General features: G+C 37.4%; 1 protein-coding gene across 1 annotated transcript; it reads left to right on the forward strand.

Annotated features, from left to right (window-relative positions):
• Window positions 1-735: 735 nt before the first annotated feature.
• Gfral (GDNF family receptor alpha like) lies at window positions 736-48188 on the forward strand. The gene is made up of 9 exons (XM_075967747.1): window positions 736-757; window positions 5047-5181; window positions 7956-8108; window positions 17146-17202; window positions 18210-18540; window positions 22085-22335; window positions 45214-45306; window positions 45802-45874; window positions 48125-48188. Exons 1-9 carry the CDS (start codon window positions 736-738, stop codon window positions 48186-48188), a joined length of 1179 nt encoding a protein of 392 aa, XP_075823862.1.
• The last annotated feature ends 21602 nt before the right edge of the window (window positions 48189-69790 follow it).

Below are 69790 nucleotides of genomic sequence, written 5' to 3' on the forward strand. Positions count from 1 at the left end.
ATTTAAAAACGGGTCAGGGTAATTCGCTTCATTGAATTTCAAGGAAGTTGTAAAGTGAGGAATAACTGAATGCAAGTCAGAGCGATGACGATCTGGTGAATAGTTAGCTTCCTGTAGAGGATTTATGCTTCTCTGAAAGGAATCTTTTTTCACACTGAGGCTGGGTTTTGAAGAAATGGGAACATGTCACAGAAGTGACCTAGTTTTTCGTCATCTTGGGGTTTAAAACATTTGCAAGCATGAGACATATCTATCTCACATTTGAATGTACCTTGCATTTACAATATTTTCCCGGGTTGTTTATGCCATTGCTCCTTTGCTATATCTTGAAATTATAAGACATTAACTTGATGAGACATATTCATGAATAGGGGACTAAACATGGTCAAATGTCTTGGAAGACTGTTATACCCAGGAAGCACAGCTTAGGAGTCTAGTCAATGTGCAGAGAATGCATCATTTCCCCTGTTATTCTGTTTGCAAGCTTTTGTGAAAGCTTAATATCCTGGGTTAGTACACTGAGGAGAATAATTGAATTTGGTTAGAATTAGGAAAGTTCACAGCTCAGGACAAATTGGCGAGGAAACGGTGACATCAGAAGCTGACTCTGATTGGTGGTGTGCTCTTATGAAGCAAGAGCAGAAACGGAAACCTTCTTCCGGAAGTTTCAGTTGGAAAGTTGGTTGGAGTCAGCACTTCTGCCTTGCTCCCAGGTGAACAGCAAAGTTGTCCAACATGATAGTGTTCATCTTCCTGGGTAAGTGAGCTGTGTGGCTAGTTCTGAATTTATTGCAATATTAACTCTTTGTAAACTGAATGCTGTCCCCATATAGCTTAAGTTCATGGAAACAGACATAAGAAATGCCAATGATATTACCAACGTGTGCTTTGATGTTATTTACTGCTTTTGAGAAACGTGCATTTACCTGCAGTCACTTGTTTCTAACTCTATAGAAAATACAAAACATGAGCTTTTCATTGCTCCATCACATTGCTCCTGTAAGTAAAATAGCCTAGATGACTTTGAACCACTTATTAAGATCTATTTTCGATATGTGCAAGAACTTTTGAAAAATGCACCTATCCAGTATAAACTCATAAGTTAAAGATGACAAAGTTTTATTTTTCTATTTAGCTTTAAAAGCAGATTAAAGGGGGGAGAGAGAGAGAGAGACAGACAGAGAAAGAGAGACAGAGCAACATAAATTGTCCCTCTAATTTTCAACCCTAATAACCAGGAACAGCTGTGGCGAGCAAAGCTGCTGAACTCTGTATTAATGCTCTACTCTTGAGTGACATATATGGCCTCTAGGTAAAATGTGGGCTCATCTCTCTTGCATTGGGGCGTTGTAAGAGGTTGGTTCAAATAATTTTCCTTTAATATAGAGCCCACAAAAATCTACTTGGTAAATATGTGATTGATGAAGGTTAATATGTTAGCATCTATGTATTGATTTCAGAATGAGGGAATAATTGTGATTATACTGGATATTAATAAACAAACTGGAATATTTTCTGTGCTATAACTATAGTTGTTGATGAATGGGACTAAATAAAGCCAGAAAATAATGTAGGTTATACCAAATTACATTAAAAAGAAAGGGAAAGCAAAATAAATCAAATCCAAGAAAATTAGCCAGGAAGTAAAGGATCATTTGCACATTTTCAATCTCTCCATGGAAATTCTTGTGTTGAGAGGTTTTGATTCTTCTTGTTCTTATAATGTTTTCTTATTTCTTTATTAGTTTCTAGTATTTATAGCTTCATTATATAGAAAACTCTAGTAGCTTCAACTTTGTAGCAAAGTATCAGATCACACAAACCATGTCCCTTCTTCCTCAAGGCTTCTGCTTAAAAGGCTATTGTCATTTGCTGTCATCCTTTACTTCCAAATTAACACAGAAAACAGGTTGTGTGAGAAAAGGAAATTAAAGGTTAGGACTGAAAATTTCTCTGTCCCGCCCAGCTCTTGTTCAGTATACATAATTACATCCTATGATGAAGCAAAGTCCTGTTGCCCAAAACTATGGGGGAAATGGTGAATTTGTTAATGAACTTTTTTATACATCCTTAAGAGGGTAATATACTTTACAGCATTCTTTGTCTTACTACTTTTAACATGACGTTTTTTTTTTTACTTTTAACATCAGTAGAATTTTTGACAAATCCCATTTCAAATATCAAGCCCATAAATCATAGCCAGGAACAAGTAAGGCAGAGTATGGAAAGAGAAAGCTGGGCTTTGGTTTCTTGCCGGTCAAATCATTGCATGATTTCTTTAGTCCATTAGGTACACCATTTAAGTATATAAAATGGTGCATAATTCAAGTGGAATACTCAACAAGCAGTTGAAAAGGAGAAAGACATAAGACACATTTGGGGAAGAGCTTACATAGGATCACTACAATGAGGACCTGGGGAGGGTGACATGCAGGCAAATGTGAGTTTCCTAACTGAGTTGGTCACATGTGCCAAGATGACTGCTATGCCAGCTTTGGGGACTCTGAGCTAAGGACATGAGCCTACCCTCTTAGTTTAGAAACTCAGGAAGAATTATATGGGGCCAGTCAGTTTTCTTGGATTCTTAGAAAATGAGGGTTGGAAAGAGGTAACACAAAAGAAATTTACTTTATACCTTATAACACTATATTGCCACAGAGAACCACAATTAACCCCTTCTTGTAAAATAGGTAGATGCCTTGGCTCAAACAAAGCTTGTAGTTCCTATATCTGACTCCATTCGTGTTCTTATATTTTTGCATTTATTGAAAAGGCAAGTATCTGTTTTATATGTTTGATAAAAGAAATTGATTTAATTGTAAAATTAGGATTGCTATTGTATTGATTGCTTTCAGAAAACTTTCCTGAAAATAACTTTTAAATACCTGTATGATTTATTAGTTATTATATAGACCTCATCTGTCAAGAGCTAAACTGATGTAAACCAACATATACTAATTGGATACTTGTAAAATGCATCTGTGTGTTGAGAATACAACTCTGAATTGCCCCTATTACTTGTCTAGTAAACCTAAAGAACATAGTGTTGTAGAGAGGCCCATGAATCCACACTGCAGGGCAAGAAATTCTACACTTTTGGGATTTCTAGGCTTCAAGGGAGACAAAATAGGGGTGTGTGCTCATTTCGATGATAGAAAAAAAAGTAGAAACTTCAGAGTTTTCCATAACATAGATAAGAATCACAATCAGTTTTAAAGGACAAAGTGTTATCCCAGAGGACAAGAATTAGATTGCTTACTAGAAGCCAGAGGGTAAACTTCAAAGAAGAAAGGCAGCTTGGAGCACTGCAGAAAGTTTTATGATTTCTGGGTGGCATGTGATAAAGAATTTGAAAGTCATGTCATGAGGAGCCACCCAAAGAGACTAAACAAAGAAATGGCAGTACGAAAAGTGTGTTCCCTACATAAGGTGACATAAAGGGCTGCTCTGAGTCAAACAGATCCAGAGAAAAGGCAATTAGCCAGGGAAGGATGTTCAAAGTGCAGAGGCACAAACTTTGCAGGTAGAGAGATATGGGGCATGAAGTTGGGGATGCATTAAAGCATCTTTCATGAATTGTTGGATGTCTACCCTATCAGTGCCATTGTTGATGAAGTGCAGGGATTCACCATAGAGGATTGATGAAACAGTTAAATAAATCTGAGTCTGGAATCTTGTCTACAGCATGCCAATAGGAAAAAATACTCTTTATCTAGGCTTTGTATTGAAACTATTAGCATTAAATCATATATTTGAGAATCTTCAGTCTAGATTTTTATATCAAGCAGTGAGAGAAAGAAGATTCTCCCTGAAGAGTATGAATAAAACCAAGAAAGTTCTGCAAGCAGAACATAACATGAAAATATATTTTAACTGAGAGTAAGGGGATGACAGGTCTCAGTGGATGGTATAAGGTGATGAATCATCGAGAGATCTAGAAGAGACCATTTCTAGAGGAAGAGGGAGATTCTAGGAAAACAAATCATCCAAGTGACCAGACACTGACAGATGAGACAAAGTCTTAAAAGTGTCATGTGTGATGTTAAGGGTTAATAAAAGAAATGTGTTAAAAGTGGTTTAGGGACTGGAGAGATGGCTCAGCAGTTAAGAGTGCTTGCTGCTCTTCCCAAGTATACAAGTTGGGTTCCCTATGCCCATGTTTGGCAGCTTGCAATCACATTAAAAAGCAGCTCCAGGAGATCTGACTCCCTCTTTCGGCCTCCATAAGCACCCACACATGTGTGCATAAGTGCACATAAACACAAATGGAAATAAATCTGATTTTAGAAGTGTTTTTGATGGAACAAAAGGAATAAAAAATTTCACAAGTCAAAAAGTAAGTGGAAAGTGAGAATGCAGAGCTGGCAAATAATAGATCTTGTTTAAGAATCTTAACACATCGCAACAACAAGTAAGGGAGTGTAAGTATTTCTGTGCTTTGTGGGATTGGAATTCTTTGGGTATAGGCCCAAGAATGCTAGCACTCCATCTATCTTTAGTTTTTTGAGAATCTTCCACACCAATTTCCACACTCCCGCCAACAGTGTAGGGTCTTTCTTCACGTTCTCACCAGCATTTGTTGTTTGTTTCCTTGACAAAAGCCATCCTGCCTGATGTGAGATGCAGCAGCAATGAATTATGCATTTGTACTTCCTTGATGACTTAAGGGTACTGAACATCTTATCAAACAGAGGGACCATGTGGTGGGAGAAGGAGGGTAAGGGAGAAGCCATACAGGGTCAAGTAAGACTAAGATACAAGGATACATACGTATGAAAATGTCACAATGAAACCCATTACACTGTATGATAATTAAAACAATTAATGAAAATTACCTATTTGCAATAGAGAAATACAGAACTATGGGGAGTGGGGAAGAAATTTTTTTTTCTACCTCCTAATAGTTCTGCCACATAGTATTGCCCATAATTTTGTCTTTCACCGTCAATAGCTTAAATTTGAGGGAATTCAAATTTGGACACCAAACTGTAACCCTGCGAACATGTCGTTATTTTCTTGTTGTTGCCGCTGCTGCTGCTGTTCAAGTTGCGAGGCTAAGCTCAGAAACTGAATCCTCTTCCCAGACAAACGACTGTGCACAGTTAAGGCAGCAATGCTTGATTGATACGAACGGCTGTGAGCAGTCATGGAGATCAATGGAAGACACCTGTATTGTTCCAGGTAAAACCTAGTGTATTAAGTCCAGTTCTTACAATGCCGGCGTCTCCATCAGCAGAACTCGAAGTATTCTGCAGGATGTTGTATATGACTTCTCTCCCCTGCCCTGGAGAGAGAACAGAAATATTAATACTCATAGGAAAGTGACAACTGTCACACCCAAGTGCTCACACATTTGCTCAGAATAAAATATTTTAAGATGAGGTCAGAAGATGACAAAAAAAGAGCCCTTACTTGTTTTGATGATGAAATGCCTAGTTGACTAGAGAACATTAAATGTTGTATTAAAATATTATATTTAATATGTCATAAATCAAAAGTTATTTAATATGTTAGTAAATAAATGAGTCATTTGCAATACATTGCAGTAATATTTGAATAATTATTTTATATGTGAAGCAGGGAGAAAAGTACCCAAGTATACACATAAATAATTTAATTACTTTTTTAATGAAAAAACAATATAGGTTGGAGGCAAATTAATTTTTAACCAGAAAATGAAATACTGGTAATTATAAATGACTTATTTATTATTCATAAAATGCTAAGTGTTAGGAGAATTTTAACTTTTCATAAAAGTATTAGAATCACTTGCATATCTTTTAATATAGTTTTAGTAACAAATACAATAAAATAGGTTACAACAAAAGAGCAAACAAAACAGTTAAAGTGATAGGATAGTTGAGACTAAACTGCACACCAGTCATCCCATATAAAATCAGCTTGAATATTATTGAACAGCAACCATCATTTAAAACACAGAAAGCTTTAAAGTAGTTTGGGAAGCATTCTGTGGGTGGACACACACACACACAAAATATTTTGTTTAAAAAGTTGCTTCTGATTTGTTCCACAATAGACATCCTGATATTCTGACTCTTGTCATCTTTCTGCCCTCCTCCCACATGAAGCTCCCTGAGCCACAGATGCAGGAACTGTGATATAGATGTATCTGCGGTGGCTGTCTGGGATCTACTGGGGCTGTCTGGGATCTGCTGGGGCTGTCTGGGATCTACTGGGGCTGGCTGCAATCCACTCGGGCTGACTGGGATCCGCATGATTTATTGATCTCTGGACTGTATCCAGTTGAGATTTTGTGTCATAGTTTCTATTTACTGTGAAGAGGAGCTCCTTGGACTGGAGAGATGGCTCAGCAGTTAAGAGCACTGGCTACCTTCCAGAGGACCTAGGGTAGATTTCCAGCACCGGCATGGCACTTCACAGTTGTCTATACCTCCAGTTCCAAGGGATCTGATAACTTCTGTTCTCCATTGACATGGGGGCATGCATGTTGTACACAGACAAACATAGAGTCAAAACACTCAACACACACACACAAGTAAATCTTAGAGAGAGGGGAAAAGGAAAACTTCTTTGATGAAGAGTTAATAGCTACATTTATCTGTGGGTAGAAGGATAAGATTTAGACTGTAGTAGGTCTAACAAATTCAGTAGTAGATTTTCTTCTAAGATCTATGATCTCATTAGTCAGGGGAAGTTAGCTAGGTTTCTAGTAACAGACATGACTGCTTTCCTGTCGAACAGGTCTTCACTCCAATTAGAAAGCTACTGGTTACCACCAATACGTGAGTGACACTTACTGCACCTTTATGAATATCTTTCCAAAGTCTGTTTGCGAAACAGTCTGCCACAGAAATGGCTGTATAAACAGGATTTGAACAATGGCAAGACTAATAGACACGCTAGTGAAGAAGTGAACAATCTCAGCAGAATCATTCCCCTGGACAAGGAACTACTGGCATCTGATGACTGCCAAGAAGGGAGAGTTAGTCTCTTCAAGAGTTGAGGGACATAATTGGTTGTTCAATACAAAGTTATCATCCTTGAAACATATTCACACAGTAATAAAAACAGACTCAGTAGATTGTTTTTATAAATCTGTGCAAACACACACACACACACAGATATCATCTTTCTTTCTGTCTATGTAACAAATCAGAGAATAAAAGACTATCAGTTTGAGAGTAGGAGTAATTGAAGGAGTAGGAAGGAGGGGATTTGAGAGGAGCTTGAAGAAGGGAAGGGAAAGGGGAACAATGTAATTATATTGTATAATTACAAAAAATAACATTCTATAATTGTAAAAAATGTATAAAATTTTTAAATAAAATAAAATGAACCAGGGGTCCATGTGTAGCTTAATGGTAGTGCATTAACCTGATACATAAGCAGGCAAATTACACCCCTCTTAGGAGGGACGAGGGGGGCAAAATAGAATGAGTAAGCTGTCCCTAGGCAATGTGGTCAAGTTTCTCTCTTTTCTGTTTGGTATTTGTAATCTCTATGCATTGGAGGATTTCTTAGTAATTACACTAGTAACTCCACCCTTGATCCAGATGCTTTTATGTCAAAACCCCTCAATGGTGGATTGCTTAAAAATAGAGTCCAGAATTTATGGGTATTCAACAAATCCTGATTGATTCTGATTCACTAAGTGTTTGGGGGACAAACGATATGACTTCTTTGGCATTTTCTGGGTAACTTAAATACCAAGGGGCCTGGTTCTTTGAGTACTGTACCCATATCAAATGTAATATTCATAAATTTAAAGGCATCCCATAGCTAATAATATTTCTGTTTACTGTTAAAAATCTGGAGGATAAAGTCACTTTGATGAACATCCTTTAGCAAACCAAGATAATCTTTCTAAACTCATTAATTTCTTGGGTTGATGCATTAAAAGTATTTTGGGAAGAAGAACTAAAATTTATATTCAGATTAATATCTTAAGTATTATATGTGATTATGAAACCCAGGTGACTCCTTCAAGATAAATAATTCATCACATTGTAACCTGAGTATCCAGTCTTTGGTGGAAAAAGATTTCCGATTTAAAGAGTGTCTTTGTATCGATGACCTCCACTGTACAGTGAACAAACTTTTTGGGAAAAAATGCATCAATAAGACAGGTAATATTCATTGAATCAGTTCTTTATTTCAAACCTAAATCCTCCTCAGTCATTGCGCATTCATTTTTGTAGCACATTTACTGTATTTCAGTTGATAATATTCTATTGATATGTCTGAGTTCAAGCAGGATATTGATATATTTTCTAATGTTATTAAATCTGTTATATGTCTAATGTGGCTGTTAAAACTAAGTTGGAAAGTACTTTCTTTTCTATACTCTAGAACAGTAGAGAAAGAATTGACACTCTTGCTTTCTTCAATTACTGGTTTACATAGTACTGTAGCTTCACAATTCATTATGTTATACATAAAAAAGTAAATTTGTATGATTAATTGTTATAGAATTGGCCTAGATTTTATGTCATGGGTGAGCTTTGTAGCTTATCTTTCATTTTCCATATTTATATTATAGTTTGTTTTTTTCTATGTGACTCTATGACTTTTATATCTGTAGATCTCTGTAATATGTTGCTCTTAATAGTTTCTGGTTGTTTTTTAATGTGTGTAGATATTATACTGTTTTTTTGTTCATGTATTGGTAGTTTGTCCTGTGTGTGTGTGTTTCTTATATTTTGTGGGGTTCACTTGACTTATAAGCTGGCATTCATTTTCAGTTTTGTTTTCTTTAACACAAAATGATGTTGAGTTCTCACCCATGTATGAATCAGCTGTAACACCCCCACATTGTTGTTAGCTCATCTATTCTTTGGATCTTCTTTTCTTTGGCTCTTTTGGTCTTTGGGGGCCCACAACCCAGCTCTCAAATAAATCACATTGAGTCTCATTCTTTCTTATTAATGCCCAGTCTTAGCTTGGCTTATTTCTAGTCAGCTTTACTTAACTTAAATTATCCCATTACCTTTTGCCTCTGGTCTTTTACCTTTCTCTATTTCTGTGTATCTTTTCTTTTTCTTCTTAACCTGTGTCTGGCTGTGTGGCTGTCCCCTTCTTTACTTGCTCCTCTATCTTCTCTTCCCAGATTTCTCATCCTATTTTTTCTCTTTGCCTGACCGCCCCACTGTAGTAATAGGAGGCGGCGGGCTGAGTCCTCGGCACCCGGCCGCCCCCACGGCTAGCTTTACTTGTTTTGTGCCTTCACAACCAATACCTTGTGGTAGCCTCTCACGCATTACCAAATTCAGTTGTCCTCATGAGATGTAGCCTTTGCTCCCCTGAACTACAGCATCTTCTCAGAAGAGTTCACCTGAATGTCCTTTCAAATTATTGTCTCCTCTGCTTCATCACTTCGTTAATGTATAGTTCATTTAAAAGTTGTTAATTGTCAGACACCAGACAAGGTCCTAGGTACCTTCCTTGTTGATCTTTAGTTTAATTCTGAAGTAAAAACCTATTTCAGACTATCTCAATTCTAATGAAATTCAAAATTTCCAGGTATCACTTTTACAGTGTGCTGTGTTCTACGTGATAGCTATGCACCCACCCACAATGAACATGCACATAGAGTATTTGACAACATAGCAGAGGAAATAATTGCGACTTCAAACATTTCATAGAACTGGTAGAAATTCAGTGACCTGAGATTTTTAGGGAGGAAAAAAGAAATATGTGTTGTAACTAGAGGCAATAAAAGGAATTAATAACCATTTGAGGAACAGCAAGTTCTTTGTTGTGCTGTATTGTAAGATGGAAGACTATCTCAAGATGATTTGAGAAAGAAACCAGATGCTATAAATCAGGGAAAGTTGGACTTACTTGCTTTTCTGACATGATTAGATTTAATGCTTTGCTGCTAGGAGCTGTTGCATATTTTAAACAGAGAAATGCAAAATTGACCTTTTTTTAAATGTCTCTTTGAGGAATTCGAAGAGAATGGGAAAAAAAAGTGAGATATCACCCTTGTCCAAACTAATGAGAAGTGACATGCTTTCAAACCAGCACAGAAGTCCTGAGAATTATAAAATACACTTCAGTGAAAAATTATGAATTATAATCATGAGTACTTGGTGACCAGATGGAAATGTGTGTGAAGGCATCTAAAAGATCAGGAAGAATAATAACCTTTGTTAGTGAAATTTCACAATCTAATTAAAGAACCCAAAAGTTGACAAGTTGATGACAAACATTGTGGCTACTCTAAGTCCCTCCATCTCTACTCAATCCCCCTTCCTTCCCATCTCTTCACAAATTCTTTTCTACTATTCATATCATTTTCTTTTCTTTTTTTCCTTTAGCATTAGGGAGAAAAACTACAAACTATTAAATTTCCAAAGCCAGAATAAAAAGAAGGCAGAGAGGGTAGTCAACCATTCTAGGTGGGAGAAATTAGTATCAAAGGGTGTGGAAGTGACATTATTTTGGTAATTAGTGTGTCTTCCTTAGTTTTAGGTTGAAAGTAGACTGAGTTGCAACCATTTGAAATGTTTATTCAAACAGTGACTCATTTTTTTTCCAAGACAGTAAACTCTTAACTATGGCCATCCTCATGGCATTTTCACAAAATATCATCAGTTAACAAATACAGACAAATTCAGAGAGGTTAAACTCATTTCACAATTAAAAAAAAAGTGTTTTTCACAGAATAGAAATTCGTTTAAGACTGCAGTGTGAAATATGGACAGTCCAAGCAACAGAATCCTTCTATCCAGTGACCTGGAGGTGTAAACCTAAATGATTCCTCAGGTGTATTTCATTATGGACCATTTGAGGGCTGCAGGTTCAAAGAGCACCTAAAAGACTGCCTACAACTCAGCTTAGAGAGCAAAGGGGCATGATAGCTTCAGTCTCATCATGCATTCTATTCTGGGCTCAGCGCTCTCCACAAACCCTTTGATCACACTGCAGGAAGAAAAGTCTTTCTCTTTCCGTGGTGTCACTAAAACACTCCCCAGCATTTACAAAACTACATGATTAATTTTGATTATGTCAAAATTTCCAGAATAGTACCTGAAACTTACTATACTATCATCAAATTTGTTGTGTAAATACTTAATTTCTTAATGTTTGATCATATGTTGATTCATAAAATAGTTAGATTCAGTTAACATAGATAGGCGTATCTTAATCCCTGGTGCAATGTACATAAACCTTAGTAAAGGCGTTTAGTAGCTAACGTCATAGAGCAAAACAGACATTTAGTAGAATTATGTAATTTAACTTGGTTTATTTCATATATAGTTATAAATTATATATGTATATATATCATAAAACAGATTTATATTTAAGTAGATGCAAAGCTTATTAGAAAAGAGTCGATGAGGAACTAATTGCATGAGGCCAGCCTTCATTCACATATATTTCACAATGTGTTCCCAGGCTTGCAAGCTAAGATGGCCTCTGTTCTTATTAAAGAGTCTGACTTAGAGCAATTTACTGTGTGCTCTTGTTTGAAAACTGTTCTAATTCTATAATAGTGTGTGTTTCAAAGCATATTCCAGAGTTATAACCAAGGACAAGTTTTTATAATGGTACCATAAGTAGATTGTAAGTAAATACTTACATAGCATGAAGTTAGGAATACGGTGTTGTTCTCATATACCTACAAAGCATTTGAAAAAACAAAACTGTGACAAACACTTGTGTAATAAAACCAATAAAAAATAAATAAGGGAAGTATAATCCACTAGAAAAAAGAATACCGAAGAAATACCGATGTCCATGATGCTCACTGTGGATGTCATCTGAGGTACCTTGGAGGAAGAAAAACATTTTAGAAACAGACCCCAAAGCCTATGCTAAGGGTACCCAACTTTATAATGAAATTGGATTTCTCATCTTCTTTCTATGGAATGAAAGTGATATAAGTTACTGGCTCTATGAATAGACTCACAGGAAGGAAAATTGCTACTTGAGTATGGCAAAAATATTGTACTTTATTATGTGTAAAAGCAACATATAAATTGTAAATACGTATATATTTTTGTTTATCTTGTCTTATTTCATGTGTGTGGATAAATATGTGTGGAATTAAATTGTATGAGGAGCTAAGGAAATTAGGGGAAAATACCTAAAAGGAGAGAAATAAGAAAAACATCTGAGAAATCTTTCAACAAAGGCACATTTAAAGAAGGAAATGAAAAGTCTTAAAAAATGTATGAGGGAAATAAAATGTACTAAATTTACATATTTAAATTACTTGAAATTTCTGTCAATTATCAAAATATAATGAAGACAAAAGCAAATGAAGACAAAGTATCTCCAAGAGAAACTCAACTCTGTTATGGATGTATGCAATTGAAAACTTGCTGTGTCAATTTTCCTAAATTTTAGATCATTTGAAGGAGATCTTTCAAAATAATTTTCCAATATTTTTGACAGATATTGAAATACCTATAAAATGTTTCTAAATTCTTAAAAATACATTCAAGAGTCATGACCACATAAAGAGTAAATTGACCTTTTCTTAACCCATTCTTTTACCTTATTCCTAGAGCTGGCACTGCCCTCGGGTTGGGTGCCACAGTCAAATGTCACAGGAGGGCTCCAGAGGAAAGATGATCCATCCTTAAAAGCAGAAAGGAAGGGTGACTGTGTCACAGCAGTGGTGGCCTGCCAGGAATCCCAGCACTGCACTCTGCTCCATGAGAGCTTTAAGAAAGCCTGTGGCAAAGGAACAGCACAATGCCACACCCTTAGTGGCCGACTGTTGTGTGTGGCCCTAAGACAGAGCCTGAGAGAGACAGTTTTGTGGGGCTGTCAGTGCGCATCCCCTTTCGAAGGAGACTGCATTCAGATTTGGAAAAGTTTATTTGAAGACATTTGCATACAGGATACTCAAATCCACCAAAATCCCACCTTCAGTCAAGACAATGAAGATGGACTCAAAGAGGACTTTGCTTCAGGTTGGTCTTCAGGAATAATTTAGGGACATTGAACTAAATCACAAAAAAGAGCTAACTAAAGAATAATTAATTCCTGGTTCTATCTGTCATTTCCACCTTGAAAATTTATCAAATTTCTCTTGGAAATTAAATGTTTATAAATCTCCATACCATGATGATAGGCAAAGGGTATCAGAAAGAATGAAGCAATGTGATTTAATTTGCTGGCATGTTGTTGTAGTGATGAGGCGAGCAGGCCTGCTTTTTGTCCTGCCCAGCTCCCGCACGGCTAGCTTAGCCCTGGAAATAATAACACGGAAACTGTATTTATTTAAACACTGCCTGGCCCATTATTTCTAGCCTCTTATTGGCTAACTCTCACATCTTGATTAACCCAGTTCTAATAATCTGTGTAGCACCATGAACTGGTGGCTTATGGAGAAGATTCTAACCTGCATCCATCTCGGGCCAGAGCTTCATGCCATCTGCCTGACTCTGCTTCTTTCTCCCAGCATTCTGTTCTGTCTACTCTGCCTATCTAAGCTGCTGTCCTATCAAAAGCAAAGGCAGTCTCTTTATTTGACCAATGAAAGTAACACATAGACAGAAGACCCACCTACATCAGGTTGTCAATGTTATTTATTCATTTATTTACTAACCAAATGCTTAGGAAACATTTACAATGTGTTGGGTCTATGTAGTGAAAGAAGAAAATCTGTCTTTCATTGAAGAAAATCACTATATTTTAAAATTAAAGAAGGAGGCAGGTGCAGTGGCACACGCCTTTAATTCCAGAACCCAGAAGGCAGAGGTAGGTGAATCTCTGTGAGTTTGAGGATATTCTGATCTACAGAGTGAGTTCCAGAAGAGCCAGAGTCACACATTGAGATGCTTTCAGAGAGAGAGAGAGAGAGAGAGAGAGAGAGAGAGAGAGAGAGAGAGAGAGAGAGAGAGAGAGCAATAGATAAAACATAGCAAGAAATAGTCCTTAGTGTTTCTACCTCCCCATGGTAAGTTCTAAACCCCTGAGACAAAGGAGCAAGTAAACAAAACCACTGCTCTCTAGAAAGGAGTTTTCACGACACTTTCCTGAGAGACAGGCTGTGAAACCCATTTCCATGCATAGGACTGAGATGAATACTTAGCCAAAAAGAAAATAACATGGAAAGAACATACAGGAAATGATAGAGAAGCTGAAATACAATGTGGTTGCTACAAGAACTTAGCTGCTTGCACACAACACTGGACTTGCAGAATTCTATCCTGTTAAGGCAAGGGACTGATCCTTTGTCCTCCTCTTGTGGATTTCTAATGGATATGACTGATGTCCCAGGTAAGTCAGTAACCTGTCGGGTAAACACAATACCTGGAAAAGCACCAGTTAAAAATGAGCTCTCACTCAACTACACTCACATCTGTTATGAGACTTTAATGTTTGTGCAACAAAGGCATGTTGGATGATGGACCAAAATAAAAAATGTTAGATTCTGGATAGATGCTTATATTTGTGAATCACATGAGATGCATGAACAGTAGTTGGAGTTGGTCCTAAAGTTTTTTGTTCGTTTGGTTACCTGATTTTTTTGAGTAAGTAACTCAAAGATACCACTGTCAATCCTTTCATTAATATGGAAAGTTCCTGGAAGAAAAGGCTTTAGTGGGGGACAGAGGAAATATCCAGATCCAGATGTGTGCATTTTTGAGTTGCAATGTTTTCTAGATATCCAAATGATGGCCTCAAGTTCTAAGTATGAAATTTATGTTTGATTCCACATATGGCATAGGGATATGAAATTTGTACAAGGGTGAAAACTGAGAGGAAGGGATCATTCGTTTATAAATTAAGAGCCTATTGGACTAGTCAAGATTAATACAAAAAGTTTATGGTGTCTTAGACCGGAATGATAGCATGGTGAGATGATGCCAAATTGTCCAGCTGTTGGTACAAATGGGTCAATGAGAGAAGAATACAGAAGTTGATATAATCAACAAAAACACTCTACCTGATTCCACACGGAAAGTAAAGAGTCATCCACAGCAAAGCAGGGAAGCAGGCTGGAGAAGAGCCAGGCTTCAGTACACCAAAATCCTCTGTTCCTTGGCTGATTCTTGCAACTGCCTTTGAGGAGTTTGTTTACATTAAGTATTAGGAGAGATGCAGTCTTCTGTTTTACTTAATTTGATTTATCACCCATCATAGAGAAATACATCTATTAGTTTATTATAAGCATATTATATGAGATTATAATATTTAAATCAAATATTTGAAAGCAGTTAGCTCTAGACACTGTCATGTTAAGGAAGAGAAGAAAAATGGGAGCCATTCTGACATTAATTTAAGAAATACTTCGTAGTTTTTGATGTGTTTGTATATGAATGTATAACTCAAGTGAGGTCTCATTGGTGCATAATTGTTTAGCTCCAGGACATACTGACTTTTAGCTGTTATTCAGTAATGAACCTATTGTTTAAAATATGCCCACATAGATACATATACAAACATAACATACACACTTCTGAAATGACATAAGGTTGGCAGTTAATATACAGGCATTTTATTGTACTGCTTATGGAAATAGCATACTATCAGAAATGAAGTCTACTTGTTTTATACTAAATGTAAATGTTTTGCTGTTTGGGTAATAACTATTCACACAATGAGTTGGTTGTTCTATGCAAGCTGGTAACAAAGCCCCATAGACTAAATGATCTTGAGGGAAGACGCTTTATTCATTACAGATTGGAAGCAGAAAGCCCAGATAGCCAAGGGTCTTCTCTTGATGAAGTCTCTGTTCTTCCTTGGCCTCTTGCTATGCCTTTAAGTGACCCTTTCTTGATGTGTGCTAAAGAATGGGTATGGGAAGGGATGGAAGAAGCACATGGTGCATCTTCTTGTAAGAACAGTAGCCTACCCAATCAGACCTGTTTCCCATTAGTATGACCTTATTTGTCCCTCACTGATTCCTTAAAAACACTATACACACACACACACACACACACACACACACACACACACACACACACACTTGGTGTTAGAGCATTAATATTCATGTTTGAAAGCAGAGCATAAGCATTCAGTCAATAACAAGAAAGTGGTTATAAATTGATGGGTAAAAGGTAGTTTCCTGAATACGTTTTAGTCTATATCATAGACTTGCCAGTTTATCCAAGTAGTGGTGCTTACTGTATTGATATGTCCATGTTTTAGAAAATCTGTATGACTCACCAAAATCTGGTCTTTGTTTATTTGTTCGCTCTTTGAAGTTTTATTTAATATGGGTTTGTCCCACAGAAATAGAAGTCAGCTCTTCCTCAGAAAGGCAGGATGTTGGATTTTAAAAGAAATGATGATTCCTTGACCTAATCAATAGAAAAATAAAATTATACAGTTCAGTTAGGGCAGTACAGAGTCTATGGAGGTTAGAGCCCCCAGCACTAAGAACTTGCCTATAGTTGTACAATAGTTTGCTTGCAGTAGGCTCACATGCAAGGGGCACACACAGTTCAACAAGGACAAGTTCAGTCTTGCAAGAATGCTTGTATCAGAAAAAGTTGATGTCTTAGTAACAATTGTAAAATAAGTACATTAAATGTTTTTAAATGAAATTCTGATCACATTGCTTTCTTTAACACTCTTTCCACCGGCTTGTTGTTGCTTCTTCTGTTTTATGTTGGCTTTAGCTGTGTTTATTTTTCAGGAAGCCTTGAGGTATCAGTCATAAGGACTGCATGTTGCTATTCTCAATATGCCACCTGGTACCCAGTCAAAACCCAGCTAATGCTTGTAGAATAAACGATTCTGTCGATAAAATTTTCTAACTCTACCTGCATGAGTCCCAAGAATTCTTAGAGACAAAGATAATCAGAGGTGGAAATGATTGTAAAATTCCATTTCTACCTGATTTATGATACTGATTTTATGGAAATTTCTTTTCCTGTACTTTCTTTTTCTTTCTCTCCATCTCTCCTTTTTTAGAGAATACTCCTTCTGTTCTTTTGTCTTCAGATCTTTTTTTTTTGCTTCACTGTACATGGTCTAGTGATTAACATTACTTTATATTTTCAAGTAACTGAATCCAAAATCAAGACATTTTTAATTTCCTGCATGATTTTTCTTTATCTATCTCTCATTAATTTTAAATATTAAAAGTTAAATAAGTGTCATACACATCTATACATATTTGGTTGACTATGCATGCATAGCTTATAGGAAATTTTGAAAAATATTCAATAGTAAATTGGTTTATTTCATTTCCAGATAACACAAAAAAGGATAATAAATACAAATGGGATCTATCTACTCCTTTGTACCATGGTAATGTGTATAAACTATCTTTTTATCTACATTATAAACCAGATGATATGGTTTAAATGTTATTATCAGAATTTTTAACGATATACAGATATAAAATAATTTATATAGTTTAAAGGTTGTATAAAACATGCTGCAAAATCATGATATTCTTTCCAGTGAGTATTATGAAAACAATAGCTTTGCCCTTTTGTCCTCTATTTATGGATGTTTTGAGAAATATTCTTCTATTAAAACAAAAGTTTGGGTCAATTTTATGTATATTTTGATCATACAAGCCAACTAACTGTTTTGTGTATGTCTGTAGTGATGGCAGAGAGCAGTTTTATACATAAGTAAAATATAATACATATATATATATATATATATATATATATATACACTAGAATGTGAGCATCTTCATAGGCAGAACTATGTAGAACCTTTGTTTAGAATTTCCTACGCATCCCCAATTAACTGAGACCAAACAATGACTCTGGCTCCTGACTGTGAGCATACAATAAGTTACATAGTTCAAAATCTATTTCTGAAGACTTATTACTTGATTTTGAGAAACTTAGAGATTTTTTTTTTCCATTAAAGCTCCACTTTGGCCGGGCGGTGGTGGCGCACGCTTTTAATCCCAGCACTCGGGAGGCAGAGGCAGGCGGATCTCTGTGAGTTCGAGACCAGCCTGGTCTACAGAGCTAGTTCCAGGACAGGCTCCAACAACACAGAGAAACCCTGTCTCAAAAAACCAAAAAAAAAAAAAAAAAAAAAAAAAAAAAAAGCTCCACTTTGGTCCTATCCATTCCCCACCAATCTGGGCCACAATAAGCATATCGTATTTATGAAAGAAGATTGAAACAGTGCACCCTCAAGCCTCAGTAAATTTATACTTTTAAAGAACTCATAGCACCCTGATACACCGTTGTCCTCAGCTTCTAGAATCCTTATAGTTTTGTTTACAGGTTCTAAATGTACAACCTTCTGCTTATTTTTCTATGACCTAGGCATTTTATTGCTTTCAGGATTCAAACAGATGCAGTCTTGTTTGGAAGTGACAGAGGCATGCGTAGGGGACGTGGTTTGCAATGCACAATTGGCCCTTTACCTTAAAGCATGCTCAGCGAATGGAAATCTGTGTGATGTGAAACACTGCCAAGCAGCCATACGGTTCTTCTATCAAAATATGCCTTTTAACACTGCCCAGATGTTGGCTTTCTGTGACTGTGCTCAATCTGATATACCCTGTCAGCAGTCCAAAGAAACCCTTCACAGCAAGCCATGTGCTCTGAACATCGTCCCACCCCCCACTTGCCTCAGTGTAATTCACACTTGCCGAAATGATGAATTATGCAGGTGAGTAAAAACACACATACCTTGCTTTCTTATTTCGGCACCTTATTTATTATAGTCCAGTCCTAACATTTGATCTCCTTCCATTGCTGGAGTTCCCACCATTGTCCAAAACGGTGTAAATAAAGCCAGACAAAATAAAGCCAGACAATTCTCATTGTGAATCTGTGGTACATGTGTGGTATCCTGTTTGAAATTCAAATGTAAAATGCAGAGTAGGATTTTACAATAAAGAAACCCACTGTGTTGAATTGTGATGGCCTGTATCTTTTTAAAGGCCATTGTGTGTGTGTGTGTGTGTGTGTGTGTGTGTGTGTGTGTGTGTGTGTGTGTATGCATGCAGACAACAATTTTCGTGAGTTGGTTATCTTCTTCCACCAAGTGGGTTCTACAATTTTAGCTCTATTTATCAAGCTTTTTGAAATTGTCTTCCATCCCTCATCTATCTCATTGGTCCACAGTCAGCTTTTAATTAGTCTTTTTTTCTTAATGATTTGATTACAGAATCTCTGTTGTTGTTTGTTTTTTTTTATCTGTTTTAGATAAGGTCTATGTATACTAGATCAGCCTTTAGTTGACAATTTTTCTGCCCTCAAACCCCTGGATACTGGGTTACCAGGCTACCAACCCACATGGCCTGTTGTGTTGGAAAAGGCTGTTAATTTTGACAAGATGACTCTCCAAAATTCAGAATAAATGCTTTTTTTTTCTCAGCCTGTGGATTGAGAAGAACAAGGTACTTCTGACTATGGCATGGGCATTCCCAGCAAACCTGTGTACTCAATGTCAGAAATGTATTCCTTCCCTGCTTTCTCAAGCTCATGCAGTCTGTTACGAAGGAAAGTAAAGCTAGTTATTTGTTTGTTCATTCAAAACACACATGAATTGGGCATCTCTCTAGGCATCAGTTAGAAGTGTCTGTCCAGCCGCTTGCTGCAGTCAAAAACGACAGTTAATTAGAAAACAGGTAACATATAGAGTTATGAGTGATTTCAGATTAAAAGGGTTCTGAGGGAGAAATGTGATAGAGTTTAGTGATTTCAATTGAGTTTGTTTTCTCTGCCAGATCAAGAATTAAAAGACAGGGAAAAATAACAGGTAGAAGCAGAGAAATCGCAAGCACTGTAGACAGAATCTGCATTAGGGAAAATGTTTACTGGGGGTGAAGGAGCACACACATGCAGCAGACACACAGAAAAGACCCTCCACTAAGCAAATGAGAAGCTCGGGAAACCAAAAAACTTCCAATCTCTTCTCGGGGGCTTTTATTTTAAGTCTCTGAAGAGTTTTCCTTTTTTTATGTTTTTCTCTTTTTTTTCTTATTTATTTATTTATTTAAGATTTCTGTCTCTTCCCCGCCACTGGTTCCCATTTCCCTCCCCCTCCCCCAATCAAGTCCCCCTCCCTTGTCAGCCCAAAGAGCAATCAGGGTTCCCTGCCCTATGGGAAGTCCAAGGACCACCCACCTCCAACTATCCTGAGTGAGGTAAGCCAGACCCAAAAAGAGGAACATGGGATGTACTCACTCATATTTGGTTTCTAGCCATAAATAAAGGATATTGAGCCTATAATTAGTGATCCTAGAGAAGCTAAATAAGGAGAACCCAATGAAAAACATATAGGCATCCTCCTGAATATTAACCTTCATCAGGCGATAAAGGAGACAGAGACCCACATTGGAGCACTGGACAGAAATCTCAAGGTCCAAATCAGGAGTTTTCCTTTCTTAACTTAGGGGCTGATCAGTTTGAAGAAGCCAGTCATCTTGGAAATTTACTATGGCACCCTCTGCCTATCTGCCTGCCTACCAAGGAGTCTAATTCCTTGTCTCTCAAAATGAAAGGAGGAAACTGTTGTAAAAATAGGGTCATCTGCATCATGAATGATAACAGAAATGTCATAATTAAGTTGTAACCTCAAAAACAAACAAACAAAAGAGTCCAAGAAAGAGAGTCAAAAAGTTGCAACTTAAAGAATGCTCCCAAAAGGAGCATTGGACCTAAATGAAAGAAACGACTGAGTAGCACTCTTAAATTACTGTCTGAGAGGGCACAAAGCAATCCAACAGGCAAGACATTGCAATGGCATTGAAAGTGCTTGCCACCCTCTGATGGAGTATTGGAAGCAAAAAGCAACAGAAAAGGAAGCCAGAAGCTAAACAGGGTGAGGCACCAGGGCTTAGGGGCTACTTCGCTGGAGAGGCTCTTGAAGATTTGGAGTGACAATATGTGTAATCTGCACCCTCTGCTGAAATTTCCATTCTAGCTGCAAGCTGACGTCCAACTGGCCTGTGCAGGTACTCATGCTTAGGAACCATGAATGAATTCAATATGTCTGACTCTTGTCTTCTCATTGAGGTTCTCATTAGCACATGTGATTTTATGTCCAAGGTGAATTTATCTTTCCAATGATTAGAAACACATGGTTATGTAGACAGTTTGGAATATGAGTAAGAAATGTAGGGATAAAAAATGAGAATCAGAAATAAATGGAGAGGGTGTTTTAACAGGTAGTCCCCAGTGGTCTCACACTAGCCTAGGTCTTTCTGCTCCAGTTTCCTAAATCATGGGATTACAAGTTTGTCATGTGTACGCTATGTCTAATTTTTTGTAATCAAACTTGGTGGTGGGGGGGCGGGGTTGGTCACGGTCTATGGCCAAGACAGGTTCAACCACTTGACCATAATAAGTCAATTAAAGGAGTCAAATTATTACTGGAAAACAAACAAAAGGGAGACTTAGTCAATGTTTCTTCACTGGGAAAAGGAAATAATAGATTAAGTGAACTCCCCACCTCCAAGTCAATCTTGAGGGAGGCTGAAGCGGTATTAACATTTAAATAGAAAACCAAGGTTTTTCATTTATAAGCAGCTCTAATCAAGCTGTTGTCTTGCCCATCATTGTCTGAGCTTCATTCTCATCTGGTAGGGTGACCGGACAGGTCATTAGAATTTGTGAAATCTCTTTTGGGGAGACATGTTCCCCAGCCTTAGTTAAAGGTCTCAAAATAATTTTGTAAATTCTATTTGGTATAATTAGAAACAGGGAAAAAGAATAAAGTATGGTTGAAAGGGAGGAAAGAGGGAGGGATGGGAGCAGAGAAAAATGTACAGCTCAATAAAAATCAATAAAATAAAGACTAAAGAATAATGTCTATCCCATTGTGTAGGAAAACTGGTGTGGAAGTGCCTTCTTTGAATTTTTCTGGTGGGGGACGGTGTCTAAATGTTAGCTCTAATATCATACAACGTTTAAAGCTTTTTAATAAATCTCTCAGGTAGTTGGCACTGCAAATCATCACCCATTGTGATAAATATATAGTGGTAAAGGACATCTGCATGAAAGGACAGTAATTTGCAGAGTTTCACTGCTTTTTTTTTTTCTCCACATTCTGTATAGCGACATTTGAAAGCACAAAGTTAGATTTGGACCGGAACCTAGACCTCATTTTGCCCCATGTGAGTGTTTCACTAGGTGAGAGAGCATCACATACTAAGGGGAAATCTCTCTATTCATAGGCTAATTCCAGTTCTTCACTCTTTCCCTAGAACACACTATCGAACATTCCAGACAGAATGCTGGCCCCGTGTGACACGGAAGTGTCATGAAGATGAGACCTGCATGAGCACATTAGGCAAGCAAGATCTTACTTGTTCTGGGAGTAACAGCTGCAAGGCCGCCTACCTGGGAACCTTTGGGACAATCCTTCAAGTGCCCTGTGCTTGCAGGAGCATTACCCAGAATGAAGAACCTTTATGCATGACTTTCCAGCACATGCTTCATAGCAGATCATGCTTCAGTAAGTTATCCATCCAATTGAAAGATTGTTGGGGGAGGCTGCTCATTTGTTCCCGGCTGCTCAGTCCTGAAATAATCATACACAAACCATATTATTTGCAATACTGTTCGGCCAATAGCATAAGCATATGTCTAGCTAGCTCTTATACCCTAAACTAACCCATTTCCATTAATCTGTGCATCACCATGAGATCATGGCCTACTGTCAAAGTTTCAGACCCACAGAAGCATCTGTCTCTGACAGTGGCTACATAGCTTCTCCCTGACTCCTCCTACTCTCTCTATAAATCTCTTTCAGCCTGGCTTTACTCTATTAAGCCATTGACCAAAAGCAGCTTCTTTATTAACCAATGATAATAAAACATATTCACAGTATTCATCACTTCCCACATCTAAAGATTGTCTGTTTAATCTACTTACCTACGCACACATCTATCTTGTTTTCTACTATACCATAAAAATGGTAACCAGTCAACCCCCACCAAAAAATGTTCATGAAGACAATTGCATTTACTATTTTGGTTATATGCTGGTTTTGCTTTCTTTCTCATTTATGAGAAAGTGATACACCTTTTAAGTTGATAAGCTACTACTGATTATCATTTATTGATTTTTAATATGAAAAGCACATAAGGCTTCATTTACATGCTAAAAATATTCATTTTTCATAGTTATTTAACCAAAAGTCAGCTCCAAACATGGACCTAAAATCATTTACTATTTAGCTACTTAGCTGAACAGTTTTAATCACTGATTTGATCATGTACTGACACTCATACTCATGACTCTACTGAGGCTGGATTGACCAAGATGGAATTTAACAAGCACAGCTCTCCTCTGGTGTTTCCTTCAGCAGTATAACCGGTGACTGTTGGATGGTGCAGCAGGATTTTTGGTGACTAAGACCAAATATACAGGCATTTATCAAGAATCTCTTCCTTTCATACTGTAAATATGCCAGTGAACAAAGCAAGATACATGCCAACCTCAGAATGACTGTGGGAACAGACTACAAAGTGATGTGCGTTGTCAAGATGGGCTCAACAGGGTTTATTGATTTTATATAGGATTTAAGTTGTTCTGTGCCTGAAGTATATCTTTCCTTTGATTTATTTTTCTCTCCCCTTGGACTTAACAGATCTGCTGATTAACTTCTAATGATAAGATGAAAATTAAATCTCTTTTAAAGGTAATCTTTAATGTAAGGAAAAGAAAACTGAAATTTAAGGCTTGGGCTTAGTTAGGGTTGGGTACTCTGACAACATTCTCTTAAGATGCTCGAACTGTTTTGTGAAAACAGCTCATAGGACATCCCAGAGGCACTTGAACTTCAGCTCATGTGTGTTCTGTCTGCTGTCATTCCCGTCTCACCATTGACAGTCAGTTTCCAGAGAGTGAACTGTCTCTCCCTGGTGACCCAGCGTTGCACTCGTCTAGTGCAAAGAGGTTGCCTGTGCTGTTTTCCTTTTTCTCTTGCAAGCTGATCAGTGCCCTAGACCTGATGAGGCTGTTGTAACTGGAAGGACTGTGGCACTGCTCAGTCTTATCTCTTACTCATGGTCTACAGCCAACTCTATTCAGTATTAGAGCTCGCATTTTAATCCTCTCATCTCTTTTTGAAAAACTATTGAGTTTCTATCTCAAGTAACCATTTTTTTTTTTTTTGGAAAACGTTACATAATGCTAATGTGGAATAGTCGATTTATAATGTCATTTGTGCTGTTTAGTAAGATGTCCCATCTGAACTAGAGTAGTTTGGATGTTGAATCTCCCTTTCTTGTTGTACAGAATTATTGGCCTCTGTAGAGAATGAAGGCTTTGTGTCTTCCCAGACTCCAGTAGGCATTTCCCACCTACATGACTGCTACATATTCCTGCATAGTTGATACTTATATTGTGGCAGTATCCCACTTCAATCTGCACATTCTTATGCAGGTGTCTATATGACTAGTTTCTTCGACTAATAACACCAAATATCAGTAGATTAACACTGACTTAATTACTCACCAACATAAAACAATTATGAAGAGAACAGATGGAATGAGAATTGAAGATTATCAAAATTCATATGTCACCAAGCTATTTAGTGTTCTCCTACTAGGTGACTGAATTCTCCTCTGAGTTCATAGAATCCATCCAACACATCCACCCCGCTAATGAAGAAGAATATAAAAACTGCTCTGGATACTTTGGTGAGTTAATCCTAAGTGCCTCGTACATCACTTTCACTTTGACTAATGTGCAATGGAAGCTGGGTAACACAGTCCACTTCTGTGCCTGGTAGGAAGGAAAATGAATTTGGTATATATTTAACCTATCTCTGCCACTGTAGCTCCAACAAAATATATAAAGCTATGACTCCCTAATACTGATCCAATTCATTTATCATTATCCTGGGAAGCACAAATTCATGTTTGAACATGTCTGTCACATATGCCAGAATACAAAGCATAAAGCAAAGGATTATGGGTACTAGTCTATTTGAAATCATTTTTGAAGAACAAGAGGAGTCAATATTTTGCACAGATATATATATATATATATATATATATATATATATATATATTCTTCTAATTCATTGAACTAAAGCTTGCTCCTTTTGGATCATTCTACAATGCTTTGTAAATATACGATGAGACTATGTCATCTTGTCCATTAGAGCAGAATATTTCATTGCATGGATATAGGGATGGTGAAAATTGACCCCGCAGACTTACATCGCCTAACCAATTAACTTTACCTTGTTATAGAGTGCCCACTTTCCATTATTAGTACTTATTCTTCCGCACACCACTCCCCATCACTTTGATGTTTACCAATCTCCATATTTGTACTTTCAAATCACTGACCTCTAGAAATGAACCTAGAAGTAAGACTTACTTCTAGACACTTTTTCCAGACAAAGCTAACTTGATTACCATGCACGTACTGCCTGCAGACAGGGGTTTTCTTCCACACGGTTCTCTAGAGCCGCCTCTATTTTTGCAACGTGTGGAAGATATCCATGAACAGTAATCACTGGCATACTGCTACACTCAACTTTTCCTTGAGTCAGGTTTCTAGCTGATCTAATAGTATCCAATAGGAGATGTATTTCAAATGACAAGCAGGCCCTTTGTGTGCCATGACCTTGATCCACAACACAAGAGATGTACCCTGTAGTTACCCTAGGGGAGCTTATCAGAGACTGAACACTGCACTGAGAAAGAGATTCAGTGTATCAAGTGACAATTATTATTATCCTAAACACACTATTTTAAAACTATTGTTTGGGCTTTAAATTTAAAACCAGTCTAGCAATTGGGCTTCCAGGGTTTTGTTTCTGGATTTTTCTCATACTTTACAAAGACCATACACATCTTCAAGATTTTCTGTTAAGTGTCCACAGAAGTTCCCCCAATTTTATTTGGAATAATTATTCTGTTATAATGAAGACCCTGATAGCCACAAACACAGCTCCAAGCCGAAGGGAATTAATTGACATTGAATTTTTGGTTCTTCAACTTGAAACATCCTCAGAAATATCAACAGAATTTCTTACATAAAACCAATCTCACCCAGATAACTCTTATTGTAGCCAAGTGTAGGAGCCACTGCTCTTACCCTCATGTGGAAAAATTCAGTCCGCACTCACTGTTCAGTCTGAGAACCTCTTTCACACTCACTCACAACTCTGAGAATAAGACAGCTCTGTGTGGGTAAAGACAAGGCTGCTAAGAACAAACCCATCAGTTCCTCAGGAGGCAGATTTTGCCCAATCCTCCCAGACAGCTGTGGATACACAATAGCCCCTCTAAACAAACCAGGAAAGGGTGAATCACTACACCCATAGAAGAGGGAGCAAAGCAATATATACTGTTCCTAGGCAGCAGCCCTGTCCTAGAAGGCAATCAGTGTTCTTTCCCTTGTTAGAATTCTTCTAATTATGTTTCCAATTAAAAGCTTCAATCTTTCTTTTTCTAGAAAGCTATGTTTTTTATTAGTATTTTTTAGAAACCAGATAATATTAAAGAGAATTTTTTGTAGATTCAGCAAAGATGTAAGCATCTACAGGATTCAGATTATGAGCTACATACACCTTCATTTACATTTTGGAGAATTTCCAACATCACTACTTACTTCAATGACAGTTGCGGTAGTGGCATTTAATGAAGGACATGCCATACAGTACTTAACTCATGACATCTACCAGGTAAAAACACGTTATTAGCAAATCTTATCCTATGAATATAAATTGATTTTTCCTCATGGTTAAAAAAAAATTGGCTCTTCGTCTGTACTTACAGATAGAGTTAACTGGGTCCTTCTAGCAAATGAGAGCAAGTTCCTTTGAATAAATGACAGCATAAATAAGAAAGGCTACGTAAGTATAGGGATCTCTGTCTCTGAGCATCATATTTATTGATTGCCTTATACTTAAGTCAGGAAGAAAGGTCTTACTTTACAGACTGTAGAGACTAGAGTTTGCCTCAATCTTTTACATTTCATCTTAAGGCTGAGTTTTTCAGTTCAGATTTTAAGCAGAAGAACCAGGAGCTAACAAGCGCTGCTGCAGCCGCTCACTGGAACACAAACATTGGCTGTCTTTGCTTCCTAACACTGCTCTTGCATGCTGATCTACTTTTCTAAGTTCTAAGTAGTAGGTGTCTATTTCAAGCCAATACTTGAGATCATGTCAGTACTGAAAATAAGCCACTATGCTAAAGCAGTTATGTTTTTAAAAGTGTACATCACCTACGCTGCCTATGTTTTGACTGTATCTACCTGAAAAGATAGAAATGGAAGAAAATTGTTTTCAATATTTCTACAGCAAGCTTACTTTCATGAAATATTGGGTGCTTATGTGTTAAGTGGATACACAGTCTTAAGAAAAGACCATTCTGGCCATTCCATACTCTAGCATTTAGTTTCATTTTATAACCTCATTTCTTCATAGCCATAGACATCATAAACGAGATAAATAAATGGTTTTTATTTATCATGTGTGTCTGCAATCAACAGACAGAAGATTTATTCTTGCCTGACAGTATTTGTCTGCTTCTTTCTCAGTGAAGGTCTGGCTCCAGAAAACCATTTCATCAGTTGCTGCATTCATAGTCAGTCTTTTAAACCCAGCCATGGATGTGGGATGGTGTGTAGAACATCATTGCACATTTGTCCATACTCATAAAAATTTGCTCTCTTTAAGAACAATAAAGTCTGTGAAGATGAATTAATACAGGGTCAAACTTATCTTTTAAAATATTTGTCTTAATTTTTAGTGTCATGAAATCACTGGCTCACTGAGAAGGAGGATTATAGACTAGAAATAAAATGAGGACAGAAAGAAATCAAAGTGAATCTGAGCTGGGAGTGCCCTGTCTACTGGTTCATCCCCAGAGTGCTATGAGGTGCTAAGGAGGCTATTGGGAGAATTCTATCAGGTCTTACTCAGCTGCCAACCCCATGTACAGAACCAACTGGCCAGGCAAGATGAACTCACTGGTACAACAGGAGCAAGCTTTTTATGGGGGGTAAAAACCCCATTCTAATTGGGTTTGATGCACACTTCACAAGAGAAAAGTACCTGGCTCTCCTGTTGCGATTCTCTACCTTTTGAATCCCTGTGATACATGGGGATGAACTAGAGAAACACAGAAGCAGGGAGAGGCAGTAGGTGAAGGAGGAGCCAGACCATCACTCTCAACTCCTGCGAGATGAAACTGAACTGACCAGTCATCAGAGGACTCCATTTCCCACCACAATGGTAGGTTCAGGGTGGACACGTGACCAGAGTGAGATCAGTAAGCGTCAGTCTCTGGCCTTTTGCTAGAACTCTTAGGAAAGACACACACCTTCCACTGGAAATGCCACCAGTCTCTATTTTTAAACTATCCATAGGGGTCAGTTATATGAATAATAATGGTTATAGCAGCATAGTGGTTCTGCTGAAGGAAATAAAAAAAAACAGTTTTGAAAAAAGAAAAAAAAAAAAAAAAAAAAAAAAAAAAAAAAAAAATAAAATGAGGAGCAAAGTGAACTGTGAAAGACATTCCAATTTTATCTGTCTGTCTTTCTTCTCTCCTCTCACACACATGCATACACAGAACACACACGCATGCGCACAGACATGCATGCACACACACAACTATTTCTTATAGCCAAATCATAAGGCAGTGGTCCAGGAACTTTATGTTAAGTTCTGTCTTTAAATAAACCTCTTGAACGAGCCAAAACCACTGACTTTTTCTTGGTGTCTACACAAAACTCTAATTCAAGTTTAGTTTCCTTCAAATTCAATCCAGGTGCTAAAACAGTCTTCTGGTTTTCAAGGAACAGTCAACAGACTTTCTCTAGTCTATATTCATATTTATTATGCAGTTGCTAAGCATTCAAATATGTTGTATTTTCTGGATTAAAGTGGCTCCATGGTGAATTTGTAGGTCATGAAATTCATAGACACTCGCTTATAAATTTGTTTTTCCCTTTAGAACTCTGTGATTGTTCCTCTAGGATCTTGTTTTCATTGTTTGAAAAGGCTTTTGTGTTTTTTAGAGATCAAGCACATATATTTTAAGTTAGCAATAAAAAGAATAATAAAAACAAACACACCATTTTTTTAAATGAATTCAGTTACAAATCGATGTAGAAATGTATAACCATGGTAAATTCTGTAAGTTTTGCCTTTAATATATGTTAATTTAAAGACTTAGAATTCCAAATGTTTTTAGGGCTTGGATCTCGGGAGAAAACTGGTGTTTTTATATTTTATTTGCTTTCAAACATATAATATAAACAGAGAACCTTCTTCTACTTGCTTTCTTTTCAGGCCAACTCTTAAATGTGGATTATAAACCATGATCAACATAAACAACCCTAAAGGTTTACTGTCATGTTTGAAAATTAATAGAGTTTAGTGCAGAGTGTGGCTTTGGAGAGGCAACCCAACACAAGCAAGTATCTACTGGGCATGATTGTCATCATCTCTAAGCCAGAATGCTGTCACAAAAAAATTGTAGAGATGATTCATGGGAAGTATCTGAAACTCAGTGAACAGTGACTCGGTGTAAACTTGAGAAATATGGAAAATCACAGAAATCCACAGGCTTGGCATTGTCACGGTGATGTTGTAGGCTGATGATAATTTCTACAAACTCTAAGAAGTGGCTTCTTAAATGCAGTGTTACAGTTGAGCAACTGTATGGCATGTGTTCAACTAAGACTAAACAGAAATACACTTATTATGTATGAAATTATATTTTAAAGTGTTAGTTCTTTCTGAGGCAAGGTGAATAGTGAACACTGAATCACTGTTCACTGAGTTCCAGATACCTCCATACTAAATCTCCTTAAGAAAAGCCCAGAGAAGCTTCATACTCTAAGAAAACCTTCTGCCTCAGTCTCTCTAGTGTTTGCCTCTAAGTCCAGCTTTATATTTTCTTAAATTATTTAAAATGTTTTTCTAAATGACTTTTATACTTTCCCCTCACAATTTTATACATGAATACGAAGTTTTTTCACCATATCCATCCTTCCCTTCCTTCTCCAACTCCTCCTTCATCTTCATTCAAGAATTCAGCAGCAACAGAGCTGCTGTGACCTTTTCCTTCCTGGTAGTAGCCAGCATAACACCTTCATTCATCAATTTATGAACATCATATCTTCTCCTGTTTCCTACATATGATGAACAGAGCATCAGTAAACATGGGCAAGCAAGTATCTCTGTAGTAGACTGCAGAATCCTTAGGGTATATGCTCGGGATTGGTATAAACTGGGTCTTGTGGAAGATCTGTTTTTAGCTTTCTAAAGAATCTCTATGCTGATTTACATATCAGATCCACCAGTTTGCATCCTCCCTCCAGCAGTGACTGAACATTCTTCATTCTCTGTGTCTTCCATGGCATTTAAAGTATTTGTTGTCATTGGTCTTAATCTCAGCCATTTTGATGCAGGCAAAATTAAATTTTAATGGAGTTGTAGTTTGCAATACAGTGACTGCTAAAAGCATGGGATAGTTTTTTAGGTCATTATGTTTGGAGACTGTTATTGTGTGTCCTTAAGTCTGGGTCTCTGTTTTGTTCCATTGGCCTACAGGTTTGTTCTGTTTATTTGCCAGTGTAATGCTGTTTTTATTACTCTGGTTCTGTAGCATTTCTGAGATGCAGTATGATTGACCTGACAGCATTATTCACAGTACTACTTTTACCAATCTATGAGCATTGAGACATCTTTCAGTCCTCTAGTGTCTTCCCAAATGTAGAAGTCTTTCACTTTCTTATTTACATATTTTAGTGTTTTAGAGGCTAGTGTAAATGGCACCTAATTCCACGTTTTCCTTCTCAGCATGGTTGTTACTTCTATAAAGAAAAGTGACTTGCTTTTATAAGTGAATTTGATATACTGTGACTTTGCAGCTACAGCTGAGTGAGGACGCCTCTCTTAGATAACAGCACCTCTTTGCTTCCTCTTTGTACCCTTTTTCTTATTTTGTCTTAGGGCTCTAGCTAGGGTTTCAAGTGCTGTATCGAAAAGGAGTGGGAATAGTGGACAACCTATTCTTATTCTAATGGAGTTTCTTCCAGTTTTCACCATTTAGGGTGATGTTGGCTGTGGATTTTTCTTTTATATATAGTATTAACTTTACATTTATTGATTTGCTTAAGTTAAACCATTCCTTCATCTCAGAATAAAGTCAGCATGATTGGAGTAGGTGACTGTGCTTATTAGTTTGTCAACTTGACACAAACTAGAGTCGTTTGGAAAGATGGGACCTTAACTCATAAAATGCCTCCATCAGATTGGTTTGTAAGCAAGTCTGTGGGCATTGTCTGTATTAATAATTGATTCAAGAGGGTCCAGCCCACTGTAGGCAGAGTATTGGCTTGTATGAAAACAAAGTTGAGTGATCCACTGGAAACAAACCAGTAAGCAGACTTCCTCCATGGCCTCTGCTTCAGGTTTTTCTCTAGGTTCGTACATTAAGTTCCTGCCCTGACTTCCCCTCGTAATAGACTGTAAGACATAACGTAAACTAAAGATTTTTCTCCTCAGATTACTTCTGGTAATGGTTTTCATCGCAGCAATATGAAAACAAACCAAAACAATGAACTTTTTTGTTTTATTCTTTTTTTGTAATTGATTTTTATTGAACTCTACATTTTCCTCTGCTCCCCTCCATGCCTCTCCCCTCTCCTTCAACCTTCTCTCAAGGTCCCCATGCTCCCAATTTACTCAGGAGCTCTTGTCTTTTTCTACTTCCCATGTAGATTAGATCTATGTATGTCTCTCTTAAGTCCTCATTGTTGTCTAGGTTCTCTGATTGTGATTTGTGGGCTGGTTTTCTTTGCTTTATGTCTAAAAACCACTTATGAGTGAGCACATGTGATAATTGTCTTTCTGGGTCTGGGTCACCTCACTCAAAATGATGTGTTCTAGCTCCATCCATTTTCTTGAAAAATTCAAGATTCTGTTATTTTTTTCTGCTGTGTAGTACTCCATTGCATAAATATACCACATTTTCCTTATCCACTCTTCTGTCGCAGGGCATTTAGGTTGTTTCCAGGTTCAGGCCATGAGAAACAATGCTGCCATGAGCATAGTTGAGCACATGTCCTTGTGGCATTATTGAGCATTCTTTGGTATTACTGGGTCCTGAGGAAGGTCATTTCCTAATTTTCTGAGAAATTGCCAAGGTAACATCCAAAGGGGCTGTACCAGCTTGCATTCCACCAGGAATTCAGGAGTGTTCCCCTTTCCCCACAACCTCTCCACAACAAAACAAAGTTGTCATTTATGTTTTTTACCTTGGCCATTCTTACAGGTATAAAATGGAATCTCAGAGTTGTTTTAGTTTGCATTTCTCTGATGACTAAAGATGTTTTATTCTTATATTCAGTAACAGGCTTTTGATTTTTAGGCCACCAACAAGCTCCCCAGTTATGACACAGAAACTTGTTCTTAGTTATGAATGCTCAGCCTTATCATATGCTTGTTGCACTAGCTCCTATAACTTAATCTGTTTATCTACATTCTTCCTTGGGACTTTTTAGCCTTTCTTTCTGTATATTTTACTTTCACTGCTTCTCATGTCTGGCTGGCTGGCAGCTGCCTAGCTTCCGACTCCAGGCACATTCCTCTTTCTCCCTTGTTCTCTCCTTCTTCTTCTCTCAAGAAAAGATTTCTTCCACCAAATATTTTCTCTGCCCACCAGCCATTCCTATCCTTCTCCTCCCTAGCTACTGGCCATTCAGCTTTTTATTAGACCAATCAGATGCCTTAGGCAGGTAAGATGAAACAAATGCAACACATCTTTACATAATTAAACAAATGCAGAATAAACAAATGTAACACATCTTTACATAATTAACAAAAACAGCAAAAGCACATATACACAGCTTCACACAGTTAAAGTAATATTCAGCAACATAAAAAAATGAAACACATCTTTACATAGTTAATATTCTGCAACCCATTTAGTACATTTTTTTTAAAAAAAAAACTGTTGCAAAAATATTCACCTTGGACTTTTCTGTAGTCTGGAAGCTTTTTATTACTGTTTCTATCTTCTCATTTGTTATGGTCTGTTTAAGATGTTAATATGCTCTTGGCTTAATTTTGATGTTTTAGAAGTATCAAGAATCCCCATGATTTCTTTTAGGCTTTTTAACTTAAGTATATGTTTTCAAATCCCTTACCAATCTATAATTTTATCAATTTGGATCTTTTCTTTCTTTGTTTTGATTAATTTGGCTAAAGTCCTATCAATCTTGTTTATCTTTTCACAGAACTAGCTTTCAATTTCATTGATTCTTTGAATTGTTTTTACTTTTGTTTCTTCTTCATTGATTGTTTTTTGCCTTGGTTTTGTTTCTCCTACCTCTGGATTAGGATTGGGTTTATTGCTGATTTTCTAAGCTCCTGAGGTATATCTTTGAGGTATTTATATGTGCTCTGTTTGAGTTTTTAATATAGGTACTTAGTATAGTAAAGTTCCCTGGTGGAACCACATCAGTGTATCCTGGTATAGGATGTCCTTCTGACTATGTGTTGCTTTCATTGGTTGAATAAAGAAACTGCCTTGGCCTTTTGATAGGGCAGAACTTAGATAGGCGGGGAAGACAGAACTGGATTCTGGGAAGAAGAAGGCAGTGTGACAGATGCCATGGTTCTCCTGCCCCACACGGATGCTGGTTAGAATCTTTCCCTGTAAGCTACAACCTCATGGTGTTACACAGATTGGTAGAAATGGATTAAATCAGGATGTGACAATTGGCCAAGAATAGGCTAGATATAACGGGCCAGGCAGTAATTTAATTAATACAATATCTGTGTGGTTATTTTGGAGATTAAGTTAGCTGGGTGGCAGGCCGCTCCCCCTACTACAGTGTCCCATGGGTTCAGGTCTCTTGAATTTTATTTTCATTTATTTCCAGGAATTTATTTTTCTCCTTTTTGATTTTTTTTATTCATCTTTCTTTAGTGTGTTATTTAATCTCCATGAGTTTGTGTAATTTCTTATATTTTGGTTGTGAGCCTAGCCTTTAATGGCTGAGCCATCTCTCCAGCCCAGAGTTTATATAATTTCTAAATATTTTTTGCTATTGATTTTGCGCTAGTTGAGTCATGGTTTGGGAAGATACACTTGGAGTTACCTCAATTTCCTTTATTTTCTGAAATTGTTTTATATTCCAGTATGAGAGCTATTTTATAAAAATTTCTATGGGCTCCTGAGAGGAATATTCAATGTGTGATATTTAGGTAAAATGTTCTTTAGATATCTGTCAATTTCATTTGACCTATGATATCTTTTAACTCTATATTCAATGCATACATGTTTAGGCTTGTAATGTCTTCTTGGTTGATCATTCCCATAATCAAAATGAAGTCTCTTTCAGTGTTGGCTAAAGACAGAATCTAAATTGAAAGAGTACCTTAATAGAATTAGCCTGTAGGCAAGCATTTAAGGCATTTTATTGATTGATAATTGATGTGGCAGAATCCAGATCACTGTGGTTGGTGCCACCCCTGGGCAGGTGGTTCTGGGAAGGATAAGGAAGTCTGAGTAAGCCTTGAGTGATCAAGCACTCATTATTCAGTATTCCGCCATTGCCTCTGCATCGGTTCCTGCATCCAGGTTCCTGCCTTAAGTTAAGTTCCGGCCCTGATAGCCTCTGATGATGGACTGTCATATAGAATGAGGTTAAAAGTGTTAGGGAAATAAACTGTGCATGATATAACCTTCCCATTGTAAAATTGGGCTTGGATAAGAAGTGCTCCTATATTCTATCTAATATTACATGTTTTCACACCCAAAATACAACCTGAGAGATTTGAGTATCCCATAATTGCAATGGTAACTCTTGCAGCTTGATAAGGTCCTACGGTGCTGGCAGCTATCATCTGTATTGGAGCTCTACAAAAAACAAACAGCCAAGAGCATTTCCTTCTAAAGACTAGATCAAATTTTAAGAAAATTACATCATTTCTTTCTTTGACTGTATAAAAATATGCATTCTTTCAGGTAACTGAATTGAAATTTGGAGTAAAATGAGTGTTCTCTACTGTAGATTATCTTTAATTGCTTTGTTTTTAAAACTATGAAAACTATTGTATTTTGCTCTATCTCCTAATAGCATATGTTTGTTTGTTTATATTATATGTTTAAATTTATATTACATACTTTTTTATAATAAGCAGTAAACTGGACAGTGGTGATACAGACCTCTCATCCTAGTACTCGGGAGGCAGAAGCTGGCGAATCTTTGTGAGTTTAAGGTCAGTCTGGCCTACAGAACTAGTTCTAGAACAACCAAGGCTACTCAAAGAACCACTGTCTTTGGGGACAAGAAGGAAAGGAAGGAAGGAAGGAAGGAAGGAAGGAAGGAAGGAAGGAAGGAAGGAAGGAAGGAAGGAAGAAAAAAGACAGTTATTTCCATCTAAATTTACTTAGAAAATGGAGTAAAGGTTTGCCATCATGTTCACGAGGGGTGCACCCACCCACTGAGACAGTGGGGCTGATCTATTGGGAGCTCACCAAGGCCAGCTGGACTGTGACTGAAAAAGCATGGGATAAAACCATACTCTCTGAACATGGCGAACAATGAGGGCTGATGAGAAGCCAAGGACAATGGCACGGGGTTTTGATCCTACTTCATGTTCTGGCTGTGTGGGAGCCTAGCCAGTTTGGATGTTCACCTTCCTAGACATGGAAGGAGGGGGGAGGACCTTGGACTTTCCACAGGGCAGGGAACCCTGACTGCTCTTTGGACTGGAGAGGGAGGGGGAGAGGAGTGGGGGGAGGGGGAGAAGGTTGGGAGGAGGGGGAGGGAAATGGGAGACTGGGAGGAGGCATAAACTTTTTTTTTCTAATAAAAAATTTAAAAAAAAAAGGTTTGCCATCAGCAAACCCAGTAAGTTTGCCATTATGTTCCACTATTGCCAGATTTTGCTGTCTATGTTTGTGGATTTAAATCAATGTGAACATGCCTCTTTGTTTTTTATTTTGAAAGTACATGCATAGAAGGCATGTTTTGAGAAACTAGAATCCAGGTTGCATAGAGACCCCGCATCTCCTTCCCTCTGCATTTTGACTAGGAGTGACAACATGCTAGCTTGTTCTTTAGTGTTGTTGGAAAACACTCCAAACAGATACTCTAAGGAATTATCTGGCACATTTTATTTGAGGTTCTTTCAAAATTCAAAGTTCTCTCCAGAGAAGATAGATGGAAAAGATAGCCCAAAGACACGTCGATTCCAGTTTAGAAAAATGCTGGCTTTATTTTTGCCACTAAGTTTTTTTGCACACAAACGTTACCAATCAGATCCAGCTGGTTCACATTTTGTCTGCAGACCTGAAACCCAGTGAATTTGGCTTGGCTTCTTATTTTTTAAGAAAAGGTTTCACACGGCTCAAATCTGGAAATACTGAAATATACAAACCCTCAACAGGAACAACAGGAGAACATCTGTCTCCAACCTTCACTTTTTCCCAACTCTGCTCTTAAAGGCTTAGGTGTTTTTAGGGGAGAAGGAAAAGTCTGCCACCGAGCATGAACTGATGCATGAATCATCCATGACTACCTTGGCTGTGTGATTATGCCAAAAAATAAAGATTAAAGAGTTGCCACTGATGAGTGAGACAGCTCACATTTTGGCATCACTATAGAGGACAGAAACATTTAAGATCACGGAGGGAAATAAGGAAAATACAAAACAATATTGTTACAATTTGAACAATTACAGTCTGTATTATGTGAAGGCATTGTGTTATCTTTTCCATTTTCCAGCCTATGCTTTCATTGGCTTCATCCAGTCCCCTTATTGCCTATAATTGTGGGTGGAATTCATGCCAAGTCTGCATAAAACAAGCAATCTTTGCTCTATACTTTCTGTGCATCAAGGTTGTGTATGTGAAGTCATAAAAGTCATTTATTATGAGCGTGTGTATTCCTAGCTTAAAAGCCAAGTATTCATGTGACAGCAACAAAATACTATCAGACTCTTCCCATAAAACACCACATGTGGGCATTTAATAGTTACTGCTCTGGCACCTACACTTGGGAATATTATCTTAAATGGGGGATTCATATAGAAAAGGATATTTGGTACTTAAACAAACTCAACCTCTTTGATGAGGCCAGTAAGCAACAAGTAAAGCTTTGCTAGGAATTCACTGGTAATGTCAAAAAGTTTATCTCCTATTAGTATTGGGTTTTCCAAATTTTCTGCTAAAGTACTTTTCATGAGCCCATCAAAATCTCTACAACATTAAAAGCATTGCAAGAATATTCAAAAATCACTTCACTGTCCTGTAAATAGCTTTTATTCTCTTCATTCATTACCTTCAACCAATCAATCAGCTTTCAAACAAGATAAAATAGTGTGGAATGGTCTAAACTTGCCTGATGGTCTGCCGAAGTTCTTAGTGATGTCTAAACAATGGGCCTCTGTAACACAGACCACACACACTTTCTCTTCCTCGGTTTCCTCTCTGTAGGGCACGGGAGCTTCTTTATTTTGTTGGTTGTTTTGTTTTGGGTTACCACCAAGGCTGCCGAAGCTTTTCTCACCATCAATATTCTTTGAGTTTACAAAAGTTGGGTTTATATTCTGTTGTTGCAGAATCACCTGGGCTTGGTGGATATAAACTCCCCAGAGTCTTGTGTCGAGGACTTTCAAAAATAACTCAGTTACTTAAAACCCTAAAGTTCACTAGTTTCTGGTTGTGTCGACTTTGGTTGGAACGCCAGGCACTCTGACAAGTGAAAGGCCACATAAATCAGTTGACAAGGCTTGTCTTCAGGGAGCAATTGACAATACTGAGCCACTGCCATGTGTTATGGGGTTCTGCACACGAAGACTTTGCTGGTGGTATTGTAAGTGTCCAGGCCGCCATGATTCAGCCCCCTCATCTATCGGCTCCTTTCTCCTAGTGCAACAGACTGTCTAAATCTTACAACGGTATTCTGTTTATGCTACATGTGCTAGCTATTACCTTGAAAACATACACGAAGCATGTGTCTACAGCCTTAATAGCTACTTCCAACACTTCTCCACGCCTGCTCTGAGCCAGTCAGTTTCTCTCACTGTTGCATTCTAGAACTCGTACCTTATAATGGATATATTGTTGCTTTTAATTGTTTTTGTTCTTTAAATACTGCCAGGTACCTGGCTCAAAAGAACCTTCAACAGGGTGCTATCTTCTACTGATTAGGTACTGGCTTAGTACCTAATAGGATTTTACTATCTCTATGTCTGATTACACATCTCTATCAATTACGTGTTTTTGACTCCTATTTTAAAAAACATAAACCTAGGCTTTTTCTCTCCCTGTCCCTCCCCTACCCCCTTTCTCTTATTAAGAATTTCAATTTCACTAGCTTATTATGATGAGAGGTTTATATGGCTTACAACAATTTCTCTTTTTTAATATTTTGTTTTTTACATTCACATTTGAATACTGTATGTTTGTCATTGCCCCTCTCCTTTTCCTCCTTCCAACTCTCCTCATGCCCCCGACTACTCAAATTCATTGTTTCTTACCGATAGTTATTATTATTGCTGTGTATGCATATATGTGTGTTTATAAATAAAAATTATTGCTTTTATTTAGTGCCACTCGTATCATGTTTTTATAGGGCTGACCAGTTAGGATTGGATCACCCTGACACAGACCAATTCTTCAGCTCTCGGCAGTCATTAATGTCTGGAGTTCTTCAAGGGGTGGGACCTTGTAAGAATTCTCCCATGTCGGGGTGGGACCTTGTAAGAGTTCTCCCATGTCGGGGTGGGACCTTGTAAGAGTTCTCCCATTCACCTTGGAGTACTTGCTCTTTCACCTCTCAGCCGTGTGATCTATTCTGACTGTCCTGAGAGTATCAAAAGAGATTTTCAAAATTGCAAATGCTTAGTATCCAATTCACTCTTGAACTACTAAGTCAAAGCCTATAATGCCAGGACTTATGAATCTTCATGTTTAAATATCCTGTAATCAACACCAAAGTGTAACTACTATCAAAACATACTTGTCTAAAGAAGAAAAAATATCATGGCTTCTACTTTATGCCTATAATCTACATGCTGCCTTGCTTAATCTTCATTATTAGCTAGAAAGCATTATCTTAATTTACTTAATAGATACACTGCATACAGAAGACTTACAAACAAAATTAAAATTAGTCTAAGCCAAACATTTAGCAAATTAGCAGGAGATCTAAAGGCTAATGTAAGATTCCAATGGCTGTGTCACCCCCGTGCCTCACTATCTCTTATCTATAGTGCTACAACTTATTTTTATTTCTAATTAACATTAAATTGTAGGCTTATGTAAAGTGGCATAATAGTTAGAAAATACATATTTACAAAGATATCAGATACCTTGTGATACAACCTAAAGTATTTGTGAACAACCACAATGTGATTCTTTCTTTTTATTTGATTTTTATTAAGCTCTACAATTTTCTCTGTTCCCCTCCCTGACTCTCCCCTCTCCTTCAAGGTTCTACTGTAGTCCCCATGCTCCCAATTAACTCAGGAGATCTTGTCTTTTTATTCTTCCCACGTAGATTAGATCTATGTATGTCTCTCTTAGGGTCCTTGTTGTTGTTTAGGTTTTCTGGGATTGTAATTTGTGGACTGGTTTTCTTTGCTTTATGTTTAAAAACTACTTTTGAGTGAGTACATGTGATAATTGTCTTTCTGAGTCTTGGTTACTTCACTCAAAATGATGTTTTCTAGCTCCATCTATTGTGATTCTTAACCAATTGGGTTTTTCTCTAAAACTTTAAAGCTTATATCTGTATAAAATGCCCTGTATGAGCATAGTCAAATATATTCTAGAGAAGAACCTGTGTAAAGATCTCTAAAAACCAACAACCCACGTTCCTGGTTCTCTAAACTCAATGTGCTCAATGTGTTTCTCCCACTGGAAAGTTAGTAATACAAGTGTACAAAAGTGTTTCCAGTTCCTTATTATCGCTGTCAACAAAGGACGATACCTGTGAGTGTTCCTGAGACATGGAGTGACTTAGGCTGGAGACTAAATTCTCTAAGTCCAGTATTTTAAAATAAAGTGAGTTACCCAGAGGGATCATGGACCTCTCAGGACAACCCCTGCTTTGAGATAGGACTGGTCATCTTTTTCAAGTTCTCAGTCATTCACTCTTTAAGGGCCAGCTATGAGGCTCAGCATGCGAAAGCACTTGCTGCATAGCCTGATGACCTGAGTTTGATCTTTGTAACCTACATAAAGTTGGAAGGAAAGTACTTGCTCTGCAATGTTGTGTCTTATTTTCACATATGTGCTGTGACATATGCTCGTATACACACATACACACACACACACACACACACACACACACACGATTTATATGGTTTCCTAAACAGAGAATGTCAAGTCAGGAGCTGAACTGGGGTCCTCATGATTTCAAAGGGAACACTTTGCCAACTGAGCTCTGACATCAGTGTTTAAGTTAACCATGGCTTTTGGGCTATGTATTGCCACATTTGATCATTCTTCTTCTTGATTCCCTAAATTCAAAGTAATAACAAGTCCTAAATTTCCTACACAAATCTAGAAGATAGTTTGGATAACAACAAATCTGTCAAAATACTATTTAAAACTATCTTTTCTTTATCCCCTAGTTTGGTATAAAGCAAGAGTAGCAATGTGGATTTACATGATTGATTTGCTTGGCATCAGAGACAGAGAATAGAGTTGTGTACAACAGTGGCTAAAAGCAAGAAAAATCATGTGACAGGTGTTTGTGTTTTCGTGTATTCAGTAAACAAGAAGATTTAAAATTAGTATTTATATTCATGGAAACAGAACATTTAACATGGTGTCGTCCTGCTTTTCGTTGACCGGTTAAAAAATAAGATTCCTCAATGATTATTCTGTCTTCACCCTAACACAAATGTCAGCCGACCAGTTACATATACCAATGCTTTCCACAATTTGTTCTTGGATTCCATAATATACCACCTTGAGAAATTTAATTTTAATTGATGTTTTTCAGTTTACTACATGCACACATACACACACATGCATGCACATGTGTGCATACATGCACACATGCATACACACACTGAGAAACACTTGTATCATAGAACCGCACATGGTTTGTTTTCTATCTCTTTCTTCTGGTACCCTATATTTTCCAATCATGTAAAGGCATACAGACCAAGAATTATGGAAAATAGTGTAATAATGCTGTCTCCTAAAAATCTTTTAAAATATCATGTCTTTTGAAGTCAGGCTTCTAAGATAGATGACAATGAATCCATTTCAGTAAAATGGCTAAGGAAGATCTCTCTAAGAAGCTGCTCTTTGAGTGGGCACTTGAAAGAGAAGTCTGCTTTAGAGAGAGGTCAGAGCAAATGTCAAATGATCTAGCAATAAATGTCATGTGTTTAATAAATAGGGAGAAGAAAGGAAAGGGAGGGACAGAGGGGAGTGCTAGAATAGAATAGGCAAGAGTAAATTGTACAGAAATATCCATAGTACCCTATTTGATTTGGTTTTGAAAGAGATCATTCTGTTTCCTATTGATTAGAAGAAATAAAGAAAAGATATAGGAAGATAATTTGACCATGCTAGGAATGTTTATCAGTGTGGTTCAGATGAAATACAATGATGGTTTTATTTAGTAGATAAAAATTGACAGTAGAATTCAGATATGTATTTCAGTATGATTAGCACAAGTAATTAGCTAATTGTCACATGCTTAAGAGAAAGAGGAAGAGTTAGGGTTCTTTATAGATATTCTGAATGATGTTGGGTGGTTGCATCGTTTACTGAGATAAAAAAAATATGATGAAATCAATTAGCTCAGTGCATGGAAATCTGAATTTAGTGTGTTGTCAACGGTAGTTGTATGGCATGTAAATAAATATGAAAGAAGACAGCTGGGCATATCTGTAGTTCACTTAAAACCGTCTTTTCAGGACTGAATTTTACAGCACTCTGGCATTTAAACCTGAGTGGTAGTAAGAAGAGCCAATTGTGGAAAATAAAGGGAAAATGGCAGCTCAACTTTAAGCAGTCTTTGAAAAAAAAACATTATTTCACTGTAACAGCTTACATGAAACCTTTGATACTTGAATTGAGTCGCATGGAATATTCTGAAGATTGCATGGAATTGCATGGAGTATTATGAAGATATCTGAAAATGTATCACTGAGGGAAGGGTGAGAATAGAGGGACGAGGGCATTTCCTGGACACAATCACCTAGGGGTGACAGCAGGCTTAGACTTGTTGTACACCGTGTTGAAAAGGTACATGAGATCAAGAACACAGCTCCAGTGTCTGTGAGAATTCTGAAAAACAAAATATATAAATTTTCATATTTCTGCATAGAATGTTATTTAAATTTGTTTCTTAGTATAATATAATGTTAAAGTAAATCTAGATTTACCACCAAATGTACAAAAATTTTATAATGTAATTAAAAACGTTTACTTTCTTTAAAATGTAGATTATGATGAATAAGACAGATGATAAAGGGCTGAGGTAACTATCAATCTACCAACTTCACTTTTATTGTAATAAACCCCCACAATTTATAAATTTATAAAGAAGACTGTCAACTTGGCTTCAGTAGCCAAGAAACCTTTAATAACACTAACCTACCTTCCTCATCGACACTCAGTGTCCTGCCAGGGAGCAATATTTAAGTAGCATAGTGACTGGGAGATACATTTGCCCTGGGATACTATCTAATATTTATGTCACTGACCTTTTAGATTTTGCTCATGAGTACCATGGGAATGAAACTTACTGAATGAAATATTTTTTTTCTATTTTTCTAGTCATTAGTAATTATCTTAGTTCTATACATAAAAGACTGCAAAGTTTGTCAGAATAGATTTTTCGTGTACAACAATAAGTTAAACTGTGATATCAAACCAAAACAAGCATCCCTACGAATAGACTTTCCAAAGGAAATTCATATTATTTGAATATTTAATCAGTCAATGTGTATGTGTGTGTGTGTGTGTGTGTATACAGAGTCCATGATAATACTAAAACTACCAAAATGTCATAGAATTAACATTCGTTCCTCACGTCATTATATATTAGACATAATTGCATTATCACTTATTTTATTGAACGCCTGTATGTTCAAGTTGATCAAAATTAATTTTTCTCCTCAAGGACCATTAGTATAAATGGCTCAGTGTATAACACAGATAACAAAATTTGCCTCATAAACACAGAAAATGGAAAATACTCAAATTGTACATCTGTTAATTTTGTATTCTGACAGGGTATATTTTTCAATTTCTAAGACCTGGAGTTGAAAAATGGTGTGAACTAAAAATGCTTTAAATGAATTAGAAGCTACAAGTCTTGAAAATAAGCTTCTAATGCCACATCACTGCTTGCATATTTTTGTCTTCTTTGGGCTTCTTCCTGTTCCACCCAGAAATTTCTGTTACTGAATTTTCCAGTGAACTGATGGTTAGTAAGGGAGAGCTTATAGGCCTGGCAATAGGCTATGTGAAGCGAAGATTGGCTGCAAGCTTTCATATTACATCTTCTCATCTACCTTCTTTTATAGAGATTTAACCTTGAATGTCATTGGGTACAAATTTCCCGATTTTTCTGAACTATAATGCCTTAAAAAAAAAAAGAAACCTATCTATTCTTAGTTATGTTTCTAGGTCCCAAAATGCCTGAAACAATCTACAGTGGCAGACAGCCAGCTTTCCTGTATGGAGGCTTTCCTTCATCCCCTATCCCTTAAATGTTCGAGTCATAAAGCGAATTTGCTTGTGTAATATTTTTTTGCATTTTTCTTTCTGTTGACGCTATGTGTGATGAATCAGCTGTAATAGATCCATTAATATTTTATTTTATTTTTAAAAAGAAAACAAACTATCTTTTTTTCATCTTACATACCAATCCCAGTTCCCACTCCCTCCCCTAATCCCATTCCCTCCACCGACTCTCCCCACCCCCACCCCATCCATTCTTCAGAGAGTGTAAAGCACATTGCCTTGGGGAAGGTCCAAGGCTCTCCCTACTAAGCTAGGCTGAACAAGGTAATAAATCAATTAATTAATCATCAGGATTTTATCTTTTTTTATGGATAAAAGTTAGGGAAAACATCTCTTTACCCTACAACCTCTCCACTAGGAAACAACTTTCCTCAAGACCTAGTAATACCACTTTTGGGTATATATCCAAAGTATGCTCAATCATGCCACAGGACATGTGCTCAACTATGTTCATAGCAGTATGTTTGTCATAGCCAGAACCTGGAAACAACTGAAATGCCTCTCAACTGAAAAATGGATAAGGAAAATGTGGTATATTTACACAGTGGAGTACTACACAGAAGAAAAAAGTGACATCTTGAATTTTGCAGGAAAATAGATGGAGCTAAAAAACATCATTTTGGGTGAGGTAACCCAGACACAGAAAGACAATTAATCACATGTACTCACTCACAGGTGGTTTTTAAACATAAAGCAAAGAAAACCAGCCTACAAATCACAATCTCAGAGAACTTAGACAACAATGAGGACTTAAGAGAGACATACATAGATCTAATCTACACGCAAAGTAGAAAAAGACAAGATCTTCTGAGTAAATTGGAAGAATGGGGACCTTGGGAGAGGATTGAAGGGGAAGGGAGAGGCAGGGAGGCGAACAGAGAAAAACGTAGCGCTCAATAAAATCAATAAAAAATTGTTAGTGAAAGAAAAATTTATAGAAAAATATACGGTTTTTGACCTGGCCACAAAGAAACATGCCTTTTAGAGTAGCGAGGCCAGCAGCATCTAAAATGACTAAATTTCTCAGAGTTGGCCTTAAAGATTATTACCTCCATAAAGAAGCCAGCAGTAGCCCTTCAGGAAGATAAAGCCAGTCTCAAGGACAGAAACTGGGAGTCTTCAGATTGGTGAGAGTGCAGAGGAGACATGCCGGGGGAACGCAAAGCAGAGGGGCTCCACGTGTTGGGAGGCTTTCCTATGTAGGAAGCCAATACCAGTGGTTCTCTGGAAAACACATTATCTTTAAAACACATTGAAATAACACTCATGTAGAGAAGAAATCTTCTCCAAGATCCAAAGTGGAAGTCTAGATACACGGTCCTCTGTCTTTCCTCCATGTGCAAGGCCCATGAGTCCTTTAATAACATGGGACCTTTTTTTTCTAATTATGGCCTGTAGGAAACAGATTTCTTTAGTGAAATTCGCTGACTAAATATGGCAGGGACACACTATTAAAATTTTAGCATTCCCACTTTCATATAAATCTTTGGATTTATGAAATAGTGTCATAGAACTAGATTACTTTCATTTATTATAATATAAAACAAATTATAATAATTTGATAAAGCTAAAGTATGAATCTTAAATATTCAGTATCAATTTTTATTATTTTCTTTCAGATTATCCAACTCCTAATGTCAAAGACATTTCCTCATATAAAAGAAAGCATTCAAAGGAAATTACTCTGAGTGGGTTCAAGGCTCCCTTCAACGGTCAGTTAAAAATTGTCTATGAAAATAATGCTTATTTTTTTCTAAAAACCCAGCGAATTAAAAAATATTTCTTTTTACTGTTTTTGAGATCATAATACAATTACATCATTTCCCCCTTCCCTTTCCTTCCTGAAAACCCTTGCATATACCCCTCGTTGCTTGCTTTCAAATTCATGACCTGCCCTCTTTATTTATTGATTGTTGCTACATACATACAAGTGTGTGTGTGTGTGTGTGTGTGTGTGTGTGTGTGTGTGTGTGTGTGTGTATATATTACTAATATAACCATCTCAGCCTGTATATTACTGTATGTGTGTTTCCAAGATTGGGCATTTTGTATTGGATAGCTGATTAATGTCTTCTTCCTTTGGGAAGACCATTTCTCCAGCTCTCAGTATTCCTTAATTGCCTGTGATTCTATAGATAGGGTTGAGGTCTTCTGCCCCCCTCATCCACATCAGCATATCCAGTGATTTGCGGATCTTTTCTTCCCAGGAGAACTAGTCTATGTTGTGCTGTGCATGATCGCTACCTGTGGAATTCTTTTCTTGGTGATGCTCAAGTTGAGGTAAGTAAGTGTATCTCAGAAGCGGGGGACAGACAACACCAGGACCTGAAAATGAAGGTATTACATACAACTTTATGTGGGACAGGTCTATGGGAACATTATTTAGACTTCAAATGTAAAGAAAATGACCGCAGGGGGTTGGTTTAATGATATAATTACAGGTACATATGGATTATGCCCTTCCATTTAAAATGTTTATCAGTATTTCACCTGGGTTTTCCTTTAAAAAAAACTGAACTATGTTGTTTACAGTTCATGTTATTTAGAAAAATGATCAACTCAGGGAAGGTACATATTGTATAATTCAGTTACATTTATCCGGAGACGTATTTTTTCCTGTAGCTTCCTATGTATTGACAAGTTTTGCTCAAGTTTTAATATATATTCATTGAAAGACATATTCAATGAGACCTCATATGTCATACCAATAAAAAAATGCCACCATCAGATATTGATGTACTCCTTGGAAATCCTTTTCCTTAGCTGCTTTCATTGCCAGAATGTGTTGATTTTTATAAGTCTCTGGGCTATAAAATATCTTTACTTGTTTAGTATTGCTAAGTGAATAACTTGCTAACTTTTAATTTAAAAGAACAACTGGGAGAGAATGCAGTTGGTATGTTTTATATGAGAGAATAAATAAAAAGAAAAAAGTAAAGTATCATGTTCATTTGCTCATTCATTATACATGAATGCATGAGTATGTTGAATTTGAATATCAATAATCTTTATATGTGCTTCTCTTTGACATTTGATAACTATAAATAAAAGTTTGCTCAACCAACTGCATAGTACATGTACACATTATTGCTTTCCCAGAAGCGAACTAAGAAACCTAATTACTGGACTTGACAACCATGTAGGAATAATAAAACTGAAGCGAGGAGATGAACAGCTATTGCAAGGGGCCGTGTACATGATGACTGAATGCTTTGCCCGAGGACACTCAAATTCATTTATTTTTAAATGCAACAAGGGTTTCAAAATGTAACTAACTACTTCTCAGCTTCAACCCTTCTAAGCATTTAACATTTTCTAAACATGTAATTTAACATCTACCAAAACAAGTACCAACACAGACTGCTACAAGACATTAAAAATTCTCTATGAAGATATGGGTTCTGGTATATTTTTTGAAGTCCAAATAATTAAAAATCATTTTCTAAGGGGTGAAAAGTTCAGTTAATAGACTTTCCTTTATATAGCTTTAAATATTTAAAAGCACCACTCAATTATTCTGCTTGCCTAGATATTCCACGGCAATCACACTGTTTTGAAGGAACATAGGTTGCTAGCCCAGTGAAACCCATACAGTTATGACTCTTGATATTACTTTTTAACCACATACATCATACAAAGTTGACACTGGCTAAATGGGCTCATGAGGCCTCAGATACAATACACCACAGATAGACATGCATTGGAGTTCCCATGAAATAGTTATAATTATACCTCTTTTTTGTTTGGACAAAAATACACATTTCTTTTTTAGAGGACAGAGTATTATTATTAATATCCATTACATTTTGAATTTACTCTAATATATATTTTGCTGGTTTGGTTTTCGTTTTTCTGTGTACTGAGGATTGAACTTAAGTAGACTACTAAGGCAAGAGTTCTACCATTGAGTCACAGACTTCGTTTTAATGGATATATTTAAGTAAATTATTCATAATACTAAGTAAAAAGTGTTTCCCATGTAATTTAAAATTTACTGTGTTCTGTAATCAGACCTAAAATTAAGAACATGGTAAAAATCAAAGGTAATATGAACAAAACATACAACATCAAACACAAAGCTTCCCCTGCCACCCTTGATAAAGAATTAGACAATGTTTCTAAAAGACTTCAGTCATATGTCTCTGATGGCCTGTATAACCACTCTTGATACTTACCCTAAGTCACTATTAAGAGTTTCATGTGTGTTTTATATAGTCATACTGAATTAAAATACTCTGTCTTAAGATAAGCTTTCAAAAAGCTTATAGTTTTAAACTGTAGCACTCAATAAAAATCAATAAAAAATAAACTTACATACTTGAAAATTGGCCATTAATTAAGATTATTGGGAAACCACAGTAAAATATATGATGGTCCTCAGAGTCCTTAGAATATTCAACTCTTGAAACTTTACATTCAGGAACTTCATTATCCCCATCCTTCAACAAAGACTCCACCCCCAAAGATAAGCACCCACATTTGTAATGAACTGACACTGGAATATTAACTTTTTCTCTTGTTTTTCTATAGGATAGCAAGTAAAAAAAGAGAGCCCTCACCTATTGAAATAGCTGGAGGTGTCATCACTCAGTGAGTCACAGAGTACTATGAACTGCAAGTCTTTGTAGGAAACCAACGCAAAGTTACATTTGCCAACAATATGATTTAAGATGGATTTGATGATATTAGGTCATTATATACAACAATGCCTGGCACAATAATATAGCATAATGGTCACAGAACCTGTTTTTTCTTAATAATATTTGAGTAATTTGATGTCATAACTAGTTGATAACAGTTCCTTTGAAGGCAAAAAGTGCCATCTAAAAGGTTAAAAGGTTCAGTATCACTGAACATATTAACATCTCTTATATGATTCAACATAGTTAGAGCATGCCTTTTTTTTCCAAACATCTTATAGTTTCTCATTAACTTGATAAAATGAAAATGCTAGTGAGAATGTTGAGTATATTTGATATGTGCTTATTCTAACTCAGTATCTGATCACTAAACAAATCATTAACATCAAACGTATTTGGTTATACGATTGGTTGTAAAAAATAACAACTGATATCCTATAAATTTTATAATTTAAATAGTATTGAATTTTACTTTTAGTCTGGTGTTTTAATATTCATAAATACATAAAACAACTACAGTGGCTGAAAAAAGTCAATGTTCCCTCCAATAATAATGTATTTTGTGCATTTATTTTTCTTTGCTGATTAATCATCATGAAACTCTATAATAATTAAACCATACTTAGGTTGCCATTTTCTATACTTTTTATATTGCTACTTTGGTCTGCCTTGCCATTAGTGTAATTGTATTTGAAAATATACTTACCAGATAATGAATAAATGCTTTAGAAATGCATAGAATTGTATCAGCATTCTTTGTTCAGAATTTTAAGGCTGAATTGTCTATAATCATACAAAAACATAAATATTTAATAAATATTTAAGTTTGAATTGTCTATAATCATACAAAAACATAAATATTTAATAAATATTTAAGGTTGAATTGTCTATAATCATACAAAAACATAAATATTTTTCCATTGAAGGGCATCTAGGTTGTTTCCAGATTCTGGCTATTACAAACAATGTTGCTATGAACATAGTTGCGCATATACTTTTGTTGTATGATAGGGCATCTCTTGGGTATATTCCCAAGAGTGGTATTGCTGGGTCCAGGAGTAGGTTGATCCCGAATTTCCTGAGAAACACCCACACTGCTTTCCAAAGTGGTTGCACAAGTTTGCATTCCAACCAGCAATGGATGAGGGTACCCCTTCCTCCACAACCTCTCCAGCAAAGGCTATCATTGGTGTTTTTTATTTTAGCCATTCTGACAGGTGTAAGATGGTATCTCAAAGTTGTTTTGATTTGCATTTCCCTGATCGCTAAGGAGGTTGAGCATGACCTTAAGTGTCTTTTGGCCATTTGAACTTCTGTTGAGAATTCTCTGTTCAGCTCAGTGCCCCGTTTTATATTTGGGTTGATTGGCATTTTACAGTCTAGTTTCTTGAGTTCTTTATATATTTTGGAGATCAGACCTTTGTCAGTTGCGGGGTTGGTGAAAATCTTCTCCCAGTCAGTGGGTTGCCTTTTTGTCTGAGTGACAGAATGGATGAAGAAAGTATGGAATATATACGTATTAGAGTACTACTAAGCAGTAAAAAACAATGACTTCTTGAATTTTGCATACAAATGGACGGAAATAGAAAACACTATCCTGAGTGAGATAAGCCAGACCCAAAAAGAGGAACATGGGATGTACTCACTCATATTTGGTTTCTAGCCATAAATAAAGGACATTGAGCCTATAATTAGTGATCCTAGAGAAGCTAAATAAGAAGGTGAACCCAAAGAAAAACATATAATCATCCTCCTGGATATTAACCTTCATCAGGCGATGAAAAAAGACAGAGACAGAGTCCCACATTGGAGCACCGGACTGAAATCCCAAGGTCCAAATCAGGAGCAGAAGGAGAGAGAGCACGAGCAAGGAACTCAGGACCGCGAGCAGTGCACCCACACATTGAGACAATGGGGATGTTCTATCGGGAACTCACCAAGGCCAGCTGGACTGGGTCTGAAAAAGCATGGGATAAAACCGGACTCGCTGAACATAGCAGACAATGAGGACTACTGAGAACTCAAGAACAATGGCAATGGGTTTTTGATCCTACTGCACGTACTGGCTTTGTGGGAGCCTAGGCTGTTTTGATGCTCACCTTACTAGACCTGGAAGGAGGTGGGAGGTCCTTGGACTTCCCACAGGGCAGGGAACCCTGACTGCTTTTTGGGCTGATGAGGGAGGGGGACTTGTTTGGGGGAGGGAAATGGGAGGCGGTGGCAGGGAGGAGGCAGAAATCTTTAATAAATAAATAAACATAAATATTTAATAAACCAAGGACATCATGCTAGTAATTAAAGACACATTTGGAACTAAAGGTAAAATATTTTCCTCTTGCTTGGTCTCATTTTTTATTAAAGTACCTACATTAAATTAAACTTGAATCTAACATTTTGCTCTGTGTATTTAGAGCAACTGAAAAGCCATACTTTACATTTGAAAACAAGCAAGACTTGGTATATCACAAATAACCACAAAAGACTGCCAAATAGCCTACTGCTGCAGTTCTCAACCTGTGGGTCGCAACCCCTTTGGGTCTTTAGAAAACAAACAGCAAACAAACAATCCTCTATAAAAACAGGAAACACACACGCAGACTCATATACACTAAGAATTAAAACTATAAAAACAAAATTGAAAACCATAATATATAATCACAAGATCAGGGAGGTAAATAAATGCTTGAACAAAGCAATATGAGACAAAGAAAAAATCTACAAAAATACCATTCCTTTCATTTTGTTGATAATCTACTGCTAGGCATAGAGTCTGCCCTAAAGTGTGGTTTATAAACCCAATGAGATATGCCACTAGAGGAAACTCATTTTTCTTCTATTTCCAAGCCATTGTCATCAAGACACAGCTTCTTGGTAAGGAATGGGAGATTTTGGCTTGTTGCCCCCTTTGAGTGCTGGGTCCCATCTAGCTTGGAACTGTTCAGGTACTGTGCATACTGTCACCGTTCCTACAAGTTCCTATGTACATCAGTTCTATTGAATCTGGAAGACATGGTTCCCTAGGTGTCCTGCATCGCCTTTGGCTCTTACAATCTTTCTGCCTTCTCTTCTACCTAGTTCCCTAAGCCCTGAGGGGATGGGTTCAATGAAGACATCCCATTTGGGACTGAGTGTTCCAAGACTTCTACACTTTGCACATTGTCTACTTGTAGGCCTCTGTATTACTACCCACCTACTGCAGGAGGATGCTTCTCTGATGATAGCTGAGCAAAACAATCATTGATAGACATAAAAGAATATTATTAGAAGTCATTGTGTTGCTACTAAAGCAAAATCTTATCTCCTGGATGAGAAGGGCAATAAAACAGGACAACAGCAGAAGGATACAACATCCAACACTTTAGAAAATTTAAAGTCACCTGTCTCTAGAATATGGTACCTAGCTATTGAGACAGATGTCTGAAACACAAAGGGCCCTTAAAGACTGAAGAATTATCATAAATGTCACTTGAGGGCTCTCCCATATCATGGCTTTCTTTTCAACCCTATCATTTCTTCTGTCTTTGCCAATGTCTTTTAGAAACACTCCTCCTCTTCTCTGGGCCAAGGACTCTTGCTCAGTGCCTCTCTAACACTTAGTTCTCTTTTCCCTTAGACCACTACATCTCACTGTAGTTGTTTCTTCATTGTTTTTCTCAATAAATTGCAAGGCCCAGTAATTGTATCTGTTGTTTCTATTCCTTAGCACGTGGTATACATTCAGTAAACAGTTGTCCAAAGAATCGATTGCTTCATTTGGAAGGCTCTGGGGTGCTATAAAGCTGTGTTTTGAAACTCTATTCACAGCCTGCCATGGCATGACCATTGTCTACTTAAACAGTCAGCAGATGTTACTCAAAATCTTGCATAAGGTTAGGCCCATTACTTTCAGTCATGGGGCTGTGGCTTACAAAGCCATTCCCTTTGGAGGAACTTCTAGACAGTTAATAGTACTAGGGGAAAGGGCTTATAAAGTCCCCTGCTCCTGAAGGGTGCGTAGGTGCTTGACAGTTGCTGGGACAGAGAGTTCTTTCAGCAGTGGTGTAGCTGCCTATAAGCCTCCAGTGTGTCTGTCATACTTTCATGCACTCTTTGAAGTAATTCTAGATAAACTCATTCTTGCACCAAACCCTTTCTTTGGTCTGTTGTTGTATTCTATCTGGGATGAATGGGTATTTTCATGTCTCCCCAGAAAAGATTCACACAATATGAAGTTTGAAAAAAATTAACTGACCAGATTTCTGAATGAATAAAAGTGAACTAGGAAAAAATGTAAACAAAGGGTTGGAAAATTCCAAGACTTACCTCTAGAAGGGATTATAATATTAATCCCATAAGAAACATCTGCAGTGATGAATTTGCTCAACACTCATTTGCTGAGCAAATGTGAAACATCAATAAGTATCCTAAGATTTGGAGGTACAGTTCTGAACACATCAGATCTAAACAAACCCCTCAAACATTTAAAAAATCAAGATGCACAAAAGGGTTGTACACATGCAGTTTAGTTGGAGGCTGCTAATTTGTTCCCGGCCACCCAGACAGACCCAAAATAGTCACGCAGAAACTGTCTTAATTAAGACACTCTTTGGCCAATAGCTTAAGCGTATTTCTAGCTAGTTCTTGCATCTTAAATTAACCCATTTCTATTATCCTACACATCACCATGTGGTTGTGACTTACCGGTAAGGTTCAGCCCAGCATCTGTCTCCTGCAGCGGCTACATGGTGTCTTCGTGACTCCACCTTTTTCCTCCTCTATCTGCTTGGAATTTTTGCCTTGCCCTATGTTTGCTGTTATAGGCCCAAATAAGCTTCTTTATCAACCAGTATTCACAGCATACTGAGGGGACTCCCACATCAGTGTAGTTCTGTAGTACGTGTATCACGAAAGCTGAAGGAAAGTGGTCCGGAAGAAAAGGAGGACTAACTGAGAGGACAGAGAAGGAGGAATAGGCACGACGAATGTGCTAAATGTTTAGTATAGACATCTATAATTTTAGATAAACAGTTTAAAAAATAAGAAATATATAAACTAATTTCTGAGAAGTGATAAATGTGACAAATAAATGAACAGATTGGAAGGCTAGTAGGATGCTAACAGGAGAAATTTTAGATGTGAAATAAGAAAACTGATGTTTTTTGTAAATAATTAATACATGAAATGGAAAGGTATTGGGGATTATGCATTTGTAGGAAGTTGAAGTTATAAAGATTGTTTTAAGAACATTAAAATAGGCTTTTGATGTCAATGGTTCCACCATGGCACCATTTGGAAAAACACTCCACACACAGGAGAATGAGACTGGGATTGAAAGTCCACCATGCCATTTCATCTTCATAATTACCCTCATCATCACACAGCATGGGTTTCCTGACCCTGGGTTTCAGTTGATCTTATCCAACAGAAAAACAGCATATTAAAAACATAATTCCCAAATCCCTCAGGCTATCACCCTAGGCTCTCCTTTTGCCATTCACATTCCATCAGTGTGGAAATTTCTACATGAATCTGTCCTTGTGAATTCCAAAACCACTTACTTCATCTCTTTTTCCTTGCAGGTTTGTGATACTAGCATCTAACTAATCCTGGGTCTCAAAGTTACTGTACTGCTCATTGTATTTTTCCTACAACTACTCAAACAGGAGTAGAGACTCCTTAAATCAAGGACACGCAAAGGTCATTAGATACCTTGAGATATAGTCCATCTATTTCTTATTGGTTCTCTTATTGATGATAATTCCAAATATAAACTTGCTAATTTTTAAGCCTGCAGGATATCCATGTGGGATAACCTAGCAGTCAAGTAGAAAATATGTTGAATTAGATCTGAGCTGGATCTGGTAAATTTTGAGTTTTCTACTGTCTTCCACACATCCCTTTGTTACCACTGAGAAGGCCGCTTCACACAGCATATTCACTGTGGTATCATGTGGAGAAGGTCGATCGATAGGTCTTTTCTCAAAAGAACTTAACCATGATAAAGTTCTCTCAAGTACAGTCTTAGTTACTTTTCTATCTCTGTGAAGAGACAACATGACCAAAGTATCTTATAGAAGAAAAGGTTTATTGGGGTTCACAGTTCCAGAGGGTCATTTCAGGGGACATGGTAGCAGACAGGCAGGCATGGTGCTTGAGCAGTAGCTGAGCATTTATATCTTGTTCCAGACACAGCAGGCAGTGAAAGAGCAATTTAACTGGGAATGCCATGCACTTTTGACCTAAAAGTCAACCCCCCAGTGACATGCTTCTTCTAACAAGGCCATACTTCCTAATTCTTCCTGAACAGTTCCACCAACTGGGACCAAGCTTTGAACCTCGCTTTATGAGCCTGTGGGCTCATTCAAACCACCACATTCAAACCATCCCAGGAGCTGTCCGATTATTGCAGTAATAGGATTTTTCCTTCTGCCTGATTCTGCCTAATTACCCCTGGTCTGCTTTTCTCTGTGTCCTTCTCATGAATTTCCCCAGGATCTCCGGATACGTTAGCAGCTACCAGGGAGGACTCAGCAAGGTCTGTTGGGCAGGAGTTTCAGGTAGAAGAGAATCACTGCCAAGCTACAGCTCATCTGTGTTTCCTTGTTTTGTTTTGTTTGCTAAATCTGTATTCTATTGTCACCCATTACAAATTAACAGTGAATAGAATAAACCTTTTAAAAAAAAATTCCAAACTCGTCACAATTGTAAGCCTAGAAAATTTAGGATTAAAATCTAAACGACAGTGTCTACATTTCTTCTCACATTCCTATCAGCCTGGCTTGCTGTTTCAAATCTCCACTCTCCTTAGAGCTTAAGGTGAGAACTGTCTGAACTGAATAAGGCATGGCACTTGAGTTTCCCAAGTTATTCCCAAAATACTTCTCTGAGGCATCAATGTTTGTTCAAATCACACTGACTGCACTCCAACAATAAGCCAGCAGAATGACTGCTGCCAAAGTCTCCTCTTAGATAAACTTATTGTGATAAATACAGCTAACCAGATGTCCATAATGCTCAGTTTTCTGTAACTTTCTATAAAAACTACCACAGGCCTTAACCACAGAGGCTTGAAATTTAAGCTAATAAAGATTGGCAGACTTAAATATAACCACACAATTTCATTATGTTGTGGATTTTTTTCTGTCTAGTTAATGTAATTATGTTATCTATGAAGTGTAATGAATGGTTTTATGTTGAGTGTAATAGATATCTGATATTTTTTGTTATAACAGAGATATAACCAGATAAAATATTTTCTAAATCTTGTATATCTAAGAGCAACTATAGAAACTCTCTGAAGTAAAATATCCATTCTTAAACCTCAAGTTTGTTTTGGATACATGTTCTCAGTGCAAATTAAGCATAGTCTTTGATTCACAAGTAAATATTTTAAAATAAAATTGGCACATGTTGTGGGTAGACATTCTTTAAAGGATTAAGAAAGACACAATATATTCTTTGTTATGTTCCATAACATGATATTAATAGAAACTCTGTGTGCCTTTGGGGCAGTAAGAAGCAAATAGACTCAACATAAAATATTTTAAGATGTTGCTGGGCAGTGGTGGTGCACACCTTTAATCTCAGCACTTGTTAGGCAGACAGATCTCTGAGTTCAAGGTCAGCCTAGTCTACAGGGTGAGTTCCAGGACAATCAGGGCTACACAGAGAAACCTTGTCTTGAAATTTTTTAAAATATATGTTGAATTTTCTACAAAGATATATGTTTATACACATATACGTAGAATATACATAGAATATTTTAATACTAACAAAAATTATATAATTTTTCTATAAGTTTTATTTTCAGTACTGAGAATTGAGCCCAAGCTCTTGCATATGCTTTCAGGCATTCTACTACTGAGCTACTTACACAGCCCTATTTATAGAATTTTAAAAAAAATGGTAGTGACTAAGCACAGGAAAAAAAATTCTCAAAGAGTCACAGTATTAGATACAAAGAATTACTAATTTAACAAATATCAATCATATTTTATAATATTCCAATACCCAAGAACCACCAACAGTTTCCTCAGCTGTATTAAAGTTTTGAACTTGCTAAACAAACAAGAATACCCATTTTAAGCCTTCAATTGTTTTCTGAGTTTCTTATATTAAATTCTGTGTATTTGGTTGACAATCCAAGGGTTGCCTCTGTGTTTCCTTTTTAACTTTGTAACCTTATGGAGTTGCAGTTACCTATTTTTGCTTTTTTTTCTATGCTTTGGGGGTTAGATCAACTCTTTTAATCACCACGTACCCAATGAAGTATACAGTCTATGGGAGGAATCTGCCTAAAACACGTGAGATTATGAGATACAGTCTACAGATACACATGTGTCATACTGGACCCTGTTCTGTGGTTCTGAAACTTCAATCCTTCTAAAATGACAAAGACAGACTCTTAAACAGATTCCTGGGCTCTACTTCCAAAATTTCTGATTTGAAAATTTGTATTTCCAACAGATCCCACAGTATGCTAACACTCCTCCTCTGGGGGCCACTGCAAGTAGATCTCAATTCTTTATGTTCATTTTAATATTCTGACAAACTTTAGACTTTCTGATATCCTCACCCTTTATCAACGATGATGACTAAATAGATACATCCTGGTCCAGAGTTTTGGCATACGTTTTATCTCCTGGTCTTTTGATAGATCTCTAAGGAGTAAAGGAGTCATTGTGAATTCCATGGGAAGTAAAATTTTTAGTCATTTCCTGTGTACTTTGAAATATTAATCAGTCATGAGTAAAAGCCATGTTCAACTTCATTCTTCAGTTTTGGATTCCTGTCCGTGTTCCGGTACCATGTTGATTTGACACACAATTTGCACACATCTTGTTGCTGAGAAGCAAGAAATAAGGAAGTCATAGTTGGGAAGTTTCCTACACTTACCTAGATGCCAATGGTACCCTTCTTTGGACCCAAGTCCATGCTAGGATCAACCATGAGTAGGTGCTGATGACTGAAAGGGGAAGAATTAGTTGTTCAGAAGGGGTGGGGTCAGGATGTCAAAGTTGGACTTCTTACCAATCTCTCTTATGCCCCACTCTCTCCAAGGGTCAAAACACCTATGATATTTGTGACTTTTCAACCTCACACCTCCCACACTTTTTCCATTATAAATTTCAATGCAGAATGACAACTTAAGTCTGCAAAAGTTGGATCAATATAGGTACAAGTTTTGAAAACTTAGAAATGGCTCTCTTTCTCTAAACAGTGCCTGGCTTTTAATTCTGTTGTTTTCATGTGTATTTGAAAAGGCTAGTGTTGAACTCAAACTGAACAATGGCTGCTTTATTCTGAGACTGGAGTCAACCTGTCTCTCTGGTGATGAGTGCTACTCCCTAAGTCTTTTCAGTGTTGGAGGATATCATGATTTAAGGAAACCAAAATTATGCCTATATGGTTTAAACTGTTCCATTATTTTTCTCTTACATGCCCACAGTGGTTCAATTGAAAATGGTTAAAGTAAAAGCTACTTCGACCAAAAGTTAATAAAAATAAATAAGGACATAAGGATAAGGGAAGTTGGAAGAACTAGGAGTTGAAGCTAGGCATAAGAGAGGAAGGATTAAAAAAAAGTAGAATTCTAGAGTTTGAGAATTTGCATCCTTTCCTCTCTTTCTGTCTTCTTAGATATCTCTATTGCATACAAAAGTTATGTGGGATTCCCCTCTGTATGTTGTGAATACCATTAGTTAATAAAGAAACTGTTTTGGGCCTGCGCATGGAATAGAGGTAGGTGTGGGGGCGGGAACTAAACTGAAAGTTAGGAGAAAGGAGGCAGAGTAAGAGAGAAGCCATGTAGCTCCATGGGAGCCAGATAGAACTTTACCCAGTAAGCCACAGTCACATGACAATACACAGATTACTAGAAATGGATTAAATTAAGATATAAGTGTTAGCCACGAAGAAGCCAAGCAGTGTTTTAAATAATGTAGTTCCTGTGTGACTCTTTCAGGGCTGAGCAGCCAGAAACCAAAAAGCAGCCTCTATCAACATAAAAGACAAGAAAGTTCTTATGTTATGGACAGCATTACAAATTTTAAAGGATAGTTTTGTCCTTGTGTTATTGTGGTTACCTCGTTATCATCTGCAAGTCATTTTTGTATGACAACCACAGCTCAGAGAGAAGACAACTCTAGGTCAAATGATTTTCCCACATTGGATTTCACTTCTGACCAGAATAACCAATTTATTAAATCCATGTGGTGCAGCTCTCTGTTTAATCCAAACATTAAATGCTTTGATTCCTTTAATAAGTGACTTTTCTGGCCTATATGATGGACATTGAATCTACCCTGCACAAAAAGTTCCCTTTATAGTCATCACAAATCTGGAACTCCTACTTGCAACAAAACTCACTTTGTCCAGATTTATGTTTTAATTTCCCCTCATCTGCATTCATTTGCCTTTGTTTTCTCCCTGATTTGCAACAACGATTCTGATAATCGCTGTATAAATTGCGTAGTTTGGATTACTGTATGGTAACAAGCAATCATGAGCTCCTAATAATTTTTAATAATAACAAAGTTGGAACTCTGCCACTTTTGTTCTCTGTCATCATGGTACAGTTTTGCTTTTGGTCAGCGGTGATGACTTACCGTTGCCTGATCTGGAAGGTTCGGGCTGACAAAATCGCTGCCCTCTGGAAACTGAAGCTTACGATAGTGAACATGTTTACCTTTAAAATTCCCATCTAGAAGAAACATGTGTCTTTCTGTTCATGTTTCATTGCTCAATACAATTCATGTGTTTGTTTGAATCAGTGAGGATGGGAAGTGAGCTCTAGAGAAGCCAGGGGGATATTGGGGGAATAACATGGCAGTTTAACAAAATAGGTTACATTTATTTAAGTAATTACTCTACCTGGCACTATTCCAAGACCCATATATTTAATATACATCAGAGTTTTGTTTGGCATGCACTAAGCTTTTCTTTATTTTACAGATAAATAAAAGTGAGCTTAGAGAGTCTAAAACATGTTTCAAAGTGATACAGTTGATAAGGGACAGAGCTAGGGCGGAAACTTGATTTTCTTCTCAGTCCAGGCTCTACTGTTTATTACACTGTATGTGCTCCAGAACCTCTCCTGGGATGGGAAGGAGACCACACTTTTAAACATGAGAAACTGATAAAGAAATGAATGGCTCCCATTAGCACTTCCAGATTAACCTAGTTTGGATGGCTCTGAGTTTCTTCTAGCCCTACTTAAGAAATCAATTGCTCCTGGCCCAGAGTTGCTTCTAATAAGCGAGTGATGTCCTCTCACTGGAAACATATGAACTGCAGCCTGTGTCAACGTATAGGTAAGGGCTTCAGAAAACCAGTAAAATGTGGGATCGACTGGGAGGGGTCGAAGAGTTCAGTGACTTTTGAGAAATAAAAATTACGTACACAGCGTCATTAAAGTACGAAAGAGGATGAAAGGAAGAAGAGAGGCCAAGCTTTCTGTTTGTCTTCCCGCCTTCCTTGTGTTAAGTCAGAAACATTCTGATTTAGCTTGGCATCCACTCCACTGTTATTGAGCAGGTGGCTTCACAGTTGCTGGATCTCATTTCTTTTGCATAAACAATGCTCTTACTTCCCCAGTGCTATTCACCAGGGTGATTTTTTTTCTTTCATTTTTTTTGAGATTTCTTTATTTAATTTTTTTTGTATATGAGTGTTTCATCCATTTATATGTATGTGCGTGACAAGCACACCTGTGTCCAAGGAAGTCAGAAAAGGGCATTTGCTCCTCTGGTACTGGAGTTGTAGATAGTTTTGAACCATCATGTGGATGAAGAATTGAGCTCCAGTCCTCTGCAAGACAAACAACTACTCCTAACCATTGGACCATCTCTTCAGCCCCGAGTAATGACTCTCATGGTGTCACTGAGGGTGGTTAATCAAACACATTCTGAGATACTGTTACCATTCTTGGGCAAGACCTGAGCATGGCAAAGACCTTGCTTCACAGTGATGAATGTTAGCCAGGCAGTGGTGGCACAAGCCTTTAATCCCAGCATTTAGGAGGCAAAGGGAAGTTGTCTGTGAGTTCGAGGCCAGCAATGAAGACTTAATTACACAGATACCTTTACAAATTAACACTAATCATGGCAGTATTAAAGCATTTTAACAATATATTCAATTTAACTTTTCATTATTTTTTGACCTGAATTGTACAGAAAAACGATATCCAAATTTAATCATTTTTAACTAGAACATTATGGTTAATTTGTACTCTGTATTACAAGGGAAGTATTGGTTAGCATTGTCAATAGCTGATCATTCATAGACCATAACACACTAGGGGGTTAGAATAATTTTTTAATTGGGTATAAAAACTAACATTTGAAGCTCCTTTTTGCATGCTTAATTTTTTTAAATCCTTAATAAAGTACATGTTAATTTTCAAAAACTCTACCTATGAAACAAATAAATATTGCTATCCCCACATTACTATAACAAAAAACTTAAAATTTTCTGTTTTCAATATATAACCATGTACTAAACATATCTTCAAATGTATTAAAATCTACTACACAGTCTACCATAAAACTAACAGGCCTTCGAACAGGTGGATAACATAATTTTCTTTTTCCTAATGTGTACCAGAAACTAAATTGCATCTTGCCTTCAATAGAAACCCAACCATTCGGTTATGGTAAACTGGCTTGACAGGAAGTTTATCTTAAGACTTATGTAATCCTTGCCTCTTGTGTATCTTGATATTTGGGGAATATATTTTCTGGGGAGAACATATGGTGGAGCAATCTTTCAGGTTACCTGTTCTGACCCCGAGTTTGCATCACGGGAAGAAAATATGCTTCCAATTAAAATTGTCCAGTGGGAATCCTATTCTTTATGAATTCGGGGTGAAGAATAGCTGAGGAGTCTGGGCTGTGTCTGATGGCTGGTGCAAAGCACCTCGAATCAATAAAACTCTTATTAATTCTATCCTAAGTATTTGCTATTGGCTCACGTGAACATGATTCTAAGAGAAAGAAACTGTAGATCTGGGAGTTTCTATTGCAGGCTATTGTAGGGAAGAATGTTGAATATTTCTAAAATGGCCTCTGTACTGACAGAAATAAGGGCAACTAAATAAAGAGTTGCATGCCAGAAATTTGTGCATCAAGAATCATAAAGAAATTTAAAGACATAATTTATTTCTCTATGTCGTTTTTTCACAAAATAAGACATCAAACTTTGAATTAAGGTTATGTAGCCATGGCAGAGATGAGGTCCCAGCTATTTGAACCCACTTTCAGATCTGATCCAGCCGCCTACACACTCCTCCCTCCTGAGTCCTGCAGAGTTCTGAGTCTACGGACTATTCTGCTACATCAGGTAAAAGCTGCTTAAGGGAGATTTATCTAGTTTTTATTTTCTCTTCTCAAAGAATAGTATTTAACATTCTTCTGGGATTTTTTTTTGTCACCCAGTGCAAAATAACACAACACAAAACCTTGTTAATTATTCACTAGTTTTCTACTGTGTGTCTCTATACTGTTCTTTTTTCTGAATAATATTTTACAACCTCTTTATTATAGTGACTGGCTCTCACTAAAAAAAATCAGCATTGTGACTAATAATTGAGAAGGGTTGACCTTTATTCTTTTGCTATAAGATTCTCACCTGCCAGGTGGTGGTAGCACACATATTTAACCCCAACACTCAGGAGGCAGAGGCAGGTGGATTTCTGTGAGTTCCAGGCCAGCCTGGTCTACAAAAGCTAGTTACAGGACAGGCACCAAAGCTACAGAAACCCTGTCTCGAAAAACAAAAACAAAGCAAAAAGATTCTCAGCTAATTGCTATGATGTGCATAGGGCTCACACGCCCTCCAGGGTTCCATATATTGAAATTCAACCCCAATTGTGGGATATTGCACTAAGAGAGAAAGTCAAAATGTTATCCAACCCTGGGTTTAGAAATGTGGCTTTCAGAAAGTGACCAGGATTAGAAAATACTTTTAAGGGCACCGCTGTGATTGAATCTGGTGTTTTTTTAAAGAGAGGACAACAGAGGAAACACCTATGCACTCATAGGCCCTATGACTCTGCATTTGATGATCTAAGTTACAGCCAGAAGACCATCACCAGATGTGGCCACTCACCTGAAACCTCCAAAAGTTAATGCTAAACTATGCTTCTGTGTATTGCTCCTTTCCTTGTTGGCACTGTGGCATTAGTTGCAATAAAACCTGGCTCCTGCAGAGATTAAAGCAGATAGTTCTCACTAGCAGCTAGTCGGTAGGAAGATGTAGCCACTGTCTTCTTTATATTAGCTAAGTTCTAAGGAACTGGTATACTCAGAAATGTTGGTTCAAATAATGGTGTCTTATCAAATGATTAAGTGAGCTACTGTAAGTGGGTCTTTAACACTATATGATTTTACTTAAGGAATACACAGGTAAGGGGGTGACTGCATGATTTCACTCATTGATTATTATATTATATTGATCACATTATATAAGAGGCCTGACGCTCTAAATGCAACTTCAAGATCTGCCCAAATGAATTCCTTGAACACCGTATAATTTAGAAGTTCCCTATATACTTGAGTTTACTTATCTTTCACCCTTTTCTTCTGTCCTTCTGCCCCAAACGCCTTCTGTGAATTTTCCAAAATGCGTTGTGTGTCTGTCTTCCAGGCTTCTTTATATATGTGTTCTCTTTTTACAGAATAGTCTTTGCCTCCTCTCTTCCAATTTTACATCCTTATTCCTCCTTCAGCTCTCGTCTGAATCATTTATTATGTCTACAGCATAGGCATGTATGGTGCTGGTTTTGTACGCTTTACTCTGAGCTCCTTCACATCACATCATATGTGTAATTTTATTTGAGGAAAATTTCTATAATTGCCTGGTTGTCATTTTACAGGGAACTATTAGTTATTTTACTAATTGCTCTGGCTCCAACACATGATAGAAATTGGTCCCTATTTATCACACTTGACACCGTTGTTTTCCAAGATCCAGTTTCACCCACTCCACACAGGGATCTCTAATTTTGTGAGAAGTGACAACTTTCTCAAGACAAAATGTTTGCGTTTGTAGACTAAACAGTGTGATGTAATCCAGTTGTGCTCAGTTACATTCGGGGTTCCTTGGAGAGCTACAAAAAGATAGATGCAGTGAGATTGTTGCCATCACCTCTCTCCTTGAATGTGAATGGAAATTTTTAGCTGTAGTAGCTACCTTGGGACCATGAGGAAAACATGGAATGATGAGAGTTGACTTGCTTCTAAAATATCAAAGACAATTAAGCCAAGATGACACTATAGAATGATGCCATCACTCACAGGAGCTGGAGAAGACAGAACTGCTTACCTACAAATGCTGTCTGTGAAGAACAAAGCACATAGCCATCCAGAACCTGAAATGGCTTAGGTGATAAAAATAAGGCGATACTGCATGTCTTTGTGATGGGAGCATCTCTGTAAGATCCTGCAAAGAATGTCTCACTGACTTCTAATGAATAAAATAAACTATTCTGAAACAGCTATCCAACTAATAACTACGGTTTCTATCTGAACTTTTTCAGGGGCAAGAGGGATGGCTTAAGTAATTAAGAGCACTTACTGCTATTTCAAAAGACCCAGGCTCAGTTCTCAGGACCCATGTGGTAGTCACAGCCACCTGTAACTCCAGTTCCAGGGATCTAACACTCTACACACACCCACATGCTGCACTACATGCACCCAGAAAACAATCATACACATATTTTTTTTTAATTTTTTTTCAGTTGGTTTATGGGAGAATCAACAAGTCTTCTGCAGATTACTGACTCACATGTAAAACATTTCTAACAGGTCCAAAAATCAGATATATCTAGGATATTAGTTAATTTTCTGCTGGGCTTCACATCTTCAGAGAGCTAAAATAATATGTGAGCTGAAATTTGTCGTAAGAACAGGTTTGTAAAAGTAATATGGACTTAGCCCATTGAGATGAGGCTCTTATTCCACTTATTCTGCTGTATTCATCTCAATATTTATTGAGGATTTTATCAAATAAAGCTTATCATAACATCTCCAAACATATAAGATGAAAATTATGCTGATTTATTTCTTCATCAATAAATGCTATAGTAAAAGTATTACAATGAAGAAAACTTCAAAAGAATCAATGTAGATAGATTGATATATATATGGTATATTCTCTGTATTTAAAAATCTTAGTAAAATGTCTCAAAAGTTGTCTCAGCACATTATCACACTGGAAAGGAACAAAATATGAATACTGCCATGAGAAGATATTAGATAAGACTCAATTCCTTGAGTGAGAAAAACAGCAAGACCAAGAGCATAGTAAGGAAGGCTGGAATAGAAGATAACAAGACTCTAAAAGCTAAAGGGCTGTCCCCGGTAATCCACTCCCTAAAGGTTTCACAGCCTTCCCAAAGAGCGTCACCTGCTGGAAACAAGGTATTTAAACACATGAGCCTGGGGAGACCATTTCATATGGTCACCAGTGGAGAAAAGAATGACATCATTATATGAATCATATGTTATATAGCAGTGTTTTCTAAGTTGAAGCAGTCCCTCCAGGAAGGAGAAGGGATGTTCATGAGACTCAGAAAATAAGCAAACTTTATATGCACACAAAACCAACACTAAGACTGATGGGGCACCCTCCCCAAAGTTATAGTCACATGAAGTGAGTGATGAGGAGGGAGGTTCTTACTAGCCCAGATACACAAAGCAGAGTCCTGAACTTGTTAGCTGCTCACAAGCCATGAGGAGAGTCCCAGCGCTGCAGTTTTCCTAAATTGTTACTTGTATTGGGGCGGGCTTATAGAAATGCAGCTGGATTCACATCATTCCCACTCCTGTAAGGACTCCAACATCTACCTACTCCCTTGCTCATCTGCCAAGAGTATAAGACAATTTACCAATCTTTTGACATTTACTGACTTTGGGGGATATGGAATATAAAGACTGCCCTGATTAGTTGTGGGGGTTTTGTTGTTCTTGTTTCTCTCTTTGTTTCGTTTTTTGTTGTTGTTGTTGTTGTTTGTCAGTGTGACTCAAGCAAGAGTGATGTAAAAAAAAAGAGGGGGGATGAATATTCATTGAGAGAAAGGAAAATATACTCAAGCCTATGGAGCATTTTCTTGAGTTATGTTGGAAGGGCCCAGCCCTCTGTTCCATCCCTGGGTGGGTGGTTTTGGATTCTCCAAGAAAAAAAAAATTGAGCAAGCCAGGAAGAGCAAGTCAACACACAGTATTCCTCCATGATTTCAGTTCCTGCCTTGAGTTTCCTGCCTTGGCTTCCCTTGACAATGGACTTTAACATGTAAAACAAATAAGCCCATAGTGTGACTTTTCTTAGTCTGTTTGCTATTGCATTCCACACAGCTCTCAGTGTGGGCAGAGCCTTTTGCTTTTCCTGTGATTTGTTATCTTCAAAGCATAGTATACACTTACACCTTCCCAAGCTTCCTCTCCTGTTTTATTGAGTTGAGTATCATGACAGACTTGATATCACAGCAATAGCAAACAGACTAAGACAAATATTGAGCCTTGTGCTTGATGCATGTTTAACCGAAAATTCTTATAACATCCCAAGGCAAGTTACATTACACACATTCAGGAGAGGCTGCCTCAGGATGCAGAACTCAGTAGATGCAGCACCATACAAGCACCCCAATTGAAAAGTACACATTTTGGTGTTTGGGATAAGTTGTCTTTTGGATAATAAGGCAGTCCTTTTAAAAACAACACAGCCTTCACATAAAACAGAGAGGAGGAGGATCTTTTACGAGCACATCTCTTGGGGTGAACTTATAGTAGAATAAGACTGGGCCATGAGAAGAGACAATAAAATGGATGATACTTAACATTTACTGATCACTGAGTAAGTGCCAGGCATTTTGCCAAACACATAGTTTCTTTTTCATGAAATATTTCCCTTAGATATACAAAGACTTTTTAGTGGGGCATTGTGTGTGTGTGTGTGCGTGCGTGCGTGTGTGTGTGTGTGTGTGTGTGTGTTTTGCAGGTGAAGGCAGTGATGTTTAAAGGCATTAGATGAATTTTACAAGGCTGCATAGCATTGAGTAAAAACCAAGACTAAGAGCGAGCTGCTTGTCTCCAGAGCCTAAAATCAGGTGATTCCATAGAAGCCTCAGGAAAACAGAAACACACTGACCATTAAGTCCTTTCTCTAACTCCAATGACATTGTTTGCTGCCTATCCTCCCTTCTGCCAGCTGGCATCTTGTTTCTCATCTTCTTTCTGTCTATTCCCCCAGTGACCTTGTTTTTAATATATATATATATATATATATATATATATATATATATATATATATATATATTAAACAGCAGACTCCCTGGTCCTCTAGATCTTACAATCGTTCTGCCCCCTCTTCCGTAGTGTTCTCTGAGCCTTAAGTGCAGGAGCTGTGTTGTAGACTTACCACTGGCACTGGGAACCCCATAATCTATTATTCTCTGCATTTTGACCAGCTATGGTTTTCTGCAATGGTCTCTGTCAGCTGCAAAGAGACACTTCTTTGATGAGCGATCAGAGCTACACTTCCCTGTGGGCATAAGGATAAACGTTTAGAATGCAGTTAGGAATTGTTCTGGTTTAGCAAAGTGTCAGTAGAAAGTTCTCCTCTAAGATCTATGGCCACACTAGCCCTGGCCAGTCAGCTAGGTTTCCTGTACCAGACATGATTATCTCCTATCAAATGGGCCTTACGTCCAATTAGATACCTGTTAGTTACTAAAATTATTTAGACACGCTACCGCACCTTTAGAGCTATCTTGCCATGCTCGTTATTGTTCGAGCTGTGGGTGTCACAGTTCAGAAGGAACTTGGTTGTCCCTCCATTGTCATCTTCTATAGCATCTTCTGGTACTGTAAAAACTAGTTCTCAGGGAAGAGCTTTTCAGGTCAGATCCTGCTTGAATCTTCCATGCCCTGTGTCTGAAATTCATGTCTTCAGCAATAGGGAATTTCCTTCGATCCAGGAAAGGCAACCAAGGGCAACAAAAACAGACTTTATTGTTTCGGGAGTCTCTTAGATTCCTCTGATCAAGAGACAACTAAACCATATTCCATTCCACATTATCATATTTCATCCATCGCTTGAAAGATATTTGGGTTGTTTCCATTTTCTAGCTATTGCGAGGGCAGTGATGAACACGGCTGAGCAAATACCTGCAGAGTAAAATGTTGTATTCTTTGGACATATGTCAAGGAATGGTATATAGATCATATGGGAGATTTATTTTTAGCTTTCTGAGAATTCTACATACTGATTACCAGAGTGGCTGGAATCCTGCTAGCAGTGAATGAGGGTTTGCCTTTCCCCACATCCTTGCCAGCATTCCATATCATTTGTTTTGTTGATTTTTATCATTCTAACTGGGATAAGAGGAAATATCAAACTTGTTTTGATTATTATTTTTTTTGCATTTCCATAACTGCTAGGGATGATGAACCATGTTCTGGGGTATTTCTTAGCCACATTTATTTCCTCTCTTCAGAACCGTAGCCTATTTTTTGAATGGGTAGGGTTTTGTTGTTTTGTTGTTTTTCCTGACTGTGTTTTTGTTTGTTTGTCATGTATTCAGCATCTTAACAATCCTCTGCCAAAGCACAGCTGGCAAAGATTCCCTCCAGTTTTATGGGTTATCTCTTCACTCAATTGTCTCTGTCCTTAGTGGTAAAAGGTTTTTTAGCTTCATGAGGCACCACTTGTCTAACCTAAACTCCTGAGCTAATAGAGTCCTAGTCAGAAAGTTCTTGCCTACACCTCCATCTTGTAGGATACTGCCTAAGTTTTCTTCTAGCTATTCCTGCATTTTCAAGTTTTACATTGGGTCCTTAGTCCATTTGGGGATAATTCTTTTTTGCAAAGTGATAGATATGGATCTAATATTATGCTTCTACTTAAGAACATATATTCTGATTAGAAAAAAATCAACTCATCAAGAAAGCAAACAAGTTAAAAAATCTACAATAAAAGTTTGGTAAATTGTTGAAATATTCTGGGTGGCCAGGCCTTCTGTGGGGCCTGCCTTCTTCAGGTGAAGAGTTCCTAAGTGCTTAATCCCAGGCACAAGTATGAGATTCAGGCATTCTGCAATTAGTGCCCTGCTACTTGAACTAAGCCAAGTGAGAATGAAACCATGTGTTACCTGTTACCTCCTGTACATCTGCTCGGAACTGTTTAGGACTGTTGCTCTGACTTCCCATATCAAGCTTGGCATTCAACAAGGGTTCAGTAACTTGTAACTGGATGAACGGATGATTGGTATGTAGCATGCCCACCATGTTGTGAACAGAAGCTTAAATATAGCGAGACTTCTCTGGCCAGTCCCACTTTGGTCAGTGAGTCTCAAGGGTTTCTTTAGATTACACTGCAAAGTTGATGCTGAGCTCTTAATTGCAATGAGCCAGTCATGAGCAGTGAAAGCAGAAAGGGTACCAAGTTTAATTTGAGGTGCAATTTGAATTGCAACCACTTCATTTTCCAGGTTCTTTTCTGTTGTTGGTTTGGTTTGGTTTGGTTTGGTTTGGTTTGGTTTTTCAAATCAGGGTTTCTCTGTATAGCTTTGGTGCCTGTCCTAGTAGACCAGGCTTGAATGAACTCACAGAGATTCTCTCTGCCTCCTGAATGCTGGGACTAAAGGCGTGCACCACCACCACTCAGCTCCAGGTTCTTGTGTCGCTTTACAATGAACAGTGGGTTTAGAGACACATCCATATCTACAAGAAAGGAATGAGTTCATTACAGGAGAAAAACAGAGGAGCTGGGAAATGTGCCAGACATCACTGTGTCCTGGTTCCAAGAACAATGGCAATGGGTTTTTGATCCTACTGCACGTACTGGCTTTGTGGGAGCCTAGGCAGTTTGGATGCTCACCTTCCTAGACCTGGATGGAGGTGGATGGTCCTTGGACTTCCCACAGGACAGGGAACCCTGATTGCTCTTTGGGCTGATGAGGGAGAGGGACTTGATTGGGGGAGGGGGAGGGAAATGGGAGGCGGTGGTGGGGAAGAGACAGAAATCTTTAATAAATAATAAATAATAAAAAAATAAGAAAATGGAAAAAAACGAAAACAGAAGGAAGAGACAGGGTGGTGAGGCTCTATAACCTCTTATGGGTAACTTGCCTAGTATCTGCCTATCCAAGCTCATACAATATTGCCTTTTTTTCCCTGACCATGCTCCCTTCATTGAATGAAGCCCACACAGACTAAAAACTTCTGGTCTTTCTTTCTTGTTGCTGCCTTTTCTATCTCCTCCTCCACTTGTTCCTTTTTTTTCCTTTTTGGATTAGCTGGAACTCAGCCACCTTGTTTGAGGAGCGGGTCAAAGACACAGGTTAGAGTAGGGTGCTTGATGAGAAAAATGCTATCAAATATTTCAACATGAAACTTTTGATGTGTATTAGACACCAAGGTGATCCAAAACAAGCAGAACAGCCGAGTATTAACTGCACAGGTCTTGTTAAAATGCAAGTTGTGGCGTGGTAGGTATTCCTTTCTTAAAAGAGAACCTGGTGACCATAATCTGTCGGGCCTGAACCCATGGTAAGCAGGACAGATGAAGGTAATTGCATGTT

This window comes from Microtus pennsylvanicus, chromosome 3, assembly GCF_037038515.1.
Source record: "Microtus pennsylvanicus isolate mMicPen1 chromosome 3, mMicPen1.hap1, whole genome shotgun sequence".
In the NCBI taxonomy this organism is placed as follows: domain Eukaryota; kingdom Metazoa; phylum Chordata; class Mammalia; order Rodentia; family Cricetidae; genus Microtus; species Microtus pennsylvanicus.

What these genes read in the sequence shown, in the direction of transcription:
- Gfral (XM_075967747.1), top strand. Translation starts at nt 736, where the DNA reads ATGATAGTGTTCATCTTCCTGG. An exon ending in GATAGTGTTCATCTTCCTGG is followed by an intron (nt 758 to 5,046) that starts GTAAGTGAGCTG and finishes CTGCTGTTCAAG; the next exon opens with TTGCGAGGCTAAGCTCAGAA. An exon ending in GTTCAAGGCTCCCTTCAACG is followed by an intron (nt 45,307 to 45,801) that starts GTCAGTTAAAAA and finishes TTTTCTTCCCAG; the next exon opens with GAGAACTAGTCTATGTTGTG.